The sequence below is a fragment of the Saccostrea cucullata genome, unplaced genomic scaffold, assembly GCF_032062105.1.
Source record: "Saccostrea cucullata isolate Sc308-1 unplaced genomic scaffold, CSIRO_AGI_Scuc_v1 ctg284, whole genome shotgun sequence".
NCBI lineage: Eukaryota > Metazoa > Mollusca > Bivalvia > Ostreida > Ostreidae > Saccostrea > Saccostrea cuccullata.
In genome coordinates this window covers 125,085-197,173 of record NW_026924831.1, presented here as the reverse complement: position 1 = coordinate 197,173, position 72,089 = coordinate 125,085, and the positions used below count along the sequence as shown (strand labels likewise).

Here is a 72,089-nt window from a genome sequence, read left to right as displayed (position 1 = left end):
AAAGAATCTCGACTTTTAAGCTGCAATCTTCATCCATATAAACTTTGATTTCTACATCTGTCCACACCGCAGCTTCTACAATGTATAATCTGAACCCTCTACATGAAGGAGGAAAAAAAGAAATCTGAATTGTGAATTTCACCAACTTCACAGCAAGTTCTTAGTGGACAGGGGCAATTGTCTGAAATGACCAACCCTGTCAATTTCTGTCTGGTATTTAAGTTTCACTTCAGCAGGTCATAATTACTGACCGCTAATCAGGGATAAATAGAGGGTGTCGGAGAGGAGCAGATCCCGATAATTTGTACCTAGTGAAATGACCACTGTCAACAACTATGGAATCAATTTCAGCCCAGAGAGGAAGTCATTATGACCCATTCAATTTCATATTTCACACCAATTTCCCACCGGGACTTGTGGGTCAGGGCAACTTTTTAAGTGAAGTTTTTCATTTGCTTTTGATACTCAATCCTAATATTTGGAATATATTCTTTACCTCTGACATCAAAGAGATCTTGTATTCTTATCATGGTTTAAAAATAATGTAAATTTGATAGGAAATTAGCTGTTCATAAACAAGTTCCAGAATTAGTATATTCTGGATAAGAAAGTTCTAATAATTTATTTATCTGTTCATCAATGGTGAATTAATTGATCTTTTTTGAATCGTTATTTATCATTATTTTAAGTGCCCCAATTGCTCCTAATAACTACCAACCAGGCCTTTGAACTTTGATAGAACTAGAGATTTTCGGGAGAAATTTGATTATCAATGATAATTCTGTGCCATAAAACTATATTTATTAGTTCTAACAATTTTGTAAAATTCCTCATATTTCCTTTCTTTCCACTGATATTTGAGTTTCCAAAATCTTTTCTTCATTATGTAATTTACACTTATATAAACTCAAGTCAAGTATGTATTTTTTAAATTGATTTCTACAGAAATACAAATATGAATACAATAAATATTCTTCAAAAGAAACACATTAAATCTGACTAAACTAACTGTTCGATAACTAACATGATTAAAAGTGTGTAATACCATACTGTTCATCTATACATTTTTTTTCCTCAACAGTTCAGCTTTACTAATCTAATTACAATTCTCGTACTTCAAAAATTTGACAGCATAATTAATAGTTTAAATACAGTCACTGTGCAAAATTTCATGAAGGTGTATTATAAGACTTTAGAGTGGCCAGTTGACATTTTCACCAAATTTTCCTGACAGCTTCTTGTCACATCTTAAACAGGCACAGAAATCGGATCGGCTTAAGTGCAGTTTAGCGATAGCTTGCAAACAATTAAAGAAATGAAATTCAGATTCAAATTTATTCCAAATTGCGTACATATTTGTTGGGAGGATGCTGTGGAAAATCACGTAACCAGTGTTAAACGAGATACAACTATAAATTAACAGTGTCATTAGTTTACATGAAAGTGATATGGTTCTATTCATCACACCAAGAATGTGCATGGCGGTAACCATTCCGTCAGAGAATCTTAGGTGTACGATTTCTCTCGGACTATGAGATGAGCCGTACTATCATTAACCTTCGTTGCACCTTACGCCTGCAGGTCAACACAAAATGATACTAGCGAGTCTTTACTTTCGATATTAAATTTCGAGAATTTTGCAAGGTCCCAAAAGTGACTTTCAAAGCTCAAGGGCATGTAGTCTATGAAAAAACTACGGAGAGAAAGAGACTAGCATTGCCAGCAGATGAAATATTGGATACGACAGTAATATAACGGTTAACATAACAAAGGGTGCTCAAATTCTGTCGAGCGCGCTCGATAGTCCCGCAAGCACAAGTGTAAACTTACTCACGTAACAGTGTATCGTATTTACATTAGCTCCTGCGATTAATGCATTAGAAGATTAAATATACAGCATTATCATGAATATTATTAGCTTTAATCGGATCCTGATCACAATGCCTAAAAAGTAACTTTCAACATGTAGTAAAGTTACACAAGTGTGGACAAAGATTAAACAAATCTGAAAAATATGATAACATGCCCCCTGTGGCTATATGATTAGGAGATTAAAGTTTTCAATTGAAATACAATTAAAGCTGGGATGAGGTGAACCCCCATGAATTTCAGCTGCATTTGATTCAATTAATCATAAATATGCACTGAATTTCAAATGTGAGCAAAAGTGCACATATCATAATTTGTATAAAGTTCAGTGTCCTCCCGGGTACATTTATTACATGTAATATTAACCGGAATATTTAACACCATTTTATTTTTTTCTTTGTCATCCTAGACTCTACATATTTTGTATTTTATTTGAAATGTGGAAAATAGCACGTATGAACGTATCATAGATAACCCAAACTGCACTTAGCTCTGAATCTAAAAGTGATGTAAACCCAATCTTATCCATGGCCTGAAACTGATGAAACATTAAATTACTGCAGAATTATACAACATTGTTTCAAGAACGCACTGTAGCAAAATATTCCTTTGCAACTTATATAAATATAATTAGTACAGCATCTTGAATTGACCAAAAAATTTTACTATAAAACAATGAAAAGGTACTTTGACTGTCAAGAAGGATTCACATGTAATCTAGGAAAAATCCTCTAGGGTATTTGTAACAATTATTGTATACAGGGAAATTTTCGCCCCCGTTTTATTTTCGCCCCTTTAGCCCTACTCTCATTTGGGCGAATTTAAAACGAGGCAAATTCAAAGAATTCAGTATAATTTCTTAAACAAAACTATGATTGGGCGAAATTAAAACGGGGCAAAGTTGTTTGCAAGTGTGAAAGGGCGAAAATAAGACGGGGCGAAAATAACCCTGTATACAGTATACTAGCTTTCATGAAAAAATAATTATTTAATAAGTCTATATTTACTTTTTTCATATAAATTTAATATTAGATTTATAATATTAGGAGTCTGATCCAATGACATTTGAAATCGAAAGAATATTAATTTACCAACTTAACAGAAATGAAACAACCTAAAATAAAAATTTAAGAGGCAAAATCAATTTGATTTGAAGATCTATAATTTTACGTAAATTGTTTCCGAAATTGACCTGAAGAGAAATCTACCCAGTTCTCACACTTTCTCACCATCGGGTCACGATTTTCTGTGTGAAAGTTACCACAGAGTTACGCCTCTGGCTTCAGAACTTGAGAGAGAAATGAGACAGGTAGAAATTTACACCTGTCACTTTCATCTCATCTTTCACGTCTTTGAAAGAGATAAATTTCGATGCTCCGGGGTGGGTTAGTTGGGGTCAGCCGCTAAGAGCCGACATCCGAAAATAAAGCAAATTTCACTGCACAGGCTCTGTTAATTTCTCTAGACAGCCCAACCCTCTAAACAATGGCTGCTTCCTGTGTAAAACTGTATAGACACTTTTACTGCAGGTATCTTGCATTATAGAAGGGTTTTGTATCAACTTTCCAAATTACAGAGTACTGGCTCGTAAATGGAAATTCTATTTAGGAAAATTTAAATTAGAAATAAAATTTATGCCACAGGTGAAACTCTAGGGTCCTGCATTAAAATGATATTTATGGATGGAAAATTTCTCCGTTGTCCCAATGTAAATGAAGAGTGTTTGGTATGTTTGAAATGTATGAAATCAGCAGTTATCTTTTTTATCTTCAAATATACTAAAAATATCATTTTATGATCATAATATTACACAAAATATAATATTCCGTTTTAAATGGGATTATAAACTTTACACCTAGCATGGGTTTCTTCACACTTATGACTTTTAATGCTGGACAGGGGCTTAAAAAATGAAATTAAACTGGGCGTATTAATTTCTTTCTCAACTAACCAAGGTGACAAAATTTCCAGAAAGACAATTTTTTTTACCTACCACAGATGAGTTGTGTGTGCAAGATGCATATAAAAATAATTCTAAGTAATGCTTTTCTATAATAAGTTTATCAAGAGGCAATTTATAAGATGCAACAATACAAATGTCTATAATTATCAAACTTTCAGCTAGAATTGTGATACATGTAAAATTCAACTAGAAATAATTCACTTCTAACACAGTCTATTTTCTTCATTTTTAGGTGTTTCATCTTAAAATGTTTAAATGGAGAGAGAGAAAGGGTAGGGATTTAAGAAAAAGAACCAATATTTCAGGAGATAATTTCTTCCCGGAGCACACCCAATGTTATGACGAAGAAGAAGAAAAAACCTTTTTTTCCCTTAATCATTCTTAACCTACATAAGAAAAAAATAGATTAACATCCTCTATAACATCTAGAACAAAAAAATATCAAAGACTTTCCGAATACCAGAAACTCATCAACTTTGATTAACAATTCTTTTAATTTTCTAAGGTTATTAATTCCGGTACATTCATATAATTTCCCCTAAAATTTTCTTTGTCAAAAAGTTTTCTCAAGAGAAAATGAAAAGAAAAATCAGAGCTGGACTTTTATTAGTAATCTAATATCCTGGACGTAAAATTTGTCCTCGAACAAGAATGTCACGTCAGCATTATGTTGTATCATAAAATCACGAGACGCTTAATTTGTGCAAGTCGGTCTCATTCGATTCAAAGAAAAAACAAAGGAAGAGCAGATTTTGTCTTTGAGGCCCATCAAAATTGTTACGTCAATAGAAATGCATAAAATACCCTCATTTAGGATGAAATATTACGAAATCAACTTGATGAATAAGAGAATAAAAAAAGAAATAACAGCATCTCAGGAAAGGATAAGATGTGCGCCCTTCTTTACCAACATCATGGAGGGAATTTCACAGCTGGTTAGACTCTTGATGACATCAAAAGATTTAATTTGCCATGAAAGTCTAAATGCTGGTTATTGAAAGTTTTGTGGAGAATTTATTGTCCAATTTTTTTTATTTATTTTCCAGCAAATTACTGAGTGAATCTATTCACTTGCTATAATATCATTGAATTCTCCAAATTTAAAGGCATCAAATACCTGGGCTAATCTTCACTTTCTAACCTCCAATAAAAGAGATCATCTATTTCCAGTTTGTGAATTCCAGGTGACAAAAGAAAAGTTATTTTTTACAGAGTCTACATAGATAGACGTTAACTCCCATTTAAGCCTAGGTAGACATCCGTCTGACAATAACACCTTTCATTATAGGCATTGAATTACTTTCCCTCATTTTTTTTTCTTTTTTAGCCATTGGAGGAACCCCAATATATCAACTTCAGAATAGGGCACATGACAAGAAAAAGTGACAATTTCTGTCCACCAGAATCATTACAAATTTTAAGCTACATCGACCTTTCATCAGATTTAATTCATTTAATAAAACATAATCAATTTTATACCCCATTTGTCATCGATGGGACTTCTAACATTTTACTACCCTTTCATTAAAGTTTGCAGGACCATCGGACTTAATATTTAATTTCATTTCCAATCGCTTTATGTCATGCAATCCAGCTTTTATGTGAAAGTTAATTTTCAGTGCTTGATAATTAAAAGGCAGGTGAAGAAGATTACACACAAGGAATTAAGAGGCTTAATGACTTGCATAGATAGGAAAAGGGAGTTAACTCTAGCTATAATTCTGCATGCAACTTTCTGTTCAGTAGATAGTAACTCTACTGCTTTAGACACGCAGTAGATTAGTATAATCTTGTCTTCTGAATTTTTCACTTGCCAGTGAAAGTCACTCTTTACTTTAATATACCAAGACAGAAAACATGTTCAGTATTTTCGAAAGTAGTGAGAAATATAAATATGTTTAAAGGGGCTGGGTGGTCGTGGCCATATTTAGACTATTTTGATCTCCTTTAGAAGAAGAGCTCCATATAAAGATATATAAAAATTATCAAATTTTAAAACTAATATGTATGAATTTTTTTCTTTGTCAAATGATAGTTGGCAGCTAAAGATGTCATATTATCTAAAAATTTACCATAAAATCCCGAGTTTTGGCCGCACTTTTTTTCGTCAAAAAATTGTTCAAAAGTAGGGGTGCGTTCAATACATAGGAACAAAATTCAACCCCCTTTTTTTCAGGTCACTTTCTCAGTGCCGAGGACCATTTTCATGATCCATTTGAATTGATTACCCTTTGTAACCAATTACATCAAATTTAATCTAATTTCAGAGAGGTATATACGAAAGCCCTACCTGTTGTAGAAATAAACATATACCCTAAGTGTTGAAAGAAAAAAAAAACATTTCAAAAATAAAATTCTGATGAAAAACGATCTTTGTTCATGTTTTATTTCCATTGTGTATTCCGCCATTTTGAACAACAGTCGTTTATATCATCAAGGAACTGCATGTCGCTTAAGACATGGATGTATCTAATTAATACCTATAAATGAGTCATCAGCTATAATCTTTTCTGAATTATTCTTAATTCTACATGTTCTATAAATTATATTTTATTTTTTTTATTTTAGATATGTAATTCGATTTACAAATCGTTAGGGATTCTATTGCCGCATCATTGCTATATTTAACTTCAGTCTATGTTGTCACATAGGACATGATCATTGTTTATATAACAGTTATCACCTCAACACTAGCTGCGTTATTAAAACACTAGCCACTGGAAGCTCATATAAAACATATTTGTAAAAACAGTCAATTACATTCAAGAAAATTATCAATGCATGGATACAAAGAACTGTTTAATTACTAAACGCCAAATTTTCGACATTAATATCGCTTGGGTATGACCCAGTTTTGTTTATGTACATACATGTACTAACACACTCTTGGTATATATGCATTCTACCAGTAAGCATAAATTCATAACACATACGCTTGGATTGGAATTAATTAAAAAGAAAATAATCAAGTATTATTACCACTGGTTAGATAACTTTTAAAAAGATTAAATTAAAATGTTCACACATGCACACTTGAATGTAGAGTAAAAAAAAAACTGACGTTCTACTTTCATTTGAGATTCGAAAATTTTTCATTATTTTATTTTAAAGTTACTGTACTAGAAAAAGTAAAGTCACATCCCATTTCTTTGTTTTTGGGGTGCGCTTTTTACATAGGACCTGCCTTTTTTTCAGGATTTTTACCCCCAAAGTTGGGGTTGCGTCTTTTACAACACTGCACTCAATACATGGGATTTTACGGTAATTTACTTCTGGTGGTTAATTTGTTGACCCCCAGTCTCCTTAAAGTTCTGTAATTAGACAATTAATTACTTTCACAGGTGGAGCAATTTTATTTTCTTGAGTGCAAAGTAAAATTGGCAATTTTATTTTAAAAGTGAATTTTATTTACTATTTAAGATTCAAATAAGATCAAGGCATTTGGGGTATTTCAAATGCCTTATTAATCTGAATATCAGATTGCTTTGAAGCAATTACACTCCATTAAGGTTCAACTGTACAATACATAGATTTTTCTGTTTATTCCATGGTCTTTCCTTTTGCCCTCTCCCTTTTAGATGTTATATTGTTTTTGATGTCATTATAAGATAATCAGTTAAGAATAACTAGAAACTCTTGTTGCTACAGCAACAAAGAAGGTCTTCCGTTCTCCTCTATTTATCTGCATGAGTGAGCTTTTATCTATGTTAAAAAAGGCATGTAAAATTTTAAATGATTTCAGGAAAACAAACGACCGGAAGTGTAACTTACCAAGATTCTCGATGTTACTTTAGACAATTATAGTCTTAATATCATTTTCAATTCTTTTCACTTTCTGTGACGAAAGTAACGGCGGATGCATTTTACCCTATATCTGTTACCCAATCTCCATGGTTTATTATTCATATAAGTTTATAAGTGTCTTGATCTGTTACAGTTTAAGAGATCTCGTAATGTTATCTTCTCATTTTGAAGACAAGAAATCACATGACCAGAAGTAAATTTTTGAAAAGATATTTGAGGTTACTCTAGACATTGTCTGAATAATGTGTCCTAAAATAATTTCAAATGCTCTGTTTATAAAAAATATTTATGGGATAGTATGATACTAGATTAATGCAGTTTTTCTCTCATAACCGGAAGTTGTCGTTTTTGTTTCCAGTGGGACTGACATATTTCAAAACTACAAATAAGATGCTATAACATATTACTAAGAAAGATTCCATAAAAAAGTTGAAAGTTTTGATTTATTTGTTCACTTCCTGTAACAACCGGAAGTGACGGCGGACCACATTAACCCAAATGGATTTGCCTACTCATCAAGATCTATCACTCCTATATGATTGGTGTCTTAATCTCTTACCGTTTACGAGATGAAGCTATGATAACTTCTCATTTTGAGGACAAGAAATCACGCAACCGGAAGTGAATTTTTCAAGTATATATTTGACTTTACTGTAGACAGTTACAGTTTGAATAACATATCCAAAAATCACAACAAATACTTTATCTATAAAAAAAATATTTTTGGGAAAGAAAAATACTAAAATTATGTAGTTTTTTTCTTATAACCGGAAGTTGTCGATTTTGTTTCCGGTGGGACTTACATCTTTCGCAACTACGAATAACATGCTATAATGTGATACAAAAAGTTGCTAAAAAGAAAAAGTTGAAATTTTTTATTTCTTTGATCACTTCCTGTGACGACCGGAAGTGAAGGCGGATAATCTTATCCCAACTGGTTTTGCCTACTCATCAAGATTTACCACTCAAACAAGTTTGGTGTCTTAATCTCTTACTGTTTACGAGATCTAGCTATGATAACTTTTCATTTTGAGGACAGGAAATCACGTGACCGGAAGTGAATTTTACAAAGGTATTTGACTTTACTGTAGACAGTTGCAGTCTGAATAACATATCCAAAAATCATAACAAATACTTTATATATAAAATATATTTATGGGAAAGAAAAATACTCAAATTATCCTGTTTTTCTCTAATAACCGGAAGTTGTCATTTTTGTTTCCGGTGGGACTGACACATTTCGAAACTACATATAAGATGCTATAATGTGATGCAAAAGAGTTTCAAAAAAGAAAAAGTTCAAATTTTCGATTTCTTTGATCACTTCCTGTGACGACCGGAAGTGACGGCGGACGATCTTAACCCAATTGGTTTTGCCTACTTATCAAGATCTATTACTCATATAAGTTTGGTGTCTTAATCTCTTACCGTTTCTGAGATATGACTCGGACAAAACTTTTTTTGAAAAAAGCGGAAATCGGACATATCTGACGACCGGAAGTGAATTCTGAAAAACTGAAAACTGCATTTGAAAGATATTTTTACTTTCTATCATCTCTGAAAATTTCATGTGAATCCGTTCAGCCATCTCTGAGAAATCGTCGAAACAAAAAGGGAAAAAAATAATAATAATAATAAAAAAAAAAAAGAAAAAGAAGAAACAGTAGAATCACTATAAGGTCTTCCGTCTGAAACGGAAGACCTTAATTATTCAATTTTAGACTATAAATTGAAAGAAATAGTTGGCAGACAGATGAACAGTTAAACAAGACAAGAAAACAGACACTTTTTACTTTAATTTAGTTTACAAGTAAATAGACTTAACAATGATCCTTACCTAACCTGTCTGTTTTTAATGGCTGTTCTCTGTCTGTACTTATGTGGGCTGATTTCTTTGTTTAAAGCCGCTTTCCAGTGTTTTAGGAGGAGACAATCCTGCTCAGCACTTTCATACTGGAAAAGAAAGCATTCAGTTACATATAATAAACCTGTTTATAAATATATGCTTTTTTTCAAATAGTGCAATATAAGGGAAAATATTTGCAACTGTAATATAGTGTGAAATCAATAATGTATTTTTTGGGAGGGAGGGGGGTTAATTTTTGTTGTCTTGTATGGAGAGACACATGATTTATGACCACGACCACTATGAAATGTAAACTTTGATATGCATTACTACTAAACATTTTCCAACCAAGAAATCAAATCCCCACAAACCAATACTTTTTTTCCTCAAACCTTGAAAATTTGACCCCACAAAATATGTGACATAAAGTATCATCCAGAAACCATGAATTGGTGACCTTGACCTTTAGACCTCAAAATCATTAGGGCCTTTTTTAAGTCAAAGTGAATTTTAGGAAAATTGCAAAAGTTAGAGAACTTTAAGAGATCACTCTTAAAACTAAATTGGTTCATTTGTGACCTTGACCTTATGACCCAAAAATCAAAAACAGGTCTTTTTATAGTTAGAAAAGAATCATCACTTTTAAGTTTCATTGCAGAAGTAAACTTATCATCTGAAAACCAATTTATGCAATAGTATAAATTTGTGATAAGGTATTCCATCTGTAACGTCAAGATGTACATGTGAAATATCTTATCATTCAGCTTGAGCTACAGACATACAGACAGACAGGGGGATGAATGGACAAAACCAAATTAATATCTCCCTCTTCTTAGGAAGAAAAAATTCTCTTTCTGAGTTAGAGACACAGTTTAACAGAAGACCAAAGCTTAAAACTGCTGAAGTTAGGGCGAAAAAAAAATCTGAGACTTTTTCATTTCATGTGTTAAACATTTCATCAACTCAGCTCTTTCACACTTTTAGGAATCTTTGAAATAAAATACCTTAATGATGGGTTTAAACACTTTATCCATTTACTTTTAACTAGGTGTGAAATTTAAGGGTCCTTCAGAGCTAAATGGTATTATCAAGACATAGGGTTTCACTTTTATTCCTAAAGAAGGTCTATAAAATGTTAAACAGAACTTAATGGTCTTATAAAGTTAGCTAGTTAGATGAGGAAGCAATAATTCAGGTGGCATATCACTGAAAGTTTAAAAAAAGAATGCTTACAAAAAAAATGTGTATAGTCATTAAGTTAATATTATGAAGGAATAAAATAATCAAACCATGTAATGCTAGTAATTTATAGATAAAATTTTGTGTTAAAAAAGAATCCTAAATATTTTTTTATTTCTATTCAAATTTAGTCAATTATTTTGTGAATTTTCTGAATTTTACTTTTAAAAATCTTCCACAAATTTTACACTAAAATAGAAAGCATAAACACCGCAATCATTATACATAGGTGGCCATCCTTTGGATGAAAAAGTATAATCTAACCAAGGTCTTATATGACTGTTGCAACTGGCACGAAAAGGCCATTCACTTCTCAATGACCAAAAGGCTGCAGCCTTCCACCATCAATATTGGGGGGGGGGGGGGGGTCTCAAACGGATAAAACAAACAACATGTAAACATGGCATAATTGTCTTCTTACAACTTACAAAATACACAATAATTAGTTAAGATATCATTAATCAGAGGTCAATGGACCAAAATGCTCACCTAAGTCACCTAATGTCACCCTTCATTTCTGAGATTTATAATTTTTATTTTCTCTTGCATTCAAAGATTTTGCCCCATATACTATACTTGCATTTTAATATTAACTAATTATGGCCCTCTGGTTCTTGAAAAACGATAATACAGTAAAACTCGGTTAGTACTAACAAGGATATTGCAAATTCACGGAGATATTATATTAAGTGAAGTTAATCTTGGATACCCAGTTATATGAATTTAACAAATTTCTTATACGGATATAACGAATTACGGATATAGCGAAGTAAATTTCATGGGTCTCAGTGACTTAGATATAAGCAAGTTTTACTGTAACTAAGTAAATCCCCAAATACAGTTGAACTTGGGTATCTTCAACATGAATATCTAGAATACCATGGAGATGTCAAAGTCATTTCATATTCCCAACTTAATTTATTCCTCAAGTATTTTACCCAGGAAATCTTGAATCTTTGGTATCTTGAAGTTTTTTCTTGGTCCCTTCGAGTTAAAGATAATGAGGATTAGCTGTATTTAATCCTACTCAAACAGGGACCAGTGATTTGTGGCCATTTTGTGCACAACCTGAAACTGCTTGCATAACAATCTGACTACATCATGGCCTTGCTTTTTACTTGAGATGAACATTTTTTTCCCTTGGATATTCAAAGCTTTTCACATTATAAAAATGGGTGCTGAAAAACTGCTGGGGTGCATTTGGCGCAATATCTCTAAAATTACTCAGAGATACAAAGCTAATGGGGCTTATTTGAACAAAATTGATGAGGATGATTAAAAATCCTTTCACTATAAACACTAAATGTTATAGCCCAACAGTGAAACCTGATGACCATCATTAACACTGCAATTTTAATGAAAAAGACCACCAACTTTAGGTCAATATCCCACTTTTATTTTCTGCCAAATTCAAGTAATTGAAGAGTTTATCAGGGGGACGTATCAAAATTTTTTATATTCACATTGGAATTAAGAATATTCTAATCATAAGTGTTTCTCTCACCAAACACATATTTCAGTTTCTCTGATTTCAGTAAAGCATACAAAAAAACACAAAGATGCCGACCAAGAATGCATTGTAAGATAATAAAGAAAACTTTTTAATGGTGAAACGGTCCCTAAAATTTGGAAAAATTAAACATGATTTATAAAATTGCCATGAAAAGTGATTTAAAGGTTTCTTTAGGCAGGTGCATCCCCACACCTTAACATGTCTCCATTCATTGAGAAAGTGGGAGAAAGGCAGGGGTCATTGGGGTTAACCAATGAAAATGACATCACTTGACCCCTGGATTGTCTGACTAAGGTCATTCATGGAATTTGATTTTCTCAGCACTAAGCGATTTCCCGTAAAAACAGCTGGAGGACAAATTAGGGACAAAGGAAAGTCCAGGTTAGGAGAATTCTAAATCAAGGGTCTGCTAGGTTCATTTGGTCAGGACAGCTGACTTTCAACTTTAGTTCTCGTTTTTATGACCTCAAATCATTTCTACACCTTCAGCTTAACTGGCTTAAATCAACACACTGGTCAGAGATAAAAGTGGAAATTGTACAAAAAGGAATGAAACCTACTTGAAAAAAAAACTTTTCATACATTAAAAATAATTAATTATAATAAATCAGAATGAAATATAATATATACATGTATGTATGTATGCTATGTCTTTTGCATAAAAAAAAATATAGGTTTGAAATTAAAAAAAAAAGATGAATCTTTGACACCACCATCCTTAAATTAGTTCAGTTTCTGTATGTTCCCTCTAACTAACCGGGTGTACTCAAACCATTCCGTTGACACTTGAACATGTGGGCTACTCTGACAAAAATCTTATTTTTAAATTTTTATTCTACATGCATGCTGGTGTAACAGCACTGATGACAAAAAAAGCTGTGATAAATTTTTGTAAACTTTCTTAAGGGTTATCATTAATAACCCCTATCAAAGCCGGACTTCTCCACCACTGCATGTAAAGTTAAGTCCCCACAACTCAGAGGGAGTCCTCTCGCCCCAGGAGAAATAGCGCTCAGGTGAAAACCAGGTGAAAAGCATTGATAATATGATTTTAATCTGTTACTTAACCTATTTCAGTTCATTTTGTAGGAAATCAAGGCATGGTTTATAGGAACAGTTTTTTTAACACAGTATATGTAGTGACCAACCTCACTTTGGCAAAGATTTCAATATTTTATCTGCTTGAACTCTAATTTCATCATCCCAAAAATTCACAAAAATATTTTTCAAAAATCCAAACAGAAAAGAACAGTACATTGTAGTTCTCAAATTTTGTTTATAAGATACTCAAAATTTACAAATAACACAATCATTCTGTGGTGTATTTTTCTCCATTTTCCTTCCAATCCAGAGAACTCGCAGAGCTATGGGCTTAAACCATTACCAATGGCAATGTGGACTTGTACCAGAACCAATGGTAATGTAGACTCATGCCACTATCAATGGTAATGTTGGCTCATGCCATCACCAATGGAATTGTGGGCTCATGTCATACAATTGTGGGCTCACATGTCATACAATTGTGGGCTCATATCACCAATAGTAATTTTATACAATTACCAATAGTAATGTTGAGTTTCATAAGCCTATATAACGATTCACAAAAACAAAATTTTAAAATAAAAGTTTTAACCTATCAAAAAGTTCTTTTGTCCCATATGATTTTTAACACTTGCATTGCCTTTCATTCTATTTATACTGAAAGGAAAAAGAAACGCATAATAAACTTTTGAATAAAATTAAAACTTTTATTTTCAAGATGTTTTCCAGTATTGTTATCAAAAATTTTAATTCAACTTTAAACAACAAGTAACCGAAATCTTGTGTGAATTTGACCGATAATTCCTGAGTTATTGAAACTGATATGTCGATACCCCCCAATATTAAAATAAAAATTCTCATCATCTCCTTGCGCATCAGTAACAGCCTTGATTTTCTTGTGCATTGAGTTCACCAGAGCATTTATCTTTCTCAAGGATTACCATTCAAGCCTTCCGACGGTAGTATTAATGGTTGAGAGTAGCTGTATTATTCCAAGGCCAACAAATGCTCCCGCCCAATGAATCCTACGAATTTTCGATTTAGGATAGAATTTACAGAATCTAGCTGATTTGATACACGTGAATGTTTGTAAGGAAGTATCGACAAACACTGGCTATATTTTCACAGCATAAACATGCTAAAAGCAATATGCATACAGTGCGTACGTGCGCGTGTGAGAGTAAAATCGACGTAAAGTTGCCAGGCTTGCGTACCAAATTAGAGCAGAGTTTCTGTCAGTATTAGGGTGAAAATATGAGTAGGATTGCCTGCCGCAAAAATATCGGTTTCAGTGATAATGACTTGACAATAACCGAGATAGCATGATGAAAAGCCTTATATTGATGTGACGTTGTTATGCGCCAACGTCACCCTCATGGTTGGTTGGAAACCTTTTAAGTTACTCTCTGACAACCGAAAAAACTTATTTGGTTAAAAAGTTAAAAACAAACTGCACAGCAACATGTTGTTGCCTTTTTATTCACTTATGGAACTCAATTACTAGACCCAATGTAACTTCCATCAGCCATACCATGATTGCAAGAAATTCATACTGACTGCAAATATCGGAAAACGATGTCTATAACTCTAATGCATCTCTTGGCACTACAAAATGTGATCACAAAATTGTCATCATCAACATGCACATGTATTTGGCTTTTTATCACTTTGCCTATGTGACACCATACATTTCATGGTTGAGTAATTTTGAACAGCGATTTTAGTGCACAGTAACCAAAATACACATCTGACCAATTTTCATAATTTTCGGCCACATAGTTTAATATTTTTCGCTATTATGCTTTTATGCGTTTCTTTTTCCTTTCAGTATACATGATACTTAAAATATTTATATGTACATTTTATTTAATAGGTATGATTTTCTCTCTTTAAATCATACGCAAATATTCCAATTTAATTAATTGCCTGATATATCTGAAAATTAATCAAAACAAAACATATAGCTAGGAATTGACCCTTTTTAGATATTCATAACGCAAAAATCGAAAAATGAATTTACCCAGCTGATGTGTAATAGCTGTGTGGTTAGAATGACAGACATCAAAAGACAGGGGGGATTTAGTCAGCTCTAAAAGTTGGTGAAGTGGGGTTAAGGCACAGAGCCAGATCAATGAATCCCTAATCCCGCGTATTTCGATCATACCTCAGAAATATGTGCGACTGTTGACATATCCTTTCTCAAGCCGGGAAAATAGCGAAAGTCAGCAACGAAATAGATTTTAAAAATCATCCCAAAGAAAAAATGTCAACACTCACAGTGTGAAAAGGAAATGTTGACATTTACAGAAGAAGGGGACATAGTTTGGTTGCAGAAGACAATCAAAGATCGGCCCTTAACAACAGAGAAACAGCCGTAGAAATCTCCCCCAGTTCAAAACCATAAAATTCTCTTTCATTTTTTCCCTGAGCAAATTGAAGTTAATGAAACGGCAAATATCATGTTGAAGACTCGTGTTCAAAGACATCATCTGGAACACAAAGGCAATGATTATCATTGGAAATTAATTAAACAAACTCGTGTTGAAATACACCAGAAATAGAAGAAAAAATCAAACTTTTCCATTTTCATACTGAATTTACGTACTCAAGGAAGCTTGTTAGCTTAAAACTTAATTACATTAATAAAATCCTTTTGTCAAGTCTTGGTCTTCAGACAAGATACAAATTTTAATAAGTTAAACCATGTAGTGCATTCAGTATATAAACCTAACTTTGCAGCAGGGGTATACATGTAGCTGTCCGATCTTGAACTCAGTATTGGATATACATGTAAATGTAAAGAAATACATGCAGATTATTATAATCCAATTTAAGTTGTCCATCAGTCTATATATTATTTATATGTTCTTCCATATTTGAAAACAACAGCTTTACATGCAGCAAAATTTTGGTTGAAAAAAGCAGTTTAACCCAAGAAAACCCAAGAGAAAACTTTCTATCTCTTTCTCTCAGATCATTTTACCTGCTAAAAAATGAGCTAGAAATATAAAGCACAGGTATATTGCTCAACAAAGGGATTACTCCATTTGTTATAAGGAGGTTCATAAGCAGATAAGTAAGTGACAGATGACTCCTTGATTTAACATTAGCTGTGATAATGATGGGAGCCATAGTCAGATAATACCCTGATTCCAATACAATTATCTATCTCCGATACCCCAGCGCAAAGATAGTGTTAGGTTCCCCAAACATCCTGGGTGAAAATCTCTGTCAATCAAGTGGCTCGGTTTCTATGTTGAGAAGGATCGGACAAACACTCTTGTGGTGTTTGATGACCAAGGTATCGGCTTGTTTGACTAAATATTATTTACCTTTCCTGGTCCGGCTTCAAGGGAAAACTATTTGATTGATCGCCTCTTTCCACCCCTAAGGTGTTAAAATTTCCAAAATGGAAAGTGTATCTATCATATAAATTTTGATGTGTTCGGGTGGCCAGCTGGGTTGTTGTGTGGGAAATTCTGGAATTATTTTGATCCCCTGCAAGCTTTATCCTGACTAATCCGAGTTACCGAAACGTTTTGGAAAAATTTCAAGTGAAAGCCCGCACCTGCGAAATTTGAGTGTCATTGTTTTAAAAGGTAGTCCATAAACAGGCTCATCAGTGAATCTGTTAAAAACCTGGATCAAAGGCTAAAAGAAGATAACGCGTAACTCCTTCTTTTCCACAAGTTGTCAGTGGAGACTTTGCACCCTTGACGTATGCCAGATAATTAATTAACTCCATTTCACACTTTCTATAATTCTTTGGTATGGCATTCGAAAATTTTGACACAGTTGTCAATATGTTCAGACTGAATAAAGTAACTCCTTGGTTTTACAAAGGAACGTAAGCATCCGAAGACCCGAGTTTCATCAGTTATGTAAGCTGGTGTTTGAAATCAAAAGAAGTGAGATTAATATGTTTAAACTGCATTGGCGTATTTAATCACAATTAATGGAATTCACTTCTCTCACAGTATGATCTAAAAGTAGAAAATATTGATAACGAACAACATCAATCACTCATAAATAGTCCTTTTAAAACCTTGTACGAATGCGATGATCATTAATTTGAGTTGGGAAATCTACAAAATCCTCCTTGGGCTTTTCTTACAGAAAGCAGAAAAGCAGATGACACTTTTTCTAGTCCATATTTTTTCAGTTTAAAAGGACTTGATTTTTCTTAAAATTTTACAAATCGACTGAACAAATCTGAAAACATCAGTGTTTTGATTCATAAGTGTAATTCGTTATTTGTAAAGTTTACAATACATTTTTGATCACTAGAGAAAGAAAATCATTTTACTGTAAGTGTTAATATTCATTATAAATGAGTTCTCTACAACCAAGTTTTACTGTAGATATTTCTATGTTTTAAATTCACTTCTGCATTAAAAATAAAAAAAAATCAAAGTTCAGAGTAAGTAAGGGTCAGTATCATAAAAAAAAAAGTGTAAAAAGCTATTTTTAACATATAAGTCACAGTCAAGGTCGTTTGAAAAGACTTTATTAGTGGAGTATGCATATCAAATATGAAGTCCCTATCTCCTATGGTTAAAAAGTTATGACAGACAGTGGAAAAAGCTATTTTTAGCATATAGGTCAAAGACAAGGTCACAAGGTCATTGACCTTGGTGTCATTTGAAAGGACTTTATTAGTGGAGTATGCATACCAAATATGTAGTCTCTATCTCTTATTGTTCAAAAGTTATGGCAAAAAGTGTAAAAAGCTATTTTTAGCATATAGGTCACAGTCAAGGTAACAAGATCATTAACCTTGTCGTCCTTTGAAAGGACTTTATTAGTGGAGTATGCATATCAAATATGAAGTCCCTATCTCCTATGGTTAAAAAGTTATGTCAGACAGTGGAAAAAGCTATTTTTAGCATATAGGTCACAGACAAGGTCACAAGGTCATTGACCTTAGTGTCATTTGAAAGGACTTTATTAGTGGCATTTGCATACCAAATATGAAGTCTCTACCTCTTATTGTTCAAAAGTTATGGCGAAAAGTGTAAAAAGCTATTTTTAGCATATAGGTCACAGTCAAGGTCACAAGATCATTGACCTTGTCGTCCTTTGAAAGGACTTTATTAGTGGAGTATGCATACCAAATATGAAGTCCCTATCTCCTATGGTTAAAAAGTTATGACAAACACTGGAAAAAGCTATTTTTAGCATATAGGTCACAGTCAAGGTCACAAGGTCATTGACCTTGATGTCATTTGAAAGGACTTTATTAGAGGAGTATGCATACCAAATATGAAGTCTCTATCTCTAGCGGTAAAGTTTTGGCGAAGGTTAAAGTTGACAACAGACAGACAGACAAACAGACAAACAGACAAACAGATAAACAGACAAACAGACAAACAGACAGGACAAAAACAATATGCGCCCCGAAAAAATTCGGGCGCATAAAAATATTTGCAAACCGGTATTAGGATGTTTTCCCAATTCGCTAATACTGAAAAGTATTTATGAAGAAACATCTTTCACCTTTAAGTTATTTCTAACCATTATACAAAACATTATTTGGACCCATAATTCCTTCAAAAGCAGACTGATTGGAGAACACAACTCTCAACATATGAAACTATGAGATTGTTTCAGTGAGAAAATTTAAAAGACATGTAATTGCCTCACTTGTTACACTCATGAAGTGCTCAGCTAAGAGGAAAGCCCCAAATAATCAAGATCATGCAAAAGATGGTTTTATCAAGTTTAGAATTTACTTAAATCTTGCTTTCCAATTCCATTTCATCAATAATCAGGAAGGATAAGAAATTTAGCCGAACCAAAATATATGTATATTTCATCACTCATCTCCTTAACCCCAAAGCACTGGAATGATTGAAGTATCAATGAACAAATATTACATGACGATACAGTAGCATTGCAAGTACATTTGGTTGCAAACTTAACATAAAAAACAAAATCCTTCACTGCAATATATCTACCCAGAATAAGCCACTGTAATACAGAGGGATTATAAAACTTTTCTTTCTCAACAAATCAAGAAAGACAACTGCGACTCTTTTGACACTCTAAGCCTTTGACAGATTTATCTTCCCCTAATGTTATCAATTACAGCTGCTGATTTTTGTTTTGCTGCACTGAGATAAAAATAGAGTCTCCTTCATCTCTCCTCTCAGGCAAAATGGCCAGGTAAGCATCTGTATTACTATGCTCTGTAACAATTATGTTTGACTTATAAACTTAATTTATCTCATGTAAATATTCTAGATTATATTGGCTAGATGTATGTCAATAAATTAATGGATTTGAGATGTTAAATTTATTTTGTAAAGGTATAGAAACCGAATGCACTACCTATAATAATAATGCAGATTATAAAATGCTTTCATACAGTGTAACAATATTAAGAAAGTAGGTCATGATTCAATGGCATTTTTCAGTTAGAATTTGGAAGAGTTAGCCCCCTTTAATTGTGTTCATGATATTATGCAGCTAAGTGACTTAAATTTTCATCAGAACTAAAATTCTTCCTTGAAAGAAGGGTAACAATAATTTTTCATGTGAGGCAAAAAATCTGTCAAAAAAATTCAGCAAAATTCCAGAAAAATCCAGATTGCTCAGAACTATAGCAAACAGATGAACATATGTTTACCAGATGAGTAGGCTATACAGTAAATCTCTTTTTAATTAGTACTAACACAGATATTGCGATTTCACGGATATAGCAAAGTTATTTTGTATCCCCAGCTAAATAAATTTAATGAATCCTTATGGGGATATAATAAATTACATATAATAATAGCAAAGTAATTTCATAGGTCCAAGTGACTTGGTTATAACCAAATTTTATTGTATATGTACAGTAACACATTTAACTTCATTTTTTTAACTAGCCTCCTGGACTCGGTGAACAACAACAACCCTCGCTTTCTGAAAGTCCTCCTAGCAGTCCCACAATCCATCAGTAAGCAGGAACTAGAGGCTGCCTTCCTACAGAGCTCAAAACTAGGTCACTCCGAATGCATTCAGTGCATCCTCGCCACAGGCATTGACACAGAAATAGAAGATACCAATGGGAGAACCCCTCTATTTTTAGCAGTGGAATCTAACAAACCTGCTTTGGTGGAAATTCTCTTGGACTCTAACTGTAATGTAAATGTCCGAGGTCCTGGGCAGACTACCCCGGTCCACATGGCAGCCAAACTTATCCACAATGAGTGTCTCAAATTATTAGTGTCTCACAGAGCTAAAATTAACTTACGGGACTCCTGTGGAAATACCCCTTTGATCATTGCTACAAAGTATGGAAATTATGAGGCATTAGACGTTCTTGTCAAAGCTGGATGTAATGTGAATATACAGAATAAAGAGGGATGTAGCGCTCTACATTACGCCAGTCACCAGGCGGGAGGGGTAAATCTCCTGCTGGCTGCTGGGGCGGATCCCAATGTTAGAGACGAGGACAATATCACCCCTCTCATCATGGCAGCTAGTCAGGGATTTGATGAGGTGGTCAAGTCATTGGTGAGAGCACATTGTGATGTAAATGTGCAGAATAATTCAGCCAAAAAAACAGCTCTGCATATCTTGGCTTGGAAAGGTCATCCGGACTGCATCAAAGACATTATCCTTGGTGGAGCAGACGTTAATATTTATGACAAATTCCACAAAACTTCATTGTGGTACGCCATCAAAAACAAGCACGTTGAAGTAGTCAAACTCCTTCTACGAGCTAATTGTCTTGTCGACACATTTCAATGCCTACCCACAATTCCCTCTGAAGCTTGCCCGGTCCGACTGGCCCTCTCAGAAGGCCTGTTTGACGTGATCAAGCTTTTCGTACTTACTGGATTTGACAGAGGACATTTACGAGCTCGACTTAAAGACACTGAACTCAGAGAGAGAATACACCACCACAAAGACATTGAACACTGGCTGGAACATGCAGAGGGCATGCTGACGTTAAAACAGATTTGTCGCCAGTGGATCAGGCACCACCTCGGTCTCGCGTTTTACCATCACCTCCACCTACTTCCTATACCCCCCGCTATGAGGGATTTCATCTCTATGAAGGAACTCGATGAAGAACACTGAAGTTATTTAAGAATTTCTAGATATGGATTTTTAAATTAGTTTGAAAGTGATTCATTTTAATTCAAAACATGTTACTATTTGACACATTGACAATAAAAAGCATTCTAATTGTGGCATTCATAAAATCAAATGGTAAATTGAAACCGGTAGAGTTTTAATCGGCGTTCTGTTATTTTTTACCATTTAAATATATATATATATATATATATATATATATATATATATATATATATATATATATATATATATATATATATATTTTATTTTAAAATAAATACAAAATATAAACAAAATAAAATATAAATAGATTTTAATTACCTCAAATGTCGTGAATGGTGTTGATGAATAACACCGCTGGTTATTCCAGTCGTTTGCAGGTTGTATGCATTTGATTGTATACATTGCCTCAGGAGTAACTAACTGCTCGGACTCCTTACCCCAAAGGGTAAGGAGGGCTGTCCTTCCACCCATGGATACCTGAACTTCTCTTCTTTTTGAACCACTGGACACTATAGTTATGTCTCCGACCTAAATTTTTAAAAATTAATTACTTATTAACACATGAGAGAGAGAGAGAGAGACTCACAGAGAGAGAGGAGAAAGAAAGAGTAATTTACTTACACTCTTCACTTAAACCGGCGAGAGTGTAATTCTCTCTCCATTTGGGATTGCCGACGCTTCTGCCATGGTATAAGTTTTGGGATTGAAAAAGTCCTCTTTGATGGCCTGGTGCTGTTTTCGTCCAAGACGAAGAATGTCTCCATGATCTATTTAAAAACAAATGTGAAATGGGTAAAGTTTATCCTAAATTTATTGTTTATTATTTATCAATTTTTAAAAAAAATGTATAGTTACTTTCAAAATAAATCAGTGGACAAGGCATGCAAAATGATTATACTTTTCAATCTTTAAAAGTCACATTCATTTTTCAAATTTAGCATTTAGAATTAAATTCTTATTGATAGGTAAGAAATTATGACAAAACCCTTTTGGCAGAAACACCCCCCCCCCCACCAATAAAAAGAATAAATGGTTATAAGTATTGACTTAGCATAAGGAAAAGTGCATCTGTGAAAAATATGGGTTGTGCTTTTTTATCTGTAACAGTATTGACTTAAGGTATTTACATCTTCGTATGATGTCATAGGTTTTTGGAAAAACTTATTAATTTCAATTTATACTTAATAGATAAACATCTTTTGGAAGAATGCTTTCCAATAGGTGTGATAATAAATATTGTTACATAAAATAATTTAAAAGATGTATACTTTCTTAAAAATGTTGACAAAGGCAATAACTCCTAAGGTATCTTCATTCTTCTAATGTAAAATAGTTTTTCTGATACTAGAATTCAAACTTCCAAAGTGTCTTATAAGTTATAAGTAGCAAGTATTTTTCAGCATCAAAATTATACATTTGAAGTGTTCCAGTTTTTATGTGACTTTCAAAATACTGTGTTTACAAAAAATGTATGATTTTTTAATCTTAATATATACCTCTCTTTATATATGTCTCCCTTCTTAAAAAATATCATGGCAGCCCATCCTTTTTTTGCAATAATTATTAAATTTAAACCACATTAAGTTTTTTCCACAATTTCACAATTTTAATGGTACAGAGTAAAAAAAATTGTATTCATTTTCCTTTATTAAAGTTTAAATTCAAAATTATCGCAAAATATATAAGTCACCATTCTATTTAAGATGGAAGACATAAATAAACAGAAGTATATGTCAACATGAAAAAGTCGTTCTTTTTTTTTTAAATTGTATCGCAAATATTATATAAAACTGGTTCAAATGCATAATTCTGATGCTAAGAGTTTCAAAATACTTCCTGTTCATAAGATAATTTTAAAATGTAAATATCAGGGAAAATATTTTACATTAAAAGTACAATTCAGAGGCTGTCTGAATGAAGATATCTGAGAAGGAATTATTGTCCTTGTCATAATTTTTTAAAGATTGAAAAATTGATTGACTAATGAAAATATTCATTTTTAAGTTCTATTAACAATATTTAGCATTACACCTCTTGAAAAGTATTCTTTCAAAAAAATTTGTTCTACTGGGTATGAATCTAAATTAATATCAGATTTTACAAAAACCTATGACATCATAAGAGGATGGAAATACCTTAAAGGAAAATAAATGTAGTTTTTATACTTTGAACCATTACAATTATGAGGGTGGATATATCTTAATTTACTTGTTTCTCAAGTTATATTTAAATCACACAAAAATACAAAATTTTTAGAGCAGCTTCTATGAAAAATTGTTTACAGTTAAACAGACAGACGAACGATGGAGTACCTTACTTCAGCAGAAGTTCTACTGGTCTCTGAGCAGTACAACAACATAAAAATGAAGCGAAAAAATGAGGATAATTTTTACCCAATCTATTATATACATGTTATTTCATTGAATAATTTTAATACATGTATTTATAAAATTATTTCAATTTTTGGAGATTTTATATTAATGTTAATGAAATGTAAAGGAAAATATTGGTATAATATAGATTTTTTCACTTGCTAAATTTTTTTTTAACATAACACAATAGTCATTTTGCTCGCCTTGTCCAATATGTTCTTTTTTCAATACTTAGTACAGTTAATTGAACTCAATTCCTTTCATATGACATTTGTGAGTGAATTCCTTTCCATTTATAATTGGTGATTATGAAAATTTCGAGGATTTAAAATAAACCATTTAAAAGAAATATATATAATTCTGTTTCTAACTGGTTTGAAACACACATACTACTGCGTCAGTCTTTAATTCATGACCGTACACCGGATGGCTTTTTGCGTTAAAAATTAAATATTTATTGTTATTAACAATTTCCCAGAAGAAGTTTCTGGGCAATTTCCTCCTTGAACATTGACAGTTGTTTTGAGTCCAGCTTGTTCATCTTCAATTATCACTGGAAAAAAGTATTTCAGAATTTTTCGGTTTTGGGCAAATTTACTTTTTAATGTCCTATTCTGACTCTCGTGCAACACGTGTACTTTGATGTTCTGAAAGAAATATAAAAAAAATTATATACAAGTATATCCGTTTGATGAAGTTAATCCATAAATATATCAACTTCACAGAAAACCTTATCAACCGAGCAGGAAGTTCAAAGTCAATATGCTTTTCTGTCAAGTCGATATATCTATGGATTGACCGAATTAAAGAGCTACATTTATTATATTATTTTCTTTTACAGAGATTGAAACATCAGGACAAGTTTTTCTCTTATTTTATTTAAACACCGAGAGAGTAAAAATCAAAATAAATTAATCTGTTCATTGTGTATTTTCTTTGTAAAGTAATTTGAGTGTTTCATTTTTAGCTCACCTGATCACAATTTGTTCATCGTCCATCCGTCCATAAACTTTTCACATTTCCTACTTCTTCTCAAGAACCACTAGGCCAATTTTAACCAAACTTGGTACAAAGCATTTTATATAATTTTATGTTTTAAATTGTTAAAATACACATACAAAGTCTCTTCACAAGGGGGATCAATAAAAGAAAAATAGGATGGGGCCATCAAAAGACCTTCTCAAAAACCAATGGTCATAACAGCTGAAACTTATGTGGAAATTTTTGGGTAGTGTAAATTTTAAATTGTTCAAACCATGACCCCCTGGGATTGGGTGGGGTCATGATAAGGAATCTAAGTTTTATATAAAACAAGGAATCTGTGAGCGAATGCTCACTAGTAATACCCCCGCTCTGATACGAATGTATGCTTTTATGTGAATAATTATACACGTGTTAAGTTAAAGAAATGTAACTTTTTAAGTATTTATTTTCATTTAAGGTAAATTCTTTATCATCATTAAAGTTTATCTCTTAAAGTATCTGTAAAAATACATAGAAACCAAAGCATCTTGTTAGAACTATATATATATACCGATATTGTGTTGAGAAAAATGCGACGAAAATTTGTTATGTATAAAACAGACAGATGGATGGATAAACAGGAAGTTGACATCAGATTTGAACAAAAATTTTCCCATTTTCTGACATGCCTTGGCAAAGATTGTGCTAAAATTTCAGTCATCTGCGATGAACAGTTGCTGAGAAAAATGTGACGAAAATTTGTTATGTATAAAACAGACAGACGGACGGATAAACAGGAAGTTGACATCGGATTTGAACAAAAATGAATCCCACCGTATGACATGCCTTGGCAAAGATTGTGCTAAAATTTCAGTCATCTGCGATGAATGGTTGCTGAGAAAAATGCGATGAAAATTTGTTACGGACGGACAGACGGACGGACAGACAGACAGCTAGACAGACAGACAGACAGACAGACACACAAGGGTAAAACAAGTTTTATATAAAAATATATATGGGAAAACTTTAAAAATCTTAAAAAACCACTGGGCAGGAAAAGCTGAAACTTCTGTCGAAATATATTATATGGGGGTAGAATTCTAAATTGAACAAATTATCCCCACCACAGGGCTTAGGTGAGGCCACAATGGGGAACTAGAGTTTTACAATAAAATATATAGAAAATCTTTAAACATCTTTTTCTCATGAACCACTAGGCCAGATAAAACTGACACTTATGTGAAAGCTTCTTTGTGTAGTGTACATTCTAAATGGTTTAAAGCAGTATAAGCTGCATGTTTGACATCGGAAAAAATTTTGCAAATTTGTAATTAACTATTTCAATGACAGCAAAATAGAACATTTATAAACTTCTTTTGTTCATATTTTCTACAAAAGAACTTTTTATACGCTTTGATTGAAGCAAAATTGAATTATTGTCGTCCTGTACAATAATGATTTCTTATCTAATTCTGTATATTCACTTGTACAGAAATATTTCTTCTGAAACATTTTTGAACTTTATTTTGGTTTTATTGATCATAAGGGTTAAGATTACATACAGATTCATCACAATAACACATTTTACCAGCAAAATAAAATTCTAAAAAATGCAGCTCATATTGCTTTAAATCACGACTCCTGGAGGTAAGATGGGGCCATAATTTGGAATTGCAGGTTTTACATTGAAATGTGTAGCATCTTTTAAAAATATTCTTATCATGAACCACTGGGCCAGAATAACAAAAACGTATGTGAAAACATGCTGGTGTAGTGTAAATTTAAACTGTTCAAATCATGATCCTCTGGGTAGAGCGGGCTACAAAATGGAATTTTACATCAATCTGTATAAGAATTTTTTTCTTCAAAAATCTTCTTCTCAATAACAATTGGTCCAGAAAAGCTGAAATTTATGTGAAAGAATCCTGGGGGTAGTGTAAATAATAAATTGACCAAATTATGGTCTATAAAGTAAGATGAGGTGACAATAGGGATTACAAAGGGGAGATTTGATAAAGAAAAGCATGGTCAAAGCTATTCAGGTGAGCGATGTGGCCCATGGGCCTCTTGATTAAAAGTCTACATTTGTCTCATTAAGTTTTCTCTCAATTTTTGAAGAAAAAAAAACCTATGAATTATAATTACACTAAAAGTAAATCCTTCTTTAAGGCATTGTTATGTATTTAAATTAATTAAAACAGAATATTACAGTTATAAATAGAAGTTTAATTTTTTTCCCTTTAATTAGAAAAATCAAGTGATACACAGCCCTAGCTGTTTTAAATTTAGTACAATTGTATTTTTACAGAAAGTTTTTCTTTAATTTGTTTGTTTATCCTCTCCTGTTCAATTGGCTAAAAATGGTCATGCCCAAAACTTTCTTGACTTCCAGGAATCTATATTAATTTTTTGTTTTTCTTAGAATGATATGCCAGGGACAGATGATTTTGAAAAAAAAAATCTTAGAGACTTTAAACAAAAAACAAAATAGCCTTTCTGAATATTTTCAGAAGTTCCCATTTTGAGCAATATAAGCAGGCAATAGCTAGAAAGTGAATATCACAGTAAAAGGGAGATAATTCTATGACTGAAATACATTGAATCATTAGAAAGTAGGAGCTAGGTATCTTTTCCTAGAAAATCAACATAAAATTATGTAAACCTGTTTTAATGCTCTAATATTCTAATTTTGATTTTTTAATGTTAAGTATAGTTTTTTTTTTAAAATAATGGTCATCTAAGAATAAGATTCAGTCAAAATATTTTCAGAGACATGCAGACACACGAGTGTGACTAATATATTTTTTCTCAGATGTACATGTATGTCAGTTACACGGGGTTACATGGTCTCTCTCTCTCTCTCTCTCTCTCTCTCTCTCTCTCTCTCTCTCTCTCTCTCTCTCTCTCTCTCTCTCTCTGATATTGTTTTTTTACACACTTTGCAAAAAAGAATAACCATGGGTTTTTTTATAATTACGAAATAAATACTCATTCTTTCTTTCTGCTCATGAAATTTACAGACATAGTTTATAACTATATGTTTTGCCTTCGCTGAGAATTTTAAGTCAAAATGTTGTGTTTTTCGATGATAATCGCCGATTGTCCTTTTCCAGGAATGACAAATAAAAAATGGGTTAATTCAAATGTAATAGGCCTTTAATTGTTTACCATTTTGGCGATTTTAAGCTTAATGCATCGAAAGTGTTTGTGATATATATGCATTTAATGGTTGTTTATTAACTTTAAATAGTTAAATTGTTCATTGATTATGAAATCAAATGTCGATTATTAGAGTTTTTGTCGTTTTTCATAGACCATTTTATCGGTTTTTTTTGTACAGGTCAAAAGCACCTTATTATAGTACTATACAGATTAATACAAAACCAGAAAGAGACAATGAGTGGACAATTAAAAATAAAAATTTGAATCAGTTAAGATTTCGGATTGCATTACAGAGAAAGAATGTAGATTTTTTTAGTCCACAGTAAAAGACCGAGATACATCAAAGAAATAAATTGGAAAAAAATAATTGAAATATGCAAATCAAAAAAGAGTCATTTATATTTCAATTATTTGTCATTCTCTGCTAAGTATTTAAGTAAAGAAATAAAAGGGTTTTCCCGGGTGAACGTGTCCGCACTTTGAAAATTTTTTTTAAAGTGCGGGTGTTCAAAAAATGCGTATATTTTCAATAATCGCGATTTATTACTGAAACAGTTAAATGTTTTAGGTAGTGTAAGTTTAAAACCAAAGATTTAAATGAAATAATTGTAAATATGCTGCCGAAATTAAGTTTAAAACTCTTTCTCAAAATGAGTAATCCGGGGGGGGGGGGGGGGGATAAACTCGTGGGGAGGGGGAGGGCTACCCATTTTAGTCACCTGGAAAAGGACAATCGGTGATAATCATTGAAAAACACAACATTTTGACCTAAAACTTTCAGAGAAGGCCAATCCCCTTTTTCTTAGAATAATAATCTATGTCCGTAAATTTCATGAAGAAAGAATGAGTATTTATTTCGTGATTATTAAAAACCCGGTTTTCGTTATTGAAAATCCCGGCCCGGCCCGGGTTTCGCTACCCATTTTAGTCACACTCCAGACACACAGTATACCTGTGTCATGATCAAGTCTAGTACTCCACTAAATTTAGTACTACAAGAATGAATTTTTCCCCTTTCATGAGATTGCATAATTATATTAGTTTAAGAAAACTTGTGAAAAATTGGGTAAATTTCTGTATCCTGTAGGTTACTGCATGTAATAATATAATTTTTTTCTCAAGTGAGGAAAACAAGACCATAAAATTCCTTAATTAAGGTTTTACATTTATATTTTAATTTGCAGATCAATTAAATTAAATTGAAAACATGAATAAATTACTGTTTTAAGTTAAGAAATCAGAATTTTCAAAACAATGTCTTTTATACGTGTGTTTATACTTATTTATTTCTTCAGATACAAAATGGCTATAAGTGTTAATAAATTAATTAATTTTTAAACAACAAATATTTGGAAGTGTAAAAATATGTCTATTTTATCTGATTCTGTATTATCAAGTTGGCACATTATAATTACTATGCATCAAATCCCTGAAGAAATACTTCACCAAGTATGTGATAATTGCATTAGCAGGTGTTAATTACATTAATTTCTTCACCAAACAACCACTGTTTTCACACCATATCATTTACACAAAACAGGTTGTAACAATTATCTATTCACACATATGTGTGAAAAGATTTTAACATTTCTAGAAATACTCCCACCTCAAGGAATATAAATATAACTGCATATCTTAAAAGAAATCATAATGCAATTTTAGCTTAAGTTATTCAGTCTTGAATTGGAGTTCTTCTATTACATGTACTGCTTAAATAATGACAGTTTTTGTGAAGGAAAAAAACTCACCTGGATTTGGATGGAAAGGAAATTTGGATTGCATGGTTAATGTAGGGTGCAACTTATACAGTCTACAATATATATTACAAAATATAAAATGTAAGTAAACAACTTCTTTTATTATATTTAAATGTCATTTTATACAAAAAGGTTTCTTTATATACTGTTGAAAAAAAAGATTAGTAAAATATTATTTATCATAATCAAGTGCTACAAAAATAACTTTCCAGAAAAAAATATTATTAAAAGATAAATTTTTTTTTTAAAAAGTCAGAAAAAATGAAAAACAGGTAAAGTAACTTCTGCATTGCTGCAAAGAGTTTAAGATCACGTCACGCATGATTTAATTTCAGTGATGCACTGCCGTAATTAGCTTATAATCATCTGTCTATAAAAACACTTCACTACCCGAGACCTTAGCACTGAGTGATCTATTCATTATTATAAACTGTTCATCCCGAGTGTCATCATCACTAATCTCATCCTTTGACATATGTCATACCCACAGTATATAAAACAATTTGATCTCTCTCCATTTCAGATTCCATATCTGAGGGGGAGACAGACAAATGCAAGTGATCTGATTTTCATAAATAATCTAGCTGCACTTGCAGTGGAAAATATATGATCATTTATTCCTCCCCTTGTACTTGCTTTGTGCTGCTGTGTTCATTGTCATTAGCACTAGCCTGTGTTGGGAAAGGAGAATAAATTTCATCTCGAGTCAAAGATTCTCCCAAACTTGTGGTTTTAGCCTGTGCTGGGAAAGAAGAGTCAATTTCAACTTGAGTCAACAATTCTCTATGACTTGCAAGTGAACAACATGTGTCTTTTGCTCCTTCCCCTGTACTTGTTTTGTGCTGGTGTGTATGTTGTCACTAGCACTAGCCTGTGCTGGGAAAGGAAAATCAATTTCAACTTGAGTCAACAATTCTCCAAGACTTGCAGTTGAATAACATGTGTATTTTACTCCTTCCCCTGTACTTGTTATGTGCTGGTGTGTATGTTGTCACTAGCACTAGCCTGTGCTGGGAAAGGAAAATCGTTTTCAACTTGAGTCAACAATTCTCTATGACTTGCAAGTGAACAAAATGTGTCTTTTCTCCTTCCCCTGTACTTGTTATGTGCTGGTGTGTCTTTTGTTATTAGCACTAGCCTGTGCCAGACCTGAAAATCATATCGTCGTCTCTCAATTTTTTGATTAGTTTATCAACATGTGTCTTTGGCATTTGCCAGTAAGATATAAGTGCTGGTGTGTATATACTTTGTCAAAGAGAACAACTGCTTTTTTGATTACAAAAACTTGGTTTAACAACATGGTCTTTAACATTTTATAATACCACAGCATTTTGACAACCCGAATCATGTGTTTGAAATATTTCTCTTTTGTTACCGATGCAAAAGTGTGTAAAGAAGTCATTCATAACAAAAGCCTGTGCTGCGAAGTTCCAAACGAACGTATTTCCTATTTCCGTATTTTCATAATAGCAAAACGTGAGGCGTATTTTTGGCTAAAAATCCGTACAAAATACGGCGAAATCGTGAGAGTAAACAGGTCTGCTGTGCTGAGGAAGGAAAATCAATTTCAACTTGAGTCAACGATTTCCCAAACTTTCAGTTGAATAACATGGGTCTTTTGCTCCTTCCCCTGTACTTGCTATGTGCTGGTGTATGTTGTCATTAGCACAAGCCTGTGCTGGGAAAGGAAAATTAATTTCAACATAGATCAAAGATTTAGCACTTGCAGTTGAAAAACATTTGTCTTTTCATCCTTCCCTGTACTTGCTGTATGCTAGTGAGTATGTTGCCATTAGCACTAGCCTGTGCTGGGAAAGGAAAAATACTTGAAACTTAGATTTAAGATTTTACCACACTTATAATTTGTTATGTGATGGTGTGATTTCAAAGACTTGCAATAGCCTTTGTAATTTAATCCTTCCCCTGTACTTGTTCTGTGCTGGTGTGTTTGTTGTCACTAGCACTAGCCTGTGCTGGGAAAAGAGAATTCAATTTCAACTCGAGTGTCAAGGATTCTTCCAGACTTGCAGTTGAACAACATGTGTCTTTTACTCCATGCCTTGTACTTGCTGTGTGCTGGTGTGTATGTTGTCACTAATTCTAAGCCTGTGCTGGGAAAGGAAAATCAATTTCAACTTGAGTCAATAATTCTCTCAGATTTGCAGTTGAACAACAGGTGTCTTTTGTTCCTTTCCCTGTACTTGTTATGTGCTGGTGTGTATGTTGTCACTAGCACTAGCCTGTGCTGGGAAAGGAAAATTAATTTCAACTTGAGTCAACGATTCACCAAGAATTGCAGTTCATCAACATGTGTTTTGTTCCTTCCCCTGTACTTGCTATGTGCTGGTGTGTATGTTGTCACTAGCACTAACCTGTGCTGGGGAAGGAAAAACAATTGAAACTTAGATTTTAAGATTTTACCTGACTTGTAATTTGTTATGTGCTAGTGTGATTTCAAGAACTAGCACTAGCTTTGGTCATATAATCCTTCCCATGCACTTGTTATGTGCTGGTGTGTTTGTTGTCACTAGCACTAGCCTGTGCTGGGAAAGGAAAATCAATTTTAACTTGAGTCAACAATTCTCCCAGACTTGCAGTTGAACAACTGTGTCTTTTGCTCCTTTCCTTGTACTTGTTATGTGCTGGTGTTTATGTTGTCACTAGCACTAGCCTGTGCTGGGAAAGGAAAATCAATTTAAACTTAAGTCAACAATTCTCCCAAACTTGTAGTTGAACAACATGTGTCTTTTGCTCCTTCCCTTGTACTTGCTATGTGCTGGTGTGTTAATGTTGTCATTAGCACTAGCCTGTGCTGGGAAAGGAAAATCAATTTCAACTTGAGTCAACAATTCTCCAAGACTTGCAGTTGACTAACATGTGTCTTTTGCTCCTTCCCATGTACTTGTTTTGTGCTGGTGTGTATGTTGTCACTAGCACTAGCCTGTGCTGGGAAAGGAAAATCGATTTCAACTTGAGTCAACAATTCTCCAAGAATTGCAGTTCTTCAACATGTGTTTTGTTCCTTCCCCTGTACTTGTTATGTGCTGGTGTGTATATTGTCACTAGCACTAGTCTGTGCTGGGAAAGGAAAATCAATTTCAACTTGAGTCAACAATTCTCCCAAGACTTGCAGTTGAACAACATGGGTCTTTTGCTCCTTCCCCTGTACTTGTTATGTGCTGGTGTGTATGTTGTCACTAGCACTAGCCTGTGCTGGGAAAGGAAAATCAATTTCAACTTGAGTCAAAGATTCTCCCAAACTTGTGGTTTTAGCCTGTGCTGGGAAAGGAGAGTCAATTTCAACTTGAGTCAACAATTCTCCCAAATTTGCAGTTGAATAACATGGGTCTTTTACTCCTTTCCCTTGTACTTGCTGTGTGCTGGTGTGTATGTTGTCACTAGCACTAGCCTGTGCTGGGAAAAGAAAATCAATTTCAACTTGAGTCAACAATTCTCTATGACTTGCAGGTGAACAACATGTGTCTTTTGCTCCTTTCCTTGTACTTGTTATGTGCTGGTGTGTATGTTGTCACTAGCACTAGCCTGTGCTAGGAAAGGAAAATAAATTTCAACCTGAGTCAAAAATTCTCCCAGATTTGCAGTTGAATAACATGTGTCTTTTACTCCTTCCCCTGTACTTGTTATGTGCTGGTGTGTATAATGTCATTAGCACTAGCCTGTGCTGGGAAAGGAAAATCAATTTCAACTTGAGTCAAAGATTCTCCCAAACTTTCAGTTGAATAACATGGGTCTTTTACTCCTTCCCCTGTACTTGCTATGTGCTGGTGTGTTTCTGGTCATTAGCACTAGCCTGTGCTGGGAAAGGAGAGTCAATTTCAACATAAATCAAAGATTTAGCACTTGCAGTTGAAAAACATTTGTCTTTTAATCCTCTCCCTGTACTTGCTATGTGCTGGTGTGTATGTTGCCATTAGCACTAGCCTGTGCTGGGAAAGGAAAATCAATTCCAACTTGGGTCAACAATTCTCCCAGACTTGCAGTTTACAACATGTGTCTTTTACTCCTTCCATTGTACTTCCTTATGTGCTGGTGTGTATGTTGTCATTAGCACTAGCCTGTGCTGGGAAAGGAAAATCTATTTCAACATGAGTCAACAGTTCTCCCAGATTTGCAGTTCATCAACATGTCTTTTACTCCTTCCCTTGTACTTGCTGTGTGCTGGTGTGTATGTTGTCACTAGCACTAGCCTGTGCTGGGAAAGGAGAGTCAATTTCAACATAGATAAAAGATTTCGCACTTGTAGTTGAACAACATGTGTCTTTTGCTCCTTCCCTTGTACTTGCTGTGTGCTGGTGTATATGTTGTCACTAGCACTAGCCTGTGCTGGGAAAGGAAAATCAATTTCAACTTGAGTCAACAATTCTCTATGACTTGCAGGTGAACATGTGTCTTTTGCTCCTTTCCCTGTTCTTGCTATGTGCTGGTGTGTCTTTTGTCATTAGCACTAGCCTGTGCTGGGAAAGGAAAATTTATTTCAACTTGAGTCAAAGGTTCTCCCAGTTTTGCAGTTGAACAAAGGTCTTTTGCTCCTTCCCCTGTACTGGTTAAGTGCTGATGTGTATATGTCACTAGCACTAGCCTGTGCTGGGAAAGGAAAATCTATTTCAACTTGAGTCAACAATTCTCCAAGACTTGCAGTTGACTAACATGTGTCTTTTGCTCCTTCCCCTGTTCTTGCTATATGCTGGTGTGTCTTTTGTCATTAGCACTAGCCTGTGCTGGTAAAAGGAAAATTAATTTCAACTTGAGTCAACAATTCTCCCAGTTTTGCAGTTAAACAAAGGTCTTTTTCTCCTTCCCCTGTACTTGTTATGTGCTGGTGTGTATGTTGTCACTAGCACTAGCCTGTGCTGGGAAAGGAAAATCATTTCCACTTGAGTCAACGATTTCCCAAACTTTCAGTTGAATAACATGGGTTTTTTACTCCTTCCCCTGTACTTGTTTTGTGCTGGTGTGTATGTTGTCACTAGCACTAGCCTGTGCTGGGAAAGGAAAATTTATTTCAACTTGAGTCAAAGGTTCTCCCAGTTTTGCAGTTGAACAAAGGTCTTTTGCTCCTTCCCCTGTACTGGTTAAGTGCTGATGTGTATATGTCACTAGCACTAGTTGAAAAACATTTTCAGTTGAATAACATGTCTTTTCATCCTTCCCTGTACTTGCTATGTGCTGGTGTGTTTGTTGTCATTAGCACTAGCCTGTGCTTGGAAAGGAAAAACAATTGAAACGTAGATCTTAAGATTTTACCAGACTTATAATTTGTTATGTGATGGTGTGATTTCAAAGACTAGCAATAGCCTTTGTCATTTAATCCTTCCCCTGTACTTGCTATGTGCTGGTGTGTTTGTTGTCATTAGCACTAGCCTGTGCTTGGAAAAGAGAACTCAATTTCAACTTGAGTGTCAAGGATTCTTCCAGACTTGCAATTGAACAACATGTGTCTTTTACTCTGTGCCTTGTACTTGCTGTGTGCTGGTGTGTATAATGTCATTAGCACTAGCCTGTGTTGGGAAAGGAAAATCATTTCAACTTGAGTCAAAGATTCTCCCAAACTTTCAGTTGAATAACATGGGTCTTTTGCTCCTTCCCCTGTACTTGCTATGTGCTGGTGTGTATGTTGTCATTAGCACTAGCCTGTGCTGGGAAAGGAAAAACAATTGAAACTTAGATCTTAAGATTTTGCCAGACTTGTAAAAATTTATGTGCTGGTCTGATTTGAAGAACTAGTACTAGCTTTGGTCATTTAATCTTTTCCCTGTACTTGTTATGTGCTGGTGTGCATGTTGTCACTAGCACCAGCCTGTGCTGGGAAAAGAAAAATCAATTTTTCCTGAATCAATTTTTCTCCCAGGTGTGCAGTTGAACAACATGTGTCTTTCTCTCCTTCCCCTGTACTTGCTATGTGCTGGTGTATAAGTTGTCATTAGCACTAGCCTGTGCTGGGAAAGGAAAATCTATTTCATCCTGAATCAACTTTTCTCCCTTTGCAGTTGAACATTCCCAATTACTTGTTATGACATTGTATGTATTCCTGTACTAACATAAGAAAGTGTTTAGTATTGAAACCAGTTATATACTTGTGTTGGTGTGTTTGTTGTCATTAGCACTAACTTTTGCTTGGAAAGGAATCAATTTATACACACTTTTAACATGACTTGGAGTTGAACAACATTTTTTTGTCCTTCCCTTGTACTCTCTGTGTGCTGGTGTGTATGTTGTTACTAGCCTGTGTTGCATGAGGAAGCCATTTCATAGATAACTTAATTTTTTTCCAAATACTTACTATGGGCTGGTGAACTTCCTCAAAAGCCTGTCTTGGTAGAGAAGTCTTGCAACATGGAAATTGGAGAAATTGTGCTGCTGCTATTTTGTCTAAATTACTAGCACTAACCAGTTTTGGAAAATCTTGTGCCTTTATTCAACTGCAAAAATATTATTATGGGAGGATAAGCTACATTCTAAAGCAATTCTTTAATTCACTTTATTTTTTATTAAGTCTATTGTTGAACTGTATGTCTCAAATTACTAATTTTCTTGTAAATAGATGACAGATGCTCGTTTTAAATTAGGATTGCCATTTGCATACTTCTGCAGAAAAACAGAGTATTTTAACAAAGTTCTCTTCAAAATCATAAAAGTTTAAAGCAATTTATTTTGACTTTTTCTCAACCTCAAGCTTATGCATATTATTAATCATACTTAGGTACCTGTTTCAGTTTGTTCTGTGCTTCTATGCCTTTCATTCATATGTGCATTGAGGGTCCAAAATAAAAACCAAAGCCAAGGCATGCAACTTAGCATCTACCGGTATTCTCTTGGATTTGCATTCAAAACAAAAGTCTCAAACAATAAACTTCCCGAGGCTTATGTGCTGGTGTGTAAATTGTCACTAGCACTACGGAATGATAAAAAAATTTGATTCTTGTGAAATAAATTGTGTCTGTATTATGCTAAGAAAAATTAGTGTGTAATTTTGTCACTAGCACTTGCCTTTATTGTAGTCAATTTCATTGGGGCATTTCAAGATTTGCAGTTGAACATTTTTGCTTGTTGTGTATCAATTACATACTAAAACACCACAATAAAATCAATTTCAATTTGACAAATTAAAAAAATGTGTCTAAATGATGAAATGTTTTGATGTTTCACATACTAGCCTGTGCAAAGGAAAATCAATTTCATGCATCAAATTTTCTCAAAAATGTGCAGTTGAAAATTCCCAGGTTATGCCTTTATTGCAGTGAAAATACGTGTTTATATTGAAACACAAAAATTGGACTTATTTTATCCAGTCATCTACACTAACTTTTGCATGGAAAGGAATCATTTTATACACAACTTTTAACATGACCTGGAGTTTGAGGCATTATTTTTTATCCTTCTCTAAAAATTGTGTCTTTTTCTTACATTATGACATGTTGCATTTTCTCTTTATGCTCAATAAAAAAATGTGAGCTGGTAAACATCCTTTCAATGGCCTATCTTGGGGGAGAAAGTCTTAAACATGGAAATTTTGGGAATGTGTGCTGCTGTTTTGTCTAAATTACTAGCACTAACTATTTTTGGAAAATAAAACAAGAAAAATATTATTATGGGAGGATAAGAAATTGATAGCAATTCTTTAATTCACATTATTTTTAATTAAGTTTTTTGAACTAATGTCAAAAAATAAATTTTCCTGTAAATAACATATAATGCTCATTTTAAAAATTGCCATTTGTATATTTCTGCAGAACAAGCTATATTTAACAAAGTTCTCTTCATAATCATAAAAGTTTAAAGCAATTTATTTTAGTGCAATTTGATGCATTATTAATTGTGACCTGTTTCAGCTTGTTTCATTGCTTCTATGTCTTTCATTCACATGTGGTACTGTGACCAAAGCCAAGGCATGCAACTTAGCATCTACCGGTATTCTCTTGGTTCCTGGTGAATTCAAAACAAAAGCTCAAACAATAAGCTTATAATTCTCTCACCAATATGTAAGCTTCGGTTTCAAGTTTTTGACTTTTAAATTCTTTAAACTTGCCACAGTAAGTTTAGCATCTACTTTTAACCATTCAATATACATATACATGTATACATAGGGTCATGATTTGAACAATTAAGTCAACCTCAGAATGCTTCCACATAAGTTTCAGCTTTTCTGGCCTAGTGGTTCTTGAGAAGAAGATTTTTCAATGACCCCACCCTATTTTTGTCTTTTCTTGATTATCTCTCCTTGGAAGGGGATTTAGCCCTTTATTTTTACAATTTAAACTCCCACTCATCCAAAGATGGTTTGTACAAAGTTTAAAAAAGAAATGACTTAGTGGTTCTTGAGAAGAAGTTAAAAATGTGAAAAGTTACCAGATGGACGAACAGACTGGACAGACGGACAGCTAGATAGACGACCGACAATTGTTGATCAGAAAAGCTCAAGAGCTTTCAGCTCAGGTGAGCTAAAAACAATAAATGCAAGTCTGAAGTACATTACACCGATGATCACATATTTTGTTTGAATTATAACAGTTATAAACTGCACTTAAAACTAAACTTAAGGTCATTTTGAGATTCTTACAATAGAAACTTTAACATCTACAGCTATACTTCATAAGAACTTCACTTTCACTTGTAGAATAATGGAAAATTACACATTTATTATGATATCCCATCTGAATATAGTATAAGATTTGTAACAATAACATACCTGTATTAAACCATTTAGGTTGAGTGTCTTATTAAGTTGATGATCCAAGTGAGGGAATTCTTGGTTCATGTAAGACTTGCGACATCCTTGTATCTTTACCAAAGATGCGATCACTGACAGGGTTTTCTGGTCCTATGCCTCAAACCTTGCAATAATTACATGTACAAGAGGACCAGTGCTCTTCTGATGAATTGTACAACCTATCACTTCTATTTGAAGCCTTTAAGTATCCCAAGGGATCTTAAAATCTGGCCCAATATTCTAAAAGTTTATGCACATCACATAAGCACAAATGGCCATAGCATTAGGCATTCTTAAACAAATTGTTTGGTTGCCTTCTCTCGACTGACTGACTACAAATGGCCCAAATCAACCCTTTTTTTTAATGACAGGATACAATAGTTTTTCTTTTTATTCCTCTTATTCCTTCAACAAATATGTTACAATTTTCTGGAAAAAAGATTTCCCCATCTAACTACCAACTCAGTAAGTTTACCCTGAGTTGGGAGAGGGCAAGCAAACATTATTTTAAAGATGGCCTTAGCTCTTTGATCCTTTGGCTCAGAAGAGTTAATATAGAAAATGATGGAGTTTATACATTCATTAAAATGAGGATCTCATGGCTTGCTTTTGGTTTTTACAAAAAATTTTGTTTTTACCAGGATGTATCAGCTGTGATTAGGTTTGTTAATCCATCCCCTCACTGTTTCCAAAATTTTTAATACAGTGAAAAATACAGTACCATAATATCAATCCAAAAACATAACTTTGAAACATTTTATTAAAGAATTATTCCTCTAAGCATAGGATTTGCACACAAAAGGAAATGCTAATGATGTACATTTCCTATATTTAATTTTACTTTCTGGACACCTTTTAAAACAAGTCGCCTTCTGCTCATATTTGTAAAGTAAAAACTCACCATTTTACAATCAGAGATTCTTTTCATAAAATAAAGCTATCACATATTTGAACTCAGAGATGGACGTGAAAATTATCAGTTTGATTTCTCAAATAGCGATGTGGGGCCATCAGTAATAAATCAAGCTCTTTGATAGCTTTTATGCTTCAATTTATCTATTTACATCCATTCACAAATGTAGATGCAACACAGATAATAAAATATTTTGTTCACTGAACATGCTGAATGTTTCAGTTTCCAAAAATTTCAATTTACCAAAGCTTTCAAAAATTAATTAACACCAGATGAACAAGTAACATTGAATTTAATGATGAAATGATCCATGATTTTGTTTTTACAAATAAGGTAATTATACATGTATGGACCTGTACAGCAAACAACAAAATACTGCTGTAAGCACTTTAAATATCCACGTAAGAAGAAAGGAATATTTCACCTTCACATTCTATTATGTTCATGAAAATTAAACATGTATCTGTTCCTTCAATAATCTTAAGTTTTGGTTTTCAATTATTATATTAAATAGGAGGTATCAAATCTAAATATTACATAATAGTTCAATAAATGTGAATTTATAAACACTTATAGTACAAGAATATTTCATACCAAAACATCTTAATTTTGCATCATTTACAACCAAGTGATAGATCTGAGAAAGTTTTTAAGCATTCAATTTTTTAATGGAATATTAACATAGCAACATATAGCATATACTCTTCTCTTCTGGAATTTTAAAACTGGTATTCACACTCTCAACAAATCTCTCCAACAAATACAACTTTAAATCATCAAAAACATACAAAAAAATTGTTTATTTACATGTGCATCTTATTTACTTTGAGTAATGGCATTTGTTGAGTTTCTCACAGCTTTTCCCATGATGCAACTAGACACATTTTGAATACAAATTCACAGATATTTTTTTATCATATTACATCTTTAAACAATGCAATGGCATTTAGATTTTTATTTCTTCATTAATGTAATGCTCCTGATAATCAAGTATCCCTGAAATTTCACTTACAGGGACAAGCCGAACAAAATGCAGGTTTTTTTCTACACATTCCAGTCAACTCGTCCAATCAATGTACAGAGATTTGAACAGTTATTTGGTCTTGTGTATAAATAATAGCCTCCAATCATATCACACAGTTTTTTGTATCATATTAAATATTGAACACAAAATGAAATTTTAAAAATTTCCAGTCAAATACTGAATAATTTTCACCAGATTATTTTTCTCCAATCTCTCTTGAGAGTGACCACATTCGGTATGAAGTTTCAACCAACTCCTGGAATATTTCCTGAACAAATCACTGATGGAACTGGATACCTGTAATATCCAAGGAAGGAGGGGGGATGTCATCTAAATTTTCAATCAACATGCACTTTAACTGCTACCATTTTCATATAGAATTTCCCTCACCCCAAACAACTAACATAAACTCCCAGAACATCTCTTTCTGTAGCACCAATTGTAACATGGTAAGAGAGAACAACCAAAAACAGAAACGAATTAAGGTCCATCAAATGAACCAGTAAACACTTCCAATATCACCTTGGTTGGAGAGAAATCTACCACACATTCCAGACAGAGGGGGGTCAGGATTTGGCTTTTTCTTGACTTTCTTTCAGTCTCATCACCAAGTCTCTGATTTCACTCCTCTTGGCCGTGACCCTTTCCTCTGAGAACCAGTCCGAGAGAGATTTCAGTGGAATACTAAAGTCCTGAATGGGATCCTACAAAACACAGATTTCTGTCATGTTGATGTTTTTTTATATATAAAAAAATTTAGAAGGAATGTTGTCATGTTTTTTTTTTTAAATATATCTAAAATTTTACAAGACAAGAGGCCCACGGACCTTATAGGTCACCTGAGTATCATGTAACAACTTTCCAGCGATTGTATTTGGTTCGTGTTTTAAGCCAAAAGCCATGAAATTCACAAATTTTGAAAGAGGCACCATTGCTTATCAAAGGGCAGATTTCAAAGCATTAATTTATTTTTAGTCAAAGTATCCCCCTGGTACCCCTGACCCAGCAGCCCTGAAATTATCTATTTTGAAAGAGGCCCCTTTCTTCATTATAAGGCCAGCATTTTTTTTATGTTTAGGTTTAGTTATGAACATGAGAATAAAAAAGTCCCAAAGGAGAAGGAAATAAAAATTTTTTTTTGATAAATCAATTATTAACATTTGTACATTCTTTTTTTATGCTATCCTAATAGGCTCCTTACCACTGGACACATAATGCTTACAAATAGGAAAGTAGAACATGTAATTGCTTATTTCATCATCTGCCAGTTTGGGCCAGTTGTATAAATTTTGTGATGTTGATCAAAATATACTTTAAAAAATCAATTCTTTAAAAGTCTTTCAATATATCTTCATTTTTTTTAATATGTGTTAGGTGAATGTGTAGACATTGTTCTAAAATTTACTTGATGCCTAAAATTATAATTCCTATCATAAAATAGACAGGGAGTATTGGGGAGTAGGGTCAACATTTTTTCAATTAAGTGTAAAATAATTTTTCTGGCTGATACAAATGATACTACATGCCTGTATATATTTGTATATTCTTGCCTTTTAATAGTTGAATTTTTTTTTATTTCTTCAGGTTATTGTTTATTTCTTCCTCAAATGGACTTCACTTCTCCCATAGTTTTTATTCATTACATCTGATGCATAAGCAACCCTTTTCTGAAGAATGATGCTTAGACTGTAAGCTATAACAGAGACCTAAACAATGTCCCTGGCAATATGCAATAGCTACCACGGGCAGTTTAAAACCTGGGGGTGAAAATAATTTACAGTTACTTTTGAAGCGAATACATAATTATCTCTCCAGCATGTCATTGTGCAACAAAGTCGTCAGCATTTTATTTGTCCTTTGAACGGGTGAAACGTTTTGAATGACACTTTTATCGATGAATTTTACACTAAACCAAGCTATCTTCTCAGATCTAGCTTTATTTACCCGCCGTTTCATCGTAAAACCGGAAGTGCGAGTTCTTAAATTTGAAATCTTGATCCCGACTCAAATTTGACATTGGAAAGAAAACAAATTGTTTTATTTTTTTCTGAAAATTCAAAACCTTGAGCGGAGGGTTTGTAAAACTGAAAATAAAATAAATCCTGGCCTTAAATATGTAATTAGATCATTAGCATATTAACCAGGAGCAAAGGATAAGATGTTCAAAGAATTCATGCATTTCACTATATAATCATTAGAGCCCCACCCTAAAACAAGAACCCCTGACCCTGGGGCCATAAAATTCACAATTTTGGTAGAGGCACTCTTGATTATCATAACTATGTACTTAGTTAGTTTATTTAATACCCAGGAGCAGAGAGAAGAAGATTTTCAAAGAATTCATGTATTTTCATTATATAATCAATAGAGCCCCGCCCTAACACCAGAACCCCTGACCCTGGGGCCATAAAATTCACAATTTTGGTAGAGGCACTCTTGCTCATCATAACTATGTACTTAGTTGGTTTATTTAATACCCAGGAGCAGAGATGAAGATTTTCAAAGAAATAATGCATTTTCACTACCTACTTATTTAGCCCCGCCCTAGCACTAGAACCCTTGACCCCAGGGCCATGAATTTCACAATTTTGGTAGAGGACCCATTGCTGATTACAATCATGCGAACAGTTTGACTGCTTGATGTCCAGGAGTAAAGAAGAAGATTTTTAAAGATTGCATTAATTTTAGTGGTTTTGGCCCCACCCCTCAGGCCCCAGGGCGGCAGGGATCATGAAATTCATAATTTTTGTTCCCCTTCACCCATAGATGCTTTGTGCCAAATTTGGTTGAAATTGGTTCAGTGGTTGCAGAGAAGAAGCTGAAAATGTTCAAATGTTAACGCACGACGAACGATATGTAAACAGATAGCAATAGGTCACTGAGTTTACTCAGGTGACCTAAAAACTGAAGTCCTAAATATTATTATTATTCTTAGATGGCTTAATGCATGGGTATCATCAGTGTCTTATATAAAAGTGACAGAGAGGTCAGAAAGTAACCTCGTATAAGTTCTATGGCCCCAAGCCTGATCTACATGTATCAATGTAAAAGTGGTGTTACTCAATCCTTTCTTCAATGAAAACTTGTGTACCTCAAAAAAGCTCTCCACATACTGCAGTATGTACACCCCACAGTCACTGAAGTTGGTTTGCTGGGGGACCTTGGTCGCTGTACAGCCTCGGATCCTCTCCCTCAGACTGTTGGGGGTCTTCTTCTTAGTGTCCCACTCTACCTGAAGATACCTGTAAATCAAAAATTAGATTTAAGTGAAAAATTTCAAAGGAAGAGTGTATTTGAATATAAATATAATACAACTTCTTGAAGTACATTCTAAATGACTCTTTAAACTATATAGAAATCAAGCCTTTGAACACTTTGAATTTAAAAGAAAGAATTTTTTTGAGGAAGATACTTGACAATTATTTTAAGATGTAAATGAAACCTCCAAACAAAAGTGTATTTGAATACAAGCATGATAACATCTGCTTCAAATGCAATGTAAAACTCTTTTTAACTTTATGGAAATAAAAAAAAACTCAACACTTTGAATTTGATGGAAAGAATATTTTAAGAGATACGCTAAAACAATCAATGACAACAACTCACTCTTTAAGAATGGCGACAATACGAGACCTGCTCTGTCCAGCTAAGGAATCAAATATTAAGATGCAGGGCCTGAAATTAAACAGAACATGGACTGTATTACAATGGGTACATAGAAAGAATTTTTTTAATACCTAAAACAAAGTATTCATAGGCACAAACTGTGACTTAAAGTAGGTCTACACTCGCACTACGTCATTTACGAATAGTAAAACCGGAACTGCGCTTCCTTTTTCCGAGATGAGATTTTTTAACTATATTGGTTTGACTTTTACTTAGCGTTTTAAATATCCGGTAACGATTTTGCTCTAAGTCGGTCGCGTCAACAAACACAGATTCTACAGTTTAAGGATAAATTAATTAAAAAGAGAAGGCTGGGAATAACTTTCGGTTGACAGAAATAATTAGGTAATTAAACAATATTTCTGTGAATGATGCATGTTTTATATGCCGCGCTTCAAACACCATATATGCTACATGTGTATCAAACTAAATTTGGTTTGAAGCTAATAGTGATAATTCAGAAAAGTAATGACTACGATTTGACTTAGACAATCTATGGATTTTACTAATCAAACATTACAAAATTTACTTTGAATAATAATTATTGCATAAAACGCATACCCCCCTCCCCCAACCTGCTTACCCACGTATCCCAATGCAAAATTATCTTTTGAATAAGTATTTGACAAGTTGATTCACTTGCAGCACACTTCGTTACTTTCTGTAGCAAAATCATCCAGTTTCTGAGAATCAGTGAATTACTTTCATTTTCATCGTCTCCAATTTAAAGACAAGTGTGTTTTATTTTTTTTTTTTTTTTTTGAGCAAATTTTAGGGACAATAGGTTTTGGGTGTGTATAATTATTGTTTTAAATTATGTACAACTTTGTTAATACAAGTATACACTCAAACATTAACAGTATTACAGAAATATGTGGCAATATACAGTCCAGTACATTACGAAAAACTGTAATATTACAGTTTTCCATAATATAAGATTTTATATTACAATTTTTCGTAATATAACTATATTATGAAAAATTGTAATATTATGGAAAACTGTAATATAGTTCAGGCGCGTAGCATCGTTTTTGGAAGTGGGGGGGCCAACCTGAGAAAAAATTTTTTTACTTACCAGAAAAAGTTGACAAGCAAAAAAAAAAAAAAAAAAAAAAAAACGAAAAATTAAAAGTTGCCCGAGTCAAAAATCCTATTCGTGGGGGGGGGGGGGGGGGTAGTGGCTAACTTTTTTCAAGACCAACTATCTTTCACTGAAACTTTTTGGGGTTAATTTTCTTATAACACTACCCTCCTTTGCTGAAATGTGGGGGGGCCAACCTTCCTTTCAGTAAACATTTTCTATAGTAAAGGTAATGTCAGCCTGGGGGGGCCTGGCCCCCCCTGGCCCCCCCTGATACTACGCCCCTGTAGTTAATGTTGTGAAAATCTTAAATTAAAGCAAACAAATGCTTTTATTATGAAATATTTTTGTTCCAAACTTCTGGTTTAATTGTTTTCATGGTGCAGGGTAAGAAATGTAAAATTTAAAATTTTTGATTTTCTTTGACATAGTGACACTTTGAAAATTCTCAAAGTAATTTTTTCGATTGGCAGTAATTTTCCTATATAGTTTGAAGTTGATAACCTGATACTGGTTCCATAAGTTTACACCATCATGGTTCTTTCATTACTGTAACTAATGCATTAATGATTATCCAGCTGTTAATCTTGTGTAAGACCAATATGCTTATAGACACATGATATTCCTTTGAACACTTTTATTCATTTAGTAAGTGGTAGTAGTGACCCTGCTGTGAGCTAGATGCAGATTTAATCAAGCATAGATTTTTTTTACAATGGGGGAGAGATACTTACAATATATTTTAAAATTGTAATATTACAATTTTTCGTAATGTACAATATATTATATGTATTTGAATACAAGAGGATAACATCTGCTTCAAATGCAATGTAAAACTATTATAAAATGGCTTTTTATTGTAAAGTTTAAATCCAAAAGTAGTCAACCACTTTTGAATTTTTTAGAAAATGATTGAAAGAATATTTTTAAAGAATCTTCCTATATATCTCTAAAAACTTGGTCGGCCAATCAATGACAACAACTCACTCTTTAAGAATGTTTCCATATAAATATGATGAATTATGGCTTTGTCATTCTTGAGAAGAAGATTTTTAAAATTTTCCTATATATTTCTATGTAAAATGCAGGGCCTGAAATTAAACAAACTTGAACATACCTGACTGTTTCCATATAAATATGATGAATTATGGCTTTGTCATTCTTGAGAAAAGAATTTTTTTAATATTTCTAAAACAAAGTATTCATAGGCACAAACTGTGAATCTAAAGTAGCATGCTTCTATATATATGCACTACGTCATTTACGAAGAAGATTTTTAAAGAATTTTCCTATATATTTCTATGTAAAACTGCGCTTTTGGCCTTTTTCTTGAATCTACACTACCTGAGATGTGATTTTTTTGTCAACTATATATTTCTATGGTTTGACTTTTACTTAGCGTTTTAAATATCTAACGATTGCTTGCTATATATATGATGAATTATGGCTTTGTCATTCTTGAGAAGAAGATTTTTAAAGAATTTTCCTATATATTTCTAAGTAAATTAATTAAAAAGAGAAGGCTGATTTGAACAAAATTGAATCTACACTACCTGAGCATGCTTCCATATATATATGATGAATTATGGATTTGTCATTCTTGACAATAAGATTTTTGAATTTTCCTATATATTTCTATGTAAAACTTTATATGCCGCGCCGAAAACACGGATCATGATAACAAAATTGAATCTACACTACCTGAGCATGTTTCCATATAAATATGATGAATTATAGCTTTGTCATTCTTGAGAAGAAGATTTTTAAAGAATTTTCCTATATATTTCTATGTAAAACTTTGGAAGAAAATTAATGGCCCCGATTTGATGATTTGAACAAACTTGAATCTACACTACCTGAGCATGTTTCCATAACATTACAAAATTTTTGTCATTTGAAAGAAGATTTTTAAAGAATTTTCCTATATATTTCTATGTAAAACTTTGCATTTTGGCCCCCCCTCCCCCCCATGATTTGAACAAACTTGAATCTACACTACCTGAGCATGTTTCTATATAAATATGATGAATTATGGCTTTGTCATTCTTGAAAGAAGATTTTTAAAGAATTTTCAATATATTTCTATGTAAAACTTTGCAGCACACTTCATTACTTTTGTATCAACTACATGAGCATGCTCCCATATAAATATGATGAATTAAGGCTTTGTCATTCTTGATTAAGATTTTTAAAGAATTTTCATATATTTCTATGTAAAACTTTGTCTCCAATTTAAAGACAAACTGTGTTTTAGGATGCTTCCCCATTTTCATCTTTTTTGGCACAGTGGTTCTTGAGAAGAAGATTTTTAAAATATACCACTAAATTTTCATTAATTCCCAATAGGTTTTGGGTGTGTATAATTATTGTTTTAAATTACTTTGTGGCAAGTTTGGTTGAAATTGGCTCAGTGGTTCTTGAAAAGAAGTAAAATGTGAAAAGTTTGCAAACATTAACAGTATTACAGAAATACGCTGGACAATATATTATATGCTACTTCCTTCGGCTCAGGTGAGCTAAAAAGGGGGGTCCCTTTAGTGTAGAGCTCATACCACGAAAAGTAATGCGTCAACATATAATTTTTTTAAGCTTATTATTTTTCTTAAATATAATTTAGTAAAAATATTGCAAATTTACGAAGTTTGAGTCCATAATTTTTTTTTAAATGACCGAGATTGTCCTGTGAAGCATATTTTCTCACATTAAATTTTGATACAATAGCCTAACAAAGTGTATCTATTTATAATAATTCATGCAAAACAATGATTATATATTGTTTACAAATATGTTTCTACTCTATTTTGGGTATTAAAGTTGAATAAATTAGACTTAAATTAATTTATATACAACAAAATCTAGGATAGGTAAAATTTCAGTATTTTACATTTCGGGGTATATACTCCGATAGGCTATAGCGGAAAAGTGAACATGTTGACATATAATTTTTCTTGTGTCTATCCATTGCTGGGATGTATGTCTATCTTATAAAAGCAGATTTTTAAAGATTGAGCCCATTTAGTGCCGAGTATAGAACTACCTTAAGGTAGATTCAAAATATTTTTGAACATATAAATTCAAAAAATAATCAGAATTTTTACTTTACTTTGATTGCCAACTGGATTTCCAATATAAATAACTTATAGTAAAACTACTGTATATAGCTAAGGAACAAATATTGTCTGCAGAACCACTGTCTAGTGTCTATAGCTTGTAGAACCACTCATCTAGTGTCTATAGCTTGTAGAACCACTCGTCTAGTGTCTATAGATCATAGAACCACTGTCTAGTGTTTATAGCTTACAGAACCACTGTCTAGTGTCTATAGCTTGTAGAACCACTGTCTAGTGTCTATAGCTTGTAGAACCACTGTCTAGTGTCTATAGCTTGTAGAACCACTGTCTAGTGTCTGTAGATTATAGAACCACTGTCTAGTGTCTACAGCTTGTAGAACCACTGTCTAGTGTCTATAGCTTGTAGAACCACTGTCTAGTGTCTGTAGCTTGTAGAACCACTGTCTAGTGTCTATAGCTTGTGGAACCACTCATCTAGTGTCTCTAGCTTGTAGAACCACGGTCTAGTGTCTGTAGCTTGTAGAACCACTGTCTAGTGTCTATAGCTTCATTAGATTGTAGAACCACTCATGTAGTGTCTATAGCTTGTAGAACCAGTCTAGAGTCTACAGCTTGTAGAACCACTGTCTAGTGTCTGTAGCTTGTAGAACCACTGTCTAGTGTCTATAGTTTGTAGAACCACTGTCTAGTGTCTATAGCTTGTAGAACCACTGTCTAGTGTCTATAGTTTGTAGAACCACTGTCTAGTGTCTGTAGCTTGTAGAACCACTGTCTAGTGTCTGTAGCTTGTAGAACCACTGTCTAGTGTCTGTAGCTTGTAGAACCACTGTTTAGTGTCTATAGCTTGTAGAACCACTGTCTAGTGCCTATAGCTTGTAGAAACACTGTCTAGTGTCTATAGTTTGTAGAACCACTGTCTAGTGTCTATAGTTTGTAGAACCACTGTCTAGTGTCTATTGCTGGAAGAACCACTGTCTAGTGTCTTTAGCTTGTAATACAAATGACTTACTGTCTACAGCCTGTAGTAAAAGTTCCCAGAGAGCTGGGATCTTTCAGTTCCTCTTCCGTTACCTCTCGTCCCCGCAGATCCTACAATATAGGCAAAGGATTACAAAGAGTTAACAGTGAGTAAGTCAATAACATTTGTTACAAATGAACTTCTGTATTCTGATAAGCAACTGACAATTTTAATTTAAAACCGTTTCTTATTAATTGAAATTTCCATTCAGTATTTGACCACAATCTCACTACAAACAGTTCCTTTTTCTTACAAAATACAAATGTATCTCAGCCATTTACATCAATGAACATTTACATTAACTTTATGTACACAAAGACTTACCCTCACTGTGGCTCTGAAGACAGGTTTTGATGGTTTGGCTTTGGCTTGGCTACTTGTTTCCGTTTTACTTTCACTTTCACTTTTGCCTGTGTCCTGTGAGCTGGTATCAGACGGGTCCTTTGATTTCTCTGTCTCTGCCTGACTTTCCTCCATTTCAGACTGAGCAGGACTTTCACTTGTGTCCATCATTTCTTCTGAATCCTCAGCTATTTCTTTTTTCTGTGCATAAAGAGAAAAGTTGACTAAAATTATTGACCATTTTTATTTGTAAAATCATTTCAATTATACTGTAAATCACTTTTTATTCGCGAGAACTTTATTTTGGCGTAATTACGCGAGACGGTATGCTCGCGAAAATTTCATTCTCGCGTATGATAAAATTCCTTAAGAATATATAGAGCAATGACCACAATTCGTGAAAATTTTGTCCCGCTAATAAAGAGTCGATAACTATCTCGCTAAAATAAGGTGTCGCGAAAATTAAGTGATCTACAGTACTGAAGGAATATAAATATTTTTTTTTTATCAATTCACACTTCAATACTCCCCTCCCCCAAAAAATTCTTCACAAAGTGATCATTTAGTTTTAAAATGCCACTTATAAGTCAGTTAAAAATTAAAAGCCTTATTTTGTAAACATGTAATTTTAAACTAAAAAATCTTGAAATGTTTTAGCTGTACATCATGGAAATCTCATATCATTCTACAAGTCCAGCTCATTGTTATTCTGTTCTTCAAAAAAAAAAAAACTACCCCACTGCTCACCTGTCCCTCTGATAGTGAATTTTCCTCTGTCTCCATCGCCTCTGCAGCACTTTTCCCACTCTCTCTGCTGTTCTCGTCATCAGGTACCCCCTTCGTTGATCCGTCACCACTTTCACTGACCGGTTCACTGTTTTTTACAACCTTTGGAATTCGATAGCCTTTAAGTGATTTGACTGGTTCCTTTTCTAGTCCTCCTCCTTCTGATTTGACTGGTTCCTTTCCTGCGCCCCCGTCCTCTTTTGACTTGGGGTCTAGAGGAGAGATTTCTGGTCCTATTGTCGGTGGTGTTACCATTCTGGCTGACTTTGGTACGTAAGTTACACGTTTGGCACTGGGAAGTCCAGGGAAGCAAATCACAGCCAGGAACCAATGAGAACTGCATGAAAAATAGCAAGAGTTGGAAAAATTTTTAACAAATCAATATTTTTGAATTATTTTCCAATATAACTAATAACTTTTGTTATCAAAAATTGATCTTTTTATTCTCCTTTCCACAACATTTGTAACATATTGGTCTGGTATTGTCTGATTTTGTATTTATATTCAAAAGAACAAAAATTCTTACTGCAATTTGAATATTTGATCTCTTTTCCCCCCAAAAATGTAATCTTAATCAGTAAGTTTTAAAAGCATTTGAAGGATAAGTGTCAGGATGACTGAAATTATACACAAATTGTAGCACTCTGGTTACTGGTAATATTTGACACTCACTGTTCATTAATTGGTACAAAAATGAAGTCTTTCTCAAAGAGATCCACTTTCTTTGTCCAGTTTTTGACCCTGGCATGCTTCTTCTCTGCTGGACTAAAAACAAATTATTAATAGAGATTGTTCTATCTGACGTATCCGTATCCGTATACGTATCCGTATCCGTATCGAGATATGAAAGGCATCTCGATCCCGATGTCTCAACCATCTAATACAATTTCCGTCTCTGTTTGTGGTTAAATAAGCCACAGTCATGCATTGGAAAATAGGAAATGACCATTTTTAATTATATTTATTAAAAAATATTTATTAAAAAAAAGAAAATGAATTCAATTATAAAATATTTTATTTTAATTATTTTGTTTTAAAATTAAAATCATTTTGTTTCAAATTTTTTGTAGGAAATCCCCTTTCTCTTTTCCTCTCGCTTAATATCAGGATATTTTATTGATATTTTCTGTATTTTTCATATACCTTTACACGGTATAACAGATACCCCCCCCCCCCCCCCCACACACACACTGAAATACAAAATACGTTATCATCAACGCGATTGATAAAACACTGTAGCCGTTTTTATAGAGACTTTTCAAACTGATTTCATAATTCGCCTCAGGACCGTTACAAGTATTGAGTATATGCATTGAAGAGCCTGTTCAACTCCCTCCTTTCCCCTCCCCTCACATTGGCGTCAGAAGCAAATTGAAAGTAGGGAGAGGGGGGCTAATTGAAAGAGAAAAAATATAAGCCCTGAAAAACCTTGACATGCAAAAAAAGTACTTAAACACTATTTTGTGTGTGGGGGGGGTCGAACTTTTTTCATTGCCATTTTTTTAAGTGGAAAGGGAGCTTATCCTACGCCTGCAGCCCCCCCCCCCCCCCAGTTCCGGCGTCTGTGCCTCACGTACCATGTGTACACATGACATTTGATAACGTCTTTGACTATCATTCATTAACATCATTTGTGGTTTGATATAAAAACTATTTCTGAATATGGTATTCAATAAATCTCAACTCTTTTTTATGCTAAGATTAAAATAAATATGGCTCAAAATTTTCAAAATAATACATCTTATTTTGCTAAGTCTACTTGTCCATCGTCCTATTTTTCTTCTCTATTTTATCTGACTTTCTTTTTCATATATATAAATAGGCCGAGATCGAGATCAGTGTGCACAATTTATAGAATTGAAGAGAAGGAACTGCTTCAATGTAGCCAAGAAAAAAATCACGCATTTAAAGAAAAATTACAGTAATGAAATACATGTATCAAAGTTTTTCAGAGCTTGCTTTGTTCACTATAAACTCGATCAAGTAACTTTCATAAAAAGAAGTTAATATGCAAATAGAATAGTTTAAGAAAGGAAGATACATCGTAACCTAACATTTACTTTTCTCCCCCTTCATCGACAAGTGTTAAATCAATCGAGTACTACATATACTGCATTTAATCGCAACACTGTCGGAAATTGTACATATTCAATTCTCAATGCAAGCTCCTTGAAACCCTGGATACGCATAGGCGTCAGAACCGGGGGGGGGGGGGGGTTAAGCCCCCCACTTTCTTGCAAAGACATAATATTGGCATTTAAAAGTGGGGTTTACCTTTCTTGTTGGTTTAGCCCCCCTTTCAATTAACGCCCCCCACTATTTGCCTCCGCCGCCCATGATACGGCTGTCGACCTACAATTTAGGGAGTGTATTTAAACCGCCCCAGAATTACCAGCTATCCAATTTTTTTCTGGAGAAATATGAAATACTTGATAATGAATGGCATAGAAGATAAGAAAAAAGGAAAAGAGGATGGACGTTTTCAGTAAATCCCCCATATACACATTTGTTTTGCAATATGGTTAAATCTTCCCCAGTTAATGTACAATTACATGTTTTTACAATTAATTTACAAGTTTGAGATAAAGAGGTTTAACTGTAAATATAATTATATATTATTTGGGATATGTCGTGTAAAATTGTTGTAAATGTACATGTTAATTTTAGAATGAAGAATGAATACCCTGAGAGAGAGAGAGAGAGAGAGAGAGAGAGAGAGAGAGAGATTTTCGTACAATTTTCTACACATTTAAATAATTAAAATCATGCTTATTTTTCTAATTTTATTTTTAAACTTTTACCCCCTCCCCCACAAACACATGATGCATAAGGCGTGTACAGCAACTGATATGTTTTTTTTTAATTAAAAATATCACACTACATATCATTTTTTAGTGAATGAGGTTAAAAATCAAACATGAAACGATGGAATTGTAACCAGATTGTTTAGACATCGGGATCCAGATGCCTTTCATATCTCGATACGGATACGGATACGTATACGGATACGGATACGTCAGATAGAACAATCTCTATTAGTATGTTTAATCAACATTGTGTAAGAAACATAATCGTAAATGTCCAGTAACCATTAAATGGTGATATTGTAAATGCCATACAGCACAGGGATTTATCTAGCTATTTTGTTTTACTACCGTTTTATATGTAAAGGGGAAAAATGAGAGCCGCAGGCTCGATCTGAGTGCCGGAGGCGCGAGTATTCTAGGGGGGTCCGGGGGCATGCCCCCCCGGAAAATTTTTAAATAAATGGAGCAAAATCCTGCATTCTTAGAGCTTCTGAGGGTCATTTGTAGACCTTTACAAAGGCCACAAAAACTTCACTTTTTAGACAAAATATTAAAATAACAAAAAAAAAAAAATAATAAACTAGGTCAATACTTTATTTAATTTTTTCTCTCAATATCTATCACAAATCAATTCTGATTTTTATGTTTCACTACTAACATTGTTATTGTTGTTACTCCATTCTTCCAATCCATAGTGATATAAGCTCCGTCTTACTAATCTACACTTTTCTTTTTAACTCTGCAATCCAGACGTATATTTTGACATCATGGACATGGCACATGTTTACCGATCAATATCAAATAGAAGCTTGAATCTTCTACTCTCTCTTTTAAAAGCGTTTGAATGACTAGGATGGTAAATTAGGATATGCTGTTAAACTTAAATCTGACAAAAACGGAAAATTTCAGTACGATGTTTTAAATATTCTCTGTTTAACAGTCAGGGGTGGTACTGAAATCAGTCATTTTTGAAAATGATGATTTTCAGTCATTAAATTGATTTTTAATAATGATGGAAATTCATCATTTTTTAGTAAAATGATGAAAAACAGTCATTTCTATTTTGAAATTTATTTTAGAAATAGAGTCATCTCTGATATTAAAAATGACTGTTTTTCATCATTTTTTATCAAATTGTTAGGTCTGGGCGCACTTAATTATCTCATTAGTTTTACGGGGCGCACTAAATTATTTTGGTTTCAATTACTTGTCAAGATGTTTCTCTACACAAGGGTCTATGGCAGGATAGTGTACTATATCTAATTACTGTAGTAAATGGGATGGGAAAATTGACTTGAGAATGGAAATATGATGAAAAGACGTCATATTTACAAAAATCAGAAAATTGTGTACATTATATACTTAGAAGAAATGACCATTATCCATCATTTTCAAAAATGACTGATTTCAGTACCACCCCTGACTGTTTAATCAGAGAATTTTCTATCTGAAAATGGGAATTTTTTCACTTTTATCAAGAGGGGAAAGGTACCGTTTACCGGTAGTAAAAACAGCCTTGATAAATCCCTGCAGCAATTCATCTTATAAACAGTAATAGCTTTCATTCATATATACAAAAAAAAATTGTTTCTGTTGTTATACAATGTAAAGTTTTTTCTGCTGCTAATTATATCCCAACAGTTTTGTGGTTGATTTTTTATGCCCCTACGTTTTATCTGCCATGTTGTCCTCTGGTCCACAGCGACCTTGTCTCTGGGTCAGACGCTTAAAGAAGAACGAGCTGAATATGTGTGTCCTCTCCCTGTCCTTGTCACTCAGTACACTCAGGAATAGATATCTACAAAATATCAACATCAGGAATAAATGTCTACAAAATATCCACAAAATAACCTCAGGAATAGATATCTACAAAACATCAACATCAGGAATAGATATCTACAAAATATCAGAAACAAATACAGTATCTCCAAAATATCAGGAAAGGATGTCTACAAAGCATCAGAAACAGATTTGTACAAAATATCAATATCCAGAGAAGATACATGTATCTGCAAAATATCAACATCAGGAATAGATATTAGCTGCAGATCTGTAGCGTTATGGTTTTATATACTTGTCTTTGACCATAACACTTCAGATCCTGTAACGCAAACAAGAGGCCCAGGGGCCACAGCGCTCACCTGAGCACATCGGGCTTGAATTTAACCCCCCCTCCCAGGCATTCATCATTTGAACAAACTTGAATCTACACTACCTGAGGATGATTCCACATAAATATCACTAGTCATAGCTTTGAAGTACTTGTAAAGAAGATTTTAAAAGATTTCCCTACATATCCCTATGTAAAACTTGGGTCGGCCATTTTGGCCCCACCCTAGCCCCGGGGGTCATGATTTGAACAAACTTGAATCTACACTACCTGAGGATGATTCCACATGAGTTTCATCTTTCCTGGCCCAGTGGTTCTGGAGAAGAAGATTTTTAAAGATTTTTCCTATATACTCCTATGTTATACTTGGATTGACCATATTGGCCCCACCCTAGCCTGGGGGTCATGATTTGAACAAACTTGAATCTACACTACCTGAGGATGATTCCACATGAGTTTCGTCTTTCCTGGCCCAGTGGTTCTTGAGAAGAAGATTTTTAAAGATTTTTCCTATATATTCCTACAAACTGTATGTAAAACTTGGGTCGGCCATTTTGGTCTCACCCTAGCCAAGGGGTCATGATTTGAACAAACTTGAATCTACACTACCTGAGGATGATTGCACATGAGTTTCCTCTTTCCTGGCCCAGTGGTTCTTGAGAAGAAGATTTTTAAATTAAAGATTTTTCCTATATATTCCTATGTAAAACTTGGGTCGGCCATTTTGGCCCCACCCTAGCCCCGGGGGTCATGATTTGAAGAAACTTGAATCTACACTACCTGAGGATGATTCCACATGAGTTCCATCTTTCCTGGCCCAGTGGTTCTTGAGAAGAAGATTTTTAAAGATTTTTCCTACATATTCCTATGTAAAATTTGGGTCAGCCATTTTGGCCCCACCCTAGCCCCGTGGGTCATGATTTGAAGAAACTTGAATCTACACTACCTGATGGTGATTCCACATGAGTTCCATCTTTCCTGGCCCAGTGGTTCTTAAGAAGAAGATTTTTTTAAAAATGCCATTAATTTTTCTCAAATTCATAATTATCTCCACTTTGAAAAGGGTGTGGCCCTTCATTTGAACAAACTTGAATCCCCTTCACCCAAGGATACTTTGTGCCAAGTTTGATTGAAACTGGCCCAGCGGTTCTTGAGAAGAAGTCGAAAATGTGAAAAGTTTACAGACAGACGGACAGACAGACAACAGACAGACAGACAGATGGACAGACGGACGCTGGACAAAATGTGATCAGAAAAGCTCACTTGAGCCGAAGGCTCAGGTGAGCTAAAAAGATGCAATTTACGGCGCAATATTTTTTGCGCACATTTGGGGAGAATTTCTCCACTTTCTAGCCTCAGTCAATTATCTACCTTTCACTCCCTAATTCTAGGCACAATATTTAACTTATCTGTATATTTTATCCATCCTTTATAGTCGTCTCTACAAGTGATAAACTCGCTTGATTAGAATTATTTGTTAGATTGCTGAAAATTCACTTCAAGCAAGTTTTATGACTGTAGAGACAACTATACATGGTTGGGAGGTGGATAAAATATACATATTGGCTACAGAATGTGTCTAGAATTAGGGAGCGAAAGGTAGTTGATTGACCAATGCTAAAAAGTGGAGAAATTCTCCCCAAAAGTGCACAAAAAATATTGCGCCGTAAATTGCACCTTTTTTGCATAACGGGATCTGTAGCGTTATGGTCAAAGACAAATACTGTAAACCAATTTTTATTTCGGACGACTTTATTTCGCGATTTACCATGAGTAAACTAGTTCGCGACGATTAATTTTCCCGATCAAGCCGTTTTTGGAACCGTTTTTGATAGAAAAAGAGAGTTAAGGACCCGTTTGCAGCGAGAAATATTCGCGATGACGAGGCTCTCGCGAACCTCGCGAAAATTTCTCGCACGCGAATAAAAGTTGGTTTACAGTATACAAAACCATAACGCTACAGATCTGCAGCTATAATCGATATCTACAAAATATCATTATTTTAGGTATATCTAACTTTCCCTCTATAGTCTATAGTTTGTGTAAAAAATCACCAAAAATAATGAAGCAAATTATTGCCAAATTAATAAGAAAGTTGAACAGCCTTACTTGAGGTAAAAGTCGATGATGACATCGTTGAGGAATTCTCCCTCCTGAAGACAAGACAGATCCTCATTTGTGACCTGAATCCCTCCCGGGGCAGGTGGGGGCGGAAATGTGATAAGTCTACAATACAATATTATAAAAGATGTAATATACTGGTAAATTCCATCACCCTTCAAGTCAATATGAATGATTAATTTCCATGAATGTAAATACATGTACACAGTATTTTTCAAACTAAAAAGTTGAATTTAAGTAATCTACATGACAGATTAGAAACACAAAAGGTAAAGACTTTGTTTCTGCTTTATTTTTTTATATAATATTCCATGATCAATTTCCTTAAAAAAAATTCTACTTTCAAGACTTACTTGACCACTGGACCAGTGAACAGTATCTTTGGTGGAGAGGGGGACCTTTCGTGGGGCTGGGGTTGGGGGGTGGAGGGCTCTGATAGGGCCTGATCTCCCTGGATCTCCTTCAGATACACCGCTGCCTCAGTGGCCGTCATTTGTTGAATGAAGTTAAAAGTTGTATCCTTTGGCTGTGGGTATTTCCTGAGTACACACTCCAGTTTCTGAGAGGTCAGCGATCCCAAATTGACCAGCAAGATGGTGATAAATTGATGTTTCATTACTGAAAGAATAAAACAGAATGATTACTTTATATGTAAAATTACTATTACAAAACTATCAATCAGTCCTATGGATTGCCGTTACTGGTATTATCTGTACATAACAATTCCAAGTTTTATTTTATCTCATATCAACCCAGGCTCTGAGTTAGAACACATACTTGCTATAAACAACCAAAATTTTTCTTACCGGAATCATTGGGATCAAAACCACTTTCCCCATTCCCTGTCTCCAACTTCAACATTTCCCGAACTTTCTGTGCAAATTCTGGCGTTGTCTTGAGAAATATGACAGGTCTGTTTTCCAGACAATACATGCACTGTTGTAGTTCATCAGGTTTGATAATAAACTTGTGTGTGTTATCCTCACCTAGAAAACACAAATTGTGCTTGATCATACTGTTTGAATAATACACTGCATTGTATTACACTCATGTACAAGAGATGAATCAGCAAGCGGAAAAGAACATTTTTTGGTAGCTCCTATTAAGAAACTTTTTAAAAGTAAAAATATAATATGCATTTTTCTTAATCAATTCATTTTTGAGCAGGAAAACTATTTGTTTTTCCCTATATGCCTACCCCAGTTCAAATTCTGTCAAAAAAGGTAAATAACCCTAAATTCCCAATTATTTCTCAACATTTAGAATGTACTATTATATTTGTATTCAATGACAGTATAGCACATTTGGAAACATACAAGTTAACATGCCTTATATTTCAATACGTATACCAGGTAGATCCAGTTTACACAGATTTACTTACATTCTATGTGAAATGAGATGGAGTCTTCATCAATGAAAACAGGTTCCACAGGACAACCCAGCACAGACCCAATATGGATGACTCTGGCATGGAAGTCTACAATGGACACATCTACAGGTTCTTCACATCTCTGGGGATCTGTTGACTCAGTGGGAGGGACATTTGTGGCTGTTCCTTGTGATGGGGGCATGGTTGGAGATTTCCTCCTACCTGCCTTTCTAATGATTGGTATTCCCTCCTGTTTAAGAGACAATTCATAATGAAGACTTGGCTATCAATAGATGAAGGCAGGGGATGACAAATCCCATTGCCGAACGCCAAGGGCTAGTGAATTTTAGGAATGGGCAAGTGAAATTTTATCAACCTCTTGCCCCTGGGCAAGTGACTTATCAAAAATAAAATCAATATGTGTTAGTCCTAAAGCTGGGCATAGGGGCTTGCATGAACTACTCAGTTTTTGTCTTCCACTTTTTTGTAAATATTTATAAATACATTATTAGTTTACGGTCAGGAAAGCAAAAAAAATTCAGGTAGGGCAAGTGAATTTTGACCGTGTACTTGCCCCTGGACAAGTGCCTTAAAAATTTATTTGTCAGCCCCTTGAAGGCGATGTTTTTAATGTACATATTTCCTTATACTGCAAGTAAATCATAAAGATGGAACAGTCTTTTACCCTGAAAGGCAATACACTAAACCAGTAAACTGATGAATGCATTGCATAATGCGAGTTTAGAAGATCTTGGCTATCAGGAAGCAAAATTTGATGTCGCAACAACTTCAACATTACTCAGTTTGACTGTATATACCGAATAAGTAGAATTTTTAGCGAGGATTTAATTTTGGCATTATTAGCAAGGGTGCCGAGATCACTAAAATTGAATATCGCTAAAAATTAATTGCATTTTATTTGTAATAGCTTCTTTAATGTGTATTTTTAAAATCGCTGAAATAACATCTCGCTAAAAATAAATTACCAGTTTTTAAGGACAAATCGCTAAATTTGCGTCTCGCTAAAATTTCCACTTATACGGTATGTATAGCAGCCATGAAATTCTGAAGTTCTTGGGAAAAAAAATTGTTATAGATCTCTGCTCTAATTCTGCAGCAGTAATATTTCCCGTACCTCATTCTCCATTCTCTTCATCCTGCTGTTCTGGAACACTGGTGAAGCTGTGCCTTTGTTCTGAGGAATGTTGTCCAGGAGTTGACCTATGTCGTCCTTCTCTATGGCTGCCGGGTCACTTCCTGTGGCAGGGGATTCTGGGACAGACGATTTCTCTGATTCTTCCTCCTCGTCAGATGATATTGATATTGTTACTGGAAAATAACGGAAACATATCAAATAAGTTACATAGAATATGTATGTATGAAAATAGCTGAGAAACTTTGTACCCTGTAAAATTTTAACTTGATGAGAATTTCACGTCTAAATCAAATGGTATATATTCCATCTGAGTTGAAGAAATTTCGAACATATTCTGGATTTAGACTAAAAAAAATTTTTAACTCATCTCGTGTCTTGTAAACTTTTAACTCGTAAATCTTTAAACAAGTTTGTTAGGTAAAAATTAAGATATTAATAATTGACACAAGGCTGTCCTCAGTTTACGGTCTTCGGGCCTAAAATAACATTTTAAGATACCTGGCTCTAGAGGTTGTAACTTCCTGGGCTGCTTGGCCCCGCGGATCACAGACGGAGATCTATAAGATTTCCCTTCCAGATTCACACGCCGTCCCTTCGTGACGTAGTTAACATACACAATATTCCCATCCCTGTTAGTAGCAGGATGCAACACAAGTTGATTAGTCACAGGCTTCCCGTAAAAAGATTGTTTTGAGATCACTGTATCCTCTTCTTTGTTTTCAAGGTCTGTTTTGAATTTCTTTTTCTGGATTTCTATTTTAGTGTCCGCTGGGAAAGTAGTCAAGATTGAATCAAATTGATTATGATTACATATTTTTTCTAAAAACTAATTTCTCCAGACAGCATCGTTCACACGATTTGACTGTCGTGCTGGTATAGCCACAGAATTTACAGTGAACCAATCGCATTTCATCGTCATTGATAGGGGGTAAATCAGACACATCCTAAAAGGAGAGTTGTTAAATTATCAACCACGTCTAAATGGTCTAAATAACTCAAGGAATATTTTCACTCCATAATAAATATATCTCTATACACAGGTACACTTTATCCCAATATATATACTAGCTGCAGACAAGATTGAATCAAATTGATTATGATTACATATTTTTTTTCAACAAAAACTAATTTCTCCAGCAAATTCTTACTTCAATGGGTCTTTTCTTTCCTTGCTTATCTTGACTAGTTAATTCTGAAATAGGAATGTGCAAGTAAATTTCAAAGATTTGTTTAGTGATTGTTGCGATAGAAATGAAGTAACCAAGCTGAATTGTTACAGAAATGGCATTTTTAAAAAAAATTTTAAGGAAAATAAATTTGGATCTGCACATAAAATTAGGTTTTCTTCTTTAATGACTAACAATTGTTTATTTCTTGGGCTTAAATTGACAAAATTTTCAAATCTCGAAATTTTTTATCTTACCAGAAATTTCTTCATCTGTATCTTGGTCAGTATTGGGCACCATTCTGTAGAAAACAATGCCATAAATTACCTTCATAATACTGTGGATTCCACTTTTCTTTTCAATTTTACACCAGTTTTTATTGTTTAAGCCACACCATGAAATTATGATATCTATAAATTTTACAAGCAATCAATATGATATATGCTCATCCTCCAATTCACATATGTTTTAATGAAATTGCATTTTTTTTGCCCAAACCACCAATTTGTTCCCCCCAAATTTATAAAACTACTGTACATTCTTCATTAAAGATTTATTCTTCGGACAGTGTAGGAAATGGTTTCTCTAAATGAGATAATGTATGCATGTTCTCATTTCACAAATCTCCATCCAAACTCTACAAGTATGGCAAGAACAACTGACTTCACTACATATACACTGGTACTTAGACTCTAATAGATTGATTACAAAGAGACAAAAGGTGAGAAATTGAACTACAAGATCACATCTAAATTTCATAGTTTACAGTGACTGAAAAAATATTTCTTTTATCTACAACTATATTTCTTTTACCTATATATAGTCCTCTGCGGCCCAGTTGTGTGTTTCCAGAATCTCCCCTCCTTGAACACCTTACCCACAGCTTCTGCTGCATTGAGGAATGACCTGGCAGGACTGCGGAATTAACATGTAAAATATCAGGACAAGATTGAATTTCTAGTTTCCTATCATTTCCAACATACTCTTGTAAAAGATTTATTAGCCACTCTCGAAGGCATAATATTTCTGAATGCACAGGTTATATAACATATTGACTTACTTTCACGCACCTGTGAACCTGATGACAAATTCCCCCTCTTTGTAAAAAATTTTCCTCAAATTCAGTACATTAAAGAAATGTGTGAAACATATTCCAAGGGAACAATTGTTTTTTTTCGTCGGATGCCAAACATCACAGGTGGTGAAAAATCAAGTCTCAACCAGGACTCAAACCCAAGGCCTCTGGTGTACCGTGCCAGCACTCTAACCACCCGGTATATTGACCAACTTTCACACACCTGTGAACCCGGTGACACTTACCTATTCCCTTGAGGAGTAGACATGTGTAGCCCTGTGGCATTGCCCCGCAGGGCTTTCTCCTTTTTGTTCCCCACTCCCCCTCCAACCAGGCCTACAGTCGTCTCTAAAAAAGTCAAATTTTGAATGTCATTATGGCCTCTTCTTGAAATACAGATAACATTTACAGATATTCTTGTTTGTTTATTACTGATGCATGGTCGTTAATCTGTTTTCAGGACCACAATTATGAATATAAACTAGTTACAGGTATAATTGTAAACTCAACCACCGCAATTCTATTCAAAATTTTCAATTTATTGCATTCAACAGATCATATATCATTAACCTTACCATTTAACCTTGACCTCTGACTAAGGAAAAAGAAAACTATATTGTCCTTTCTACTCACCCTTAACTTGTTTAACTAGTATGAAGCTTGACCAAAAAAAATGTACATACAAATTTTTTCAAGGTCATGGAAATTATCTAGAACCTTGACCTTCCTCTAACTAGTCAACATGATTTTGTACACCCACATCTTAATGCAGGTCTCCAGAAAAAAATTCAAATTTACCATTTGTTGGTATGAGGTATTCCCCATCATATCTGTAGAACCTGTTTTCTTCCTTGCATGGAATTTTGTACACAGTATTTTTCTGAAACCTCACGGCCACTTTACTGCTCTTGAAGTCCACTAAAATTTTATCGGTTGGTTTGGCCCTAGCAATGGCCTCCGATAAGATATCTGGCATTAACAGAGCTCCATTGGAAAGTGTTCGTGCACCCGAGTTCTGAGACTTGGACAGTTCCGATGAGGATTCACCTTCACCTTTCTCCGATGAATTGGATGGTGAATCAGAATCACTGTAATTCACTAGAGACGATGAATTACTTTGTCCCGGAGAGGCACCCTCCAATGTGTTCATGGAGACACCAGTATGGTTCACCTGTTGCTTAATAATGTTAGATTGCACAATTTGTCCAGAACTTTGAGTCCTAGCTATAAGCACTGGCTGTGAAAGTGGAACTGTTTTTATAGCATCGTTACAATTCTGGGGTCGGATTTGAACAGGGGATGTGGCAGCCGCCGAAGCATGATTTACAAAATAATTCTGTTTAATGGGCCGCTTTCCTCGCCCTAGTTGCCTGGGTTGCCTTACACTAGGTCCACGTCTATTCGCAACCCCTCTCACTCCCACTGGAGAATTCAAATTAGTCCTGGGTGAAACTGAGATGGTCACTCCTTGAGTAGTAGGAATATTTGCATTATCCACCACAGAAGTTAGCACTGAGAAGTTCTGGGGAATGACGATTTTGGTGGGAGACTGACTAGCTGAGAAACTGGGGCTGGAGAGGGGGGTCTGGACTTGACTCAACTGAGGACAACTAGCACTATGAATGATTCTGACAGGGGTAGCCAACTGGCCTCCCGCCAACTTCAGTCCGGAATTCCCACTGGGAGAGTTCACCACCTGCTGGTTTGGGACAGCCTGAGGGTTGACCTTTGTTATGGGCGTACCAGGATTTACAATGATGTATTGAGTGCCACCACCACTCACACTTGGTATGATGACAGTCTGGTTTTTGGAGGTCACAGATTGGAGGTTCCCGACGGTCTGAACTTTCTGTGGACTGGTCAGGGTCAAGTTGCTGTTACTGAAAATAGCACACAGTCAGATATTACAAATATGAAAATAAATGTCTTGTTCTATTTCAAGTCTAAAAACGTACACATATTCTTTAAAAAGTGTCAATCTAAAAAAATTCACTGGTTTGATGAAGTTCTTGTAAAAAAAAAAATGTTTTCACAACTTATTATCAAATTTCAAAATACAAGCTTGGCTTGTAAACAATAATCTTGTATTAAAATATAAACTTGTCTTACATTTGGTTATTGTTTACAGCTGTTGCTTGCTTGACTGGGGTAGATGCTGCAACATGGACAACTTTCAGAGGAGAATTATCAGTAGATGACTGAGGACTGCCCACATTAGAAGCCGTGGTCACCCCGCCCAATCCAACTCCCTGGTTACTTTTACTCTGAATGAGATTTGCTAGTGTAGTCGGCTTCGCCAAGGAAACTGTTCCAATTTTCTGCACAGGCGTAGCCAGAAGAACGGGATTAATGACCTGGTTTCCTGCTGCTGGTACTTGCTGGACCTGAATGACTTTTTGGCCCTGCACCTGCTGAGGACTCTGTTGCTGGGTGTTTAATCCTGTTGCAGTCCTGCAAGTTTTGATGAGTTTCAGAAGATCCTCTTTAGAAATTTTTCCCTGATTTGCACAATTAAGAATGGCATTAATATTGAGTGGACTTCTTATTTGAGAGATACTTGTTCCAAACTGAGAATTAATCTGAGCCACTGGTGTCGAGGGCTGAATTGTGGTCCTAACTAAAGGTACCTGTGGGGTTTGTGGTGTTTGTGTCGTTTGTTGGGTTGCAATAGGTTGCACAGATGTTGCTAAATTTACCTGCACTGGTTGTCGTACTGTTCCCAGTTGAGCAGACGATAAATTCACTTGGTTGGCCAGCTGCTGATAGCTTACTTTAGACAAGAGTTTCTCAAGCAAAGCTTTTTCCTCGGGTTTATTACATGTACCTGTTAGTGTTAATTCTATCTGCCCTTTTGCATTCCTTGAGGGTTGCAGTTGGAACTTTGGTTGTCCTTGCACAGCAGCATTATTCTGCACAGCATCACTTCCATTTTCCACTATTAGCACCTCCCCATCTTCCAGTGGTTGTGGTTCCTGTTGAACTTTGGCCCCTGGAAATCCGTCACCAATAATCACTTTTTCACTTGTTTGAATGCCTGTCACGTGACTTCCAAACTCCTGGGATGACGAATCTAAGCCACACCCTCCTTCCTGACTAACAATTTCTACACTTTCCTCTAGAGAAGAATTAATCACTACAGTCTCAGGTGATTCAATGATGTTCTGTTGTATCGTGTCTGATGCTTCACTTTCGACTTCAACTACAGAGTCAGAAGTAGGAAATCTACAGGAATCACTCCAACCTTGATCTGAGGACTTCTCTGTTTCTTCAAGACCTAAAAAAAGACAAGAGAAAAAAAATTAAATGTCTTTTCTTTATCCTGAGCCTTTACTAATTTTTTAACAAATTTGACCTGTTCATTGAAATTACAATTATATTTATTAATTGCACATTGCAAAGATTCAAGTACTAAATGACTAAGTTTTAAAATGTAACTGATTGCAAATAAACCTTGATTGGTGGAGAGGGGAGGGGATATGATTTGTTCACACTTTAAAGTTTACACTAAACTAAGGATGCTTCCATTTTTCTCTACTAATGGCTTTAAATTATTGTTAAAGATTACCTCCCCCATAGTTATATTTGATCATCTATTGGAGACCCACACTAAACCTGGGGAAAACACAATTTTTTCAAAACTGAATCAACACTACCAGAGGATGCTTGCCTTCTGAATAATGACTTTTTTTTTGGATTTGACAATCATGAAAATGAACAATCGGCTGGTATGACCGGTGGACAGGGGATGCTTACTCCTCCATAGCACCTGATCCCACCTCTCATTTAATAGAGCACCTGACTGGATATTCAGGGGGTGTGGGTTCAAATTCAGGTCAGGTCAGTCGCAATTTTTTTTTCTCGTTGGGATGGACAAGATCATTTTCTTTACACTCTTAGCAAGTGCTGAGTAGAGAGAATGTTCTATCGTTAAAATTTTATTGTCCTTCACCTTCGGACCCAATTTAACCATAAAATTCGTTGTGTGTATTGTAAATGTAGCAAAATAGCACTTCAAAATCTTCAAAATCATTTCGGAGCAGATCAGCCCGGATTTGCTACATTGCAAGTATATGGGACGTATTCTAACTGTGATGAGGGTTCGTCTTGAGACACTGTCAGATTATTCTAACTAGGTGCTGAGTAGTTAGAATAATCTAACTCACAGTGTTTTAGGACAAGCCCTCACCACAGTCATAATACGTCTCATATACTTAAATGTAGCGAATCCGAGTGGATCCGCTCCGAAGCGATTTTGAAAAACACAAAAGGGGTTGCACTGAAAATAACTACCAAATTAATCAAAACAAACCTTAATGAGATTGTATATGCCTTTATCCCAAAAAATAATCCATAAAAAGACAAATATTCAACTAATTTTCTCAACGGTTTTTCTTGCCTCTAATTTACCTGCCATGTTTATATTCAGAACTCTCTGGATTGTTCATTGTATACACTGAATACGAGTTATCACTTGTGTTTATTTTGCTACATTGCAAATACACAGAACCAATTCTATATTAAGTAAAGAGGGTCTGTAGGACAATATAACTTTGATGATAGAACGTTCTATCTGGGTGCTGAGCAGCTCTGAGTTCTATCCAATACTTGATATCACGATTACTTAACTTAGCGGAACTCTTTCGCGATGAAGGTAGGAAACGTCTGTTGGATTGGGGCATATGTGCTATTGAATACAATGGAAGATCGATCATTGTAGAATTTATAGGGACAGATAAGTAAAAAATCCTGGTGAAATACCTTGCTAAACAGTCGCTGAATCAGCCTAATCAATTTTTGAGAGGAGTTAATCATTTTTTACAATATTTTTAACTAAGCGGACTCTTCTCATTAAATAGTCACATTTTAAAGCTGATAAAATATTCTAAACTTTCCTTATTTGTCAATCTACTATTTGGAGTTCAATTGGCAATACGTTATACTTTCGGCATAAAATTGTTCGAATCATTCGATTGTCACTATTGGGTTCGATCGCCGGTGGCCAGATAGCTCAGTTGGTAGAGCACCTGACCGGAGTTTCAAAGTAGGGACCGGGTAAAATCCCGGTCTGGTCCACTGCATTTTCTCCTCTCCCGTTACATTTGGTGCCGTGCCATGCCCTGGAACGGACAGGTGAGAGGCCTGCCAGGGATGAGCCTGGGTTGGGGTCTTTGGAGGGCCAAAGAGGAATGTGGCAGTCAGCCGGGTTCGATCGCCGGTGGCCAGATAGCTCAGTTGGTAGAGCACCTGACCGGAGTTTCAGGGGGCCTGGGTTCGAAACTCGGTCTGGTCCGCTGCATTTTCTCCTCTCCCGTTACATCTGGTGCCGTGCCATGCCCTGGAATTGACAGGTGAAAGACCTGCCAGGGTTGAGCCTGGGTTGGGGTCTTTGGAGGGCCAAAGACCTTTAAGGAGGGAGGAATGTGGCAGTCAGCCGGGTTCGATCGCCGCTGGCCAGATAGCTCCGTTGGAAGAGCACCTGACCGGAGTTTCAGGGGCCCGGGTTCGAATCCCAGTTTGGTTACAGTAGTAATCGCGATATTACGTATACTGGTGTCTCATTGTATCGCAGTACTTAATTCTTTTGCATAAAAAGTATGATTTCAAATTTTTAATTTAACTTGTACCAAATGATATTTTTAATTCTAACTATGACCTTACTTTTTAGTGTCAAATGATTTTCCAAGCTTGCATCGTTTAATTTGTGGTCTGTTTTTAAAACATGAAGTCTTATTTACCTCCTTAATTGGAGAGTCTCGTTGTATGGGAAAACACGGATGCTTCTAGTTGACATGGACGTCAATTTTTATTTTTGAATTTACGATGTAATTCTACATGAAAAATAAACAATTTTACAAACTAAACACTTTTAAAAGACGACTTTATTTTAAAAATTTATTAGGTTATAAATTTAATGGTCTAAATATGATAAAAACTGGACTGGAAATCTGTTAAATTACGTTTTACATAAATATATTTTTTCCAAACAGACGTACCATGCTTCTTAATCATCAAAAAAGTAAACATTAAGACAACATACAGATTGTCCATCAACAAAAATAATATAGGCTATGTATCCGAATTTTTGCAATATACCGCGATACAATGAAACCCGCGATATAATGAGAATCGACTATATAACCATTGATCAATTTTGCCTGACAGTCACACAGTAATACTCAGATAATTCTTGAAAAGGAAATATCATTCCTTTTGTTAAAATTTGGTTCTAATATTAAAAGAGTCTTCTGCATGCAGAGACATTACTACATCAAATCTGCTTATAATCATCTCACTCCTTTAATGCTTTATGGGCCCTGAGGAACAATTTCTTAGTTCCTATAGCATCTGATCAGTTGATACAAACACTAATGCTACACAACTGTACACAAAATATTGTTCTTTATGAATCACTTAATTCTAACGCTTCTGTGTTGCATTTTCGACTTTCATCGCACGTTGTACACAATACAGACGTTGAGGTAACACGCCATTTTCCCACAATAAATCTCGCATTTCTCATACTACATGTCCACCAAAATAAAAACAGTCAAACAATGAAATCTTAAACTTTGTAAAAACAAATACCAGAGATGAGTGACATGGTGCTACAGGAATATATTGGTCATTTCTTTTGCTGAAGTTCACAACCATCGACATTTTTTCTTACTACAATCTGTGATGTCACATCCGGTGAAACAAAAGATATTTTTTGTAAATATGATGCCTACCACGAGTGGGATGTTTGTTGTGATCAACATTTTTAAACATTAGAATAACGAAAAATCAATCGTATAACTTGCCTTTACACATTGTTCGTAAAATTGCAACAACAAATATTACGACATATGCCGCAACTTTCGCGCGCTTCATACGATTGAGGGGCGGATCTTGAAACAGTCGTTCGTTTTCTCTTCATCATGTTCATCAATGATTGCGGGCTTGGTTTCAGGGTGGTGTATTTGTTTGTGATTGTCTGACTAAATACTTTCGTTAAAATAAAAAAAATAAAAATTCGCCGAGTAATCATATTTAGAATTCTGTGTATTAGTTTTAATTTGTAGGCTATACATGCACTGATGCAGAAGTATTTCATCAGCATGAATTATTTTTTTTAAAGCTCAAAAATAATCATTCTAGTTAACCTCTGGAGTTAATATAATGAAAACAGTTTTTCCCCAAAAAGAAACACCCCCTCCATTTGACACATATCTCTCAAGTTCAGACACGTAGCATCGTTTTTGAAAGGGGGGGGCAACCATAGAAAAAAAAAATTTGCTTACCTGTAAAAGTTGACAAGCAAAAAAAAAAAAAAAAAAAAAAGAAAAGAAGAAGAAATTTGGCCAAACTCGAAAATCGTAGTTCGTGTGTGTGTGTGTGGGGGGGGGGGGGGGGGGGGGGAAGGGGAGGTAGTGGCCAACTTTTTTGAAGGCCAACTTCCTTTCACTTCCAAATTTTTTTTGCATACATTACTACCAATCTTTCAATGTACATTTTCAATAGTACAGGTAATGCTGGGGAAAAACAGCGGGGCCGGGGGGGGGGGGGCAGCCCCCCCCCCCCCCCCCCCACACACACTTGCTGCGTCCCTGAAGTTTGAACGGATTTATTATTTTTTTTTTTTTGTCAACGATTTTACGACAGTTCTGTAGTATATCGTGATAACACTGAAGCATAGATCTCCATATTGTGCGAGTGTCGGGACACTTGCTAATATACCTTCTTTCCAAAAATCTTGTACATTGATACTATAATCTATGTGTATTTTTGTAAAATAATAAGTTTTATCACATAGTATATAAATAATAATTAATAAATGAATTATCCGCAACTATTTTTATTTTTTGCCTTCAAGATTTCTCAATCAAGTTCAACAAGCAAATTCAAAGAATTGTTATCCCCCGCTTTTGGTGTCTTTGTTGGCAAGATGTCATTTATTATGGCATATCGTCAAATATGAACGCCCTTTCATTTGTAATTCACGAGTTATCACCAAAGTTTTTGGGCTGTTTTTGGAGAATTGGGTCAAACATGAAGGTCAAGGGGTCAGAAATCACAGCATGCTCGAAAATATTTTTCCATGCACATATAATGCACCTGTCAAATATGAAAGCCCTAACTCTTCTTAATCAAGAGTCATAAAAAAGAAATAACATTTTAGAAAAGTAGGTTAAACTTCAAGGACTAAAAATTCATAGTGTATTAAGAAAGGACCTGTTACAGGAAATACAAATTTCTAATATGAAAGCCCCATCTTTTCTCATTCAAACGCAATAGCAAATTTTAAGTACTATAGTAATGTTTAAATTTCGAAAAAGTATACATGTAGGTCAAACGTCAATGTCACGAGGCCAAAAAATCATGGTCTTGTCACAAGTACTGTAATACACATGTAATGAAATTCCGATCTCTTCCCATTCAAATGATATGACCAAGGTTTTTTAAATTTTTGACAGACGGACAGACTGATAGACGAATGGTAAAAAAAAAATGAGCACAAGATGTTACTTGCAGATCACATCCTAATGGAAGAAACCTGAAGAGACCTTCTACCTGTCTTCTCCTCGTTCTCGATGATCGACTTTTCTGTTATACTTTTTTTTCAAAGTGCCTTATAATTAATTAAGTGTCACCATATTAAAACTTTGATGTACTAGGAATACAATTCTAGCACACTGTGAAAAAAACTTTTCAAAGTGCTTGATTTTGCCCCAATTTCAACGCACTTTGAAAAAAAAAAAATCAAATTTCGTAATATTATCAAAGTGCGTTGTATAAATTATAATAAAGTTTGAGGACTTTTTTTTTTGCTCAGCTGAGCGAGGGTGAGCTTTTCTGATCGAAATTTGTCCGTTATCTGTCGTCGTCGTTGTAGTCATTGTCGGTGTACACTTTTCATACTTTCATCTTCTTCTCAAGAATCACTGAGCCAATTTCAACCAAACTTGCCACAAAGCATCTTTAGGTAAAGGGGATTCAAGTTTCTTCAAATGAAGGGCAAATAACTAAGAAATAGTGAAAATTTGGTGGCATGGTTTAAAATCTTCTTCTCAAGAACCACTGGGCCAGGAATGATGAAACTAATGTGGAAACTTCCTCAGGTAGTGTAGATTCAAGTTTCTTCAAATGATGACCCCGGGGATAGGGCGGGGCCACAATGGACGATCAAATTTTTACATACAAATATATAGGAAAAATCTTTAAAACTCTTCCTCTCAAGAACAACAAAGCCATGATTAGCCATATTTATATGAAAGCATCCATAGTTGGTGTAAAATCAAGTTTGTTCAAATTATGACCCCCGGGGGAAGGGTAGGGCCACAATGGACGGTCAAATTTTTACGTACGTAGGACTATAAGGAAAAATCTTTAAAAATCTTCTTCTCAAGAACAACAAATAAAGTCATGATTGAACATATTTATATGGAAGCATCCTCAGGTAGTGTAGATTGAAGTCGGTTCAAATGAAGACCCCCGGGGGTAAGGCGGGCGCACAATGGACGATCAAAGTTTTTCATAGGAATATATATAGAAAAATCTTCTTCTCAAGAACAACAAAGCCATCAATGGCTCTTTTTATATGGAAGCATCCTCGAGTATTGTAGAATCAAGTTTGTTGATATCATGACCACCACGATGGACGGGACCACGATGGACGATCAAAATTTTAAATAGGAATATAGGAAAAAATCTTTTCATATCTTCTTCGAAAGAACAAGAAAGCCATGGTGGGTCATATTTTCAAAACATGACCCCGGGGGTAAGGCGGGGTCACAATGGACGGTCAAATTATACACTGGAATATACTAAGTATAGGATTTTTTTCTCTCAAGAACAAGAAAGCCACGATTGGCGTTATTTTTATGGAAGCATCCTCAAGTACTCTAGAATCAAGTTTGTTCAAATCAATACCCAAGTCCTTTTAGAGGTAAGTGGGGATCTTTTTTTTTGTTGTTGCATGTAATTAAGCTTTATCAATACTGTATTGATTTTTGCTTTTTCTCTAGCCACAGTGCTCAGGTGAGAGTTGTGGCCCATGGGCCTCTTTTTCCATATATTT

At 34.5% G+C, this 72,089-nt stretch overlaps 2 protein-coding genes across 2 annotated transcripts; one reads left to right on the top strand and one right to left on the bottom strand.

Moving 5' to 3' along the window:
- Positions 1-19,405: 19,405 nt before the first annotated feature.
- On the top strand, positions 19,406-21,503 carry LOC134267407 (serine/threonine-protein phosphatase 6 regulatory ankyrin repeat subunit A-like). The gene is made up of 2 exons (XM_062749626.1): positions 19,406-19,440; positions 20,145-21,503. Exons 1-2 carry the CDS (start codon positions 19,433-19,435, stop codon positions 21,343-21,345), a joined length of 1,209 nt encoding a protein of 402 aa, XP_062605610.1. The 5' UTR covers positions 19,406-19,432; the 3' UTR covers positions 21,346-21,503.
- Positions 21,504-39,513: 18,010 nt separating this feature from the next.
- On the bottom strand, positions 39,514-68,717 carry LOC134267405 (sentrin-specific protease 6-like). Its single transcript, XM_062749625.1, has 22 exons — positions 68,618-68,717; positions 64,142-65,306; positions 62,831-63,912; positions 62,278-62,380; positions 61,771-61,872; positions 61,215-61,258; positions 60,940-60,983; positions 60,623-60,735; positions 60,290-60,570; positions 59,771-59,964; positions 58,648-58,885; positions 58,073-58,252; positions 57,620-57,884; positions 57,255-57,371; positions 54,705-54,833; positions 50,901-50,993; positions 50,190-50,565; positions 49,425-49,643; positions 49,092-49,171; positions 43,871-43,939; positions 43,356-43,506; positions 39,514-40,968 (listed from the first exon to the last, which is right to left on the bottom strand). The coding sequence occupies exons 1-22, from the start codon at positions 68,631-68,633 to the stop codon at positions 40,831-40,833; spliced, it is 5,199 nt and encodes a 1,732-aa protein (XP_062605609.1). The 5' UTR covers positions 68,634-68,717; the 3' UTR covers positions 39,514-40,830.
- Between the last annotated feature and the right edge of the window lie 3,372 nt (positions 68,718-72,089).

Excerpts from the sequence above, each read along its gene's own strand:
- LOC134267405 (XM_062749625.1), bottom strand. Across the intron at positions 54,834-57,254 it reads ATCATCGACTTTTACCTCAA|ATATCTATTCCTGAGTGTAC; the intron begins GTAAGGCTGTTC and ends GATATTTTGTAG. Across the intron at positions 49,172-49,424 it reads TCTTCAGAGCCACAGTGAGG|GATCTGCGGGGACGAGAGGT; the intron begins GTAAGTCTTTGT and ends CCTATATTGTAG.